Source organism: Pyxicephalus adspersus, chromosome 1, assembly GCF_032062135.1.
Source record: "Pyxicephalus adspersus chromosome 1, UCB_Pads_2.0, whole genome shotgun sequence".
Classification (NCBI taxonomy): domain Eukaryota; kingdom Metazoa; phylum Chordata; class Amphibia; order Anura; family Pyxicephalidae; genus Pyxicephalus; species Pyxicephalus adspersus.
The window spans coordinates 111,374,332-111,446,420 of record NC_092858.1 but is presented as its reverse complement, the minus strand read 5'-3'; the positions used below and the strand labels follow the sequence as shown (position 1 = coordinate 111,446,420).

The 72,089-nt window shown below is 39.5% G+C and overlaps 1 protein-coding gene across 8 annotated transcripts; it reads right to left on the bottom strand.

Annotated features, from left to right (window-relative positions):
• Positions 1 to 41,598: 41,598 nt before the first annotated feature.
• Positions 41,599 to 60,181, bottom strand: NFYA (nuclear transcription factor Y subunit alpha). Of its 8 annotated transcripts, none has more exons than XM_072423805.1 (11): positions 60,038 to 60,164; positions 59,376 to 59,471; positions 57,924 to 58,013; positions 46,040 to 46,183; positions 45,792 to 45,923; positions 45,580 to 45,685; positions 45,233 to 45,399; positions 44,762 to 44,935; positions 43,819 to 43,932; positions 42,649 to 42,687; positions 41,599 to 42,568 (listed from the first exon to the last, which is right to left on the bottom strand). In XM_072423805.1, the coding sequence occupies exons 3-10, from the start codon at positions 57,996 to 57,998 to the stop codon at positions 42,670 to 42,672; spliced, it is 930 nt and encodes a 309-aa protein (XP_072279906.1). In that variant the 5' UTR covers positions 57,999 to 58,013; positions 59,376 to 59,471; positions 60,038 to 60,164; the 3' UTR covers positions 41,599 to 42,568; positions 42,649 to 42,669. The 8 variants fall into 8 exon arrangements, with proteins under 8 accessions (XP_072279906.1, XP_072279882.1, XP_072279865.1 ...); XM_072423781.1 differs by having other exon boundaries at positions 57,924 to 58,017; positions 60,038 to 60,163; XM_072423764.1 differs by lacking the exon at positions 60,038 to 60,164 and adding an exon at positions 59,569 to 59,995 and having other exon boundaries at positions 57,924 to 58,017.
• Positions 60,182 to 72,089: the final 11,908 nt, after the last annotated feature.

Here is a 72,089-nt window from a genome sequence, read left to right as displayed (position 1 = left end):
CTGGAGCAGGGGAACGCAGTGAGGGGGCATCGGATGTACGGGGTCGGCCTTCCATTCGGTGGGATCATAAAGACATTGGGCTTTGGATGAAGCTGATAACACTGGTTAGGGGTGGGAGTGGGAAGCCCTTTCTTGGAGGGGCGGGGGTCCGTCACCTTTCGGTGCTGGCAATTTAATGAAGGGAGGTGTAAATTTCAAACATGATTTTGCTAAGTGTGAAGGAGTGCATGGAGCAGTCCGCTGTTTTAGATACGGCGAAGGAAAAGGACCAAATCTAGCTGGAAAAAGGGTTGACGCCGGTGAGATATGGGCCCATGCAGCCATTTCTAAGTAGGTATCCAAAAAAGGTGGCAGCTAGGCTTTTGGAGGAGGGTTTTCCGGTGGGATTTCGGATTCCTTGTTCATTAAAAGATCCGCCACCTTTGGCAAGGAATTTGAAGTCAGCTAGGATGCACCCTGAAGTGCTAAAAGAGAAATTGAGCAGGGAAGTGGAGCTGGGTAGAATGGGGGCACCCATGAAGGAGCTGAATAAATTTCTGCTCATTCATCACTTGTCATTCCCGGATGGCGTTGTTGGACAGTGCTTTAAAATGGGTTCGGAGGTATGGCTGGGGTGCCCTATTGGCAAAGGCGGACATCGAGGCGGCCTTTAGAGCGCTGCCAGTACATCCGGATAGCCAGAGATTTTTAGGCTGTACTTGGGAAGGCGCCTTTTATGTGTACTGCTGTTTGCCCATGGGGTGCTCCTTGTCCTGTGCTTTATTTGAAACGTTCCATTCGTTTCTGGAATGGGTAGTGTCTAGGGTGGCTTCGGTCATTCATTATTTGGATGACTTCCTATTCATGGGGTGAACGCTTTCTCTGCCTCTTCTCTGCAGGTTATTCGGTTATTGAGGCAACTGGTCTTATGTTCTTTGTGTTGGAACATTTCTGTTTCTGCTTTCTGCTGTGCATATCCCAGGAACTGTTAAAGCAATTGCTGATTCTTTGTCTCGGTTTTAGTGGGATTGGTTCTGGTAGTTGGTTCCAGGAGTGGAGCACCGGGGTGTGCCGTGCCCTCAGGAGCTCTGGAGAATTCCCTTGGAGTCATAGCGGGTATGATTCAGTCTTCAGTGAGTCAGGCAACATGGTTGGTGTATTCAGTGGTGTGGAAGGAATAGTAGCAGTTCTGTGAGGAATGTGGGGGGCTAGGACGGAGGATGAGTTTCTAGGTATTTTGGTCCATTTCTTGTGTAGGTGCTTTGAGTCAGTTTTGAATAAAAAATTGGCGGGTCTGGCGTTTTTATTCAAATTTTTGGGATTTAGGGACCTCAGTAAGGAATTTTTAGTTAGACAGGCGGTAAGTAGTTTTAGAAAGGGAAAAAGAGTAGTGGATGGAAGGCGGCTGGTGTCTTTGCAACTGTTGGTAGCTGTGGGAAGAAGGTTGGAGGGGGTTTGCAGGTCCAAGTTTGAGGTGTTATTGTGTTGGGTGGCGTTCGTGTTGGCCTTTTTTGGAGCTTTTAGGATTGGGGAGTTGGTGAGTCCAGCTGCCCAGAGGCTGGGGGGTATTCAGGTTTAGGAAGTGGTCTGTTCTTGGGGTTGGGTGAGGGTTCGGTTAGCAAAGTAAGATGGGTAATTGGGTGGTAGTCATTTTGGAAGGAGTGGGGGGTGGTTTGGTTTGTCTGGAAAGTGGCTGTGGAGGATTTCTTGGCAGTTAGGCTAGAGGAGGGGCCTTTCTTGATCCATGAGGATGGTTCAGCTCTGTCAAGGTATCAGTTTTTGGCCATTTTTTGGAATTGTTTGAGGGCAGAAGGGGTGGAGGCGAGTAAATTTTAGTCCCATTTCTTTAGAATCGGGGCGGCTACTGAGGTGACGCGTTGGGGTTTGGAGGATGAAATCATCAAGTACATTGGGCGGTGGGAGTCCCAAAAGTTTTGTTTGTATGTACGCCCACATTTGTTGATTTTAAGGGGTAAAGAGTGGGGGGGTTCTTGGTTGGTGCATTTGGATAGTGGTTTGGTCTTAAGTTTTTTGGGTTGCTTTATTTTAGGTGGTGGTCAAGTGTGGATCATAGGGCACTCATATGTGAGTCAAGGGGCCCAACGAGCAACATTGAGGCCTGAGGGTTGGCAACTGGGCATTTCACGTTCTGACGCCTGGTATTAAATAGAACAGGATGCCTGCGGAAATACAGCATTATGTAAGGTGGGATAGACGCCTAGATGTGGTAGTGTTGCATGCTGGGGAGAATGATTTGGGGAAGAGACCAGTGCGAGAATTATTCATGGATAATAAATGGGATTTTTTGTGTTTGTGCGCTATGTTGCCAGGTGTGCAATGAAGGGAGGCTAGGTCGGTACAGCGTTTGAATAAAGCATGGATAAAATTGAATAAAACAGTGGGAAGTTTTGTGGCACGTAACAAAGGTGTGGTAATTCGACATAAAGAGTTGGAAGTGGATTGTGGTTTGTATTTGGAAAAAGATGGGTTGCATTTGTCAGCAGTTGGAATGGATTTGTGGTGTTTGGGATTGCAAGAGGGGATTCAGAGGGCTGCACAAGGGGTTGCACTTGTGGCGCCATGGCAGTGAGGTCCTCAAGGGAATTTGGTTGGTGTTATGTTTCAGTGGGGGTGGGAGACCCATCTATGGTGTGGGAGTCACTGGAATTAAGTTGTTTATGGAAGGATTGAAAGTTGGTTTAAAGGGCTGCTAATGCTGCTGGTATGGCTCCTGAGCTGGTTGGTTGTGGCTGTGAGCATTTATATTACGGTGGTGCAGACCCAAATAAAAGAGGGTAAATTGGTGGTCCTTCGAGGACCAGTAACCAGAGGAGTTCAGATTGGTTATGTTACATGATTGTTAAGAAAAGTTATTTAAAAGGGGTTTTTGGGTGAGCATGCTACCACGCGCGCCTCTTGTACCCACCGAGGGCGAGGCGGTCGGCTGCTCTGCCGCAGGGTGGGATATGTTTAGTTTGAATTCCGCTGCAGGGGATTCAGTATAGCTGTCCACCCAATCAGATTGTGTCAGGGGGCGAAAGGTGATTGGCCATTTTGTTTTTTTAAGCAGATCCTGTCCATTGCCCATTATAAGTGTCACAGATCAGCAGCACTGCTGATCTGGTACTTGTCCTCCTGATAGTGTCTGATTTGCAGCAGCTGTTCCCACCTTGCTATATCTGCTCTGCACTTAGGGGCGTTGCTGAGCCATTTCTACCAGTTGATTCTCACCTGTCCTCCTTGTCCCCGCCCAGCTAGCCTGTCAGTCTCCCTATATATGCTGGGCTCAGTCAGACACCTATTGCCTCAGCAATAGGTATTACTACCTGAGGTTCCTGCGTATGTTCAGTTTCCAGTCCTGGTTTCCGGTTCCTGACCTTGGCTTGTCCTGACCGTGCTTGTTCTCTGCCTGCCCTGACCCGGTCCTGTTTTCGGTTTTTGAATTTGCCTGTCGACTTTGTACTGCGCCTTGGTTATCTCCAACTGTCAGCTGCTACCTGCACGGATGAGCCCGAGGGCCACACCTGTTGTGTCATCACCAATAGCGACCCATTCTGATATCTGATTCTGCCTGAGCTCTGCCTGCCCTGACTTCAGATTGTCTCCGACTACCCTTGCCTGCTGCCTGCCCTGACTTTGGTTTGTTCTTGACTACGCCTCTGCCTCACCCATTTGTACTTCGCATTATTCGGACTGACCTTTGTGCATGGCATTAGATTTGTTTCTGGATTCAACAATAAAACTAGTTAAAAGGTTTAAATTCCTGGTGTTGGAAGTGGTTTGTGCACTTGGGCGCATTACAAAAAGCTATTTAGGTCTAATAAAGGGCATAATGGCCATTTAACCAATATTATTGTGGTGTTATTTGGTAAGGGGAAGGGGTGGTACTTAATGTGGTTCTCTGCCTTGTCACAGTCAAGGCAACACACTAAGGAACATTTGTGGAGTATTAGTTGTTTGTAGAATTGTACTGAGAAGTAGATGTGTGTGACCTACAAAAAGAAAATCAGTGTGCTTTTAAGAGGCATTGTTTCATAGTGACAGACCTGAAGGGCAAAAAAAATAGTGCAGTAAGCAGTGTGGCATTGTAGCAATAACCGGTGGTTATAACATATGATAATAAACAGGCAATCATTACAAAATGTATGTTGCAGACAAGAAATGGTCAATTGTAACAATATTTGAAAAAAAATGGGTAGTCTTTACAATTCATGATGACTGACAACTGTCAACATATGAATGCACTGCAGGAATTGGAGGGCCTCTCCTGTGACTGGGTGTTTGGGCTGTAACCCAACATCAAAAATAAAAAAAGTGATGTAGTGGCTATGATTCTTTACAAGTCCTTTTTGTTTCCTACCTTGCTTATTTGGTAATCTGACTCTGCTTACACCCCACTACCTCAACCTCTCATCCTTCATCCTCTCTCCCATCAGCACACAGAAGTATCCTTTTATCTAAATTAGCCCAGCGAATTCTACACTGATTGGAGCGTGAATTGTAGTATGAAACTAAGCAATGCAGTTCAAGTAGTCTTCTCAATGTTTTCTAGTTCTGTTCACTTATAACACTGATTTTTATTAATTTTTGTTGGGTAGCTATTCAGTTATTGCACTGATACTGGCAAATTGCCCTGATCTGAAGTATTCTCTTCAATGTGGTCCATATATTTTGTATCACGATTTCAAGATTTTATTTAAAATTTTTAGAAGTAAATTACAGCAGTTGTGTTGTTATTCAGCACATTTACAAATTACCGTATTTTTTGCCGTATAAGACGCACTTTTTCTTCCCCAAAACTGGGGGGGAAAAGTTAGTGCGTCCTATACGACAAATGTGTTATAAAATAATTAAAATAATATACTCACCCGATACCCGAACCTGCGTGTGTCTCTGGCTGCGTGCAGCGTCTGTCTCTTCTCTCCTCTGCCAGCATCGTGTCTTCTCCTGTCTGTAAAGCAGAGCGAAAGAAGCCGGCACAGCGCCACCTGCTGTTCCCTGTCCTAACTGCCGTACAGTGGAAAAAAAGCACAGAGTTATCAGAAGGGGAATTTGAATGACAGAGTGATCAGAAGGGAATTTTGAATGACACAGAGTGATCAGAAAGGGAATTTGAAAGGCACAGAGTGATCAGAAAGGGAATTTGAATGGCACATGAGCGATCAGAAGGGGAATACCGGTATGAATGGCACATGAGTGATCACAAGGGGAATAATCTTTGAGAATCTTTTTTTTCTAGATTTTCCTCCTTTAAAATTGTGTGCGTTTTATATTCCGGAGTGTCTTATACGGCAAAAAATACGGTAACACTTCTTACATACGGTAACAACAAATACAGAGAAAATTTTCTCTTCAGCTGAATATGAATTAAAATAACAAAGCCTCAATAAAACTGGAATAGCATTTAAACAGCTTTATATGAGGGCTGAAGAGATCAGCAATAAACCACAATACCAAATTTGGCATAAAAAAAGACATAACAAGAAAAGAATGGTGTTACAACTATTTAAGCAAAAAGGAGGCATTACGTATAGCATGCGCAGAAAATTTCCTCAGTACAAAGTCAAAATATAGCCAAACTAAAAATACTATGTAGAAAATAAAAGTGAATACCTCTCACATGAGTACCACTTAAGGGAGGGGGTGGGGGAGGCTGACAAGAACACGGAAGGGTGGTGGACACGAAAGTTACATAGTAGGTTAGGTTGAAAAAAGACATAAGTCCATCAAGTTCAACCACTAGGGAAATAAACATATCCCAGATATAAAACCCTATAAGACATAGCTGGTCCAGAGGAAGGCGAAAAAAACCCTAGTAAAACTTGCTTCAACAGGGGAAAAAAAATTCCTTCCTGATTCCATGAGGCAATCGGATGTTCCCTGGATCAACAGTCAGTTATTTTTACTTTAAAGCCTTAATAACCAGTTATGATCTGTGTTTCTAGGAAAAACATCCAGCTTTTTCTTAAAGCAATCTATAGTAGTTGCTGAAACTACTTCTTGAGGGAGCCGATTCCACATTTTCACAGACCTTACAGTGAAGAATCCCTTCCTTATCCGGAGCTTAAACTTCTTTTCCTCCAGACGCAAAGAGTGCCCTCTTGTCCTTCGTAATGATGTCAAAGTGAATAATGGGGAAGAGAGTTCTCTATATGGACCGTTTATATATTTATACAGGGTGATCATATCCCCCCTTAAATGTCTCTTCTCAAGGGAGAATAGATTCAGTTCAGTTAATCTCTCCTCATAGCTGTTCTCCTCCATTCCTTTTATTAATTTAGTTGCCCTTCTCTGCACTCTCTCCAATGTCCTTTTTGTGAACTGATGACCAAAACTGGACTGCATATTCCAGATGTGGTCTAACCAATGCTTTGTACAGGGGCAGGATTATGTCTCCATCTCTTCAGTCTATTCCTCTTTTAATATAAGAAAGTACTTTTCTAGTTTTTGATATTGCAGCTTGGCATTGCATGCTGTTATTAAGTCTTTGATCTACCAGAACCCCCAAATCCTTTTCCATTTCTGACTACCCCAAATGTATTCCCCCTAGACAGTATCAAGCATGCATGTTGTTAGCGCCCAACATTAAATGTCATTTGCCACTTGGCTGCCCAATCAAACAGTACATCCAGGTCTGCTTGTAGATTATAGACATCCTGTATGGAGTAGTAGTAGTAGTAAAAGGTTCTCACTGAAAAATTAATATTGAGTGTAGGCTATCCACGGGTCCCAAGTTTTATAGAATTTAATCATGTTGTTTTACAAGGTACAGGTTAATTTATCATTTGTCATGATCCAGTTTAGTTTGTGTTTAGTAAAATCAAGTGAAATGGCCGAGGCCTTCCAATAGCAAGCAATCGTGATGTGAGCTGATAAGAGAATATATTTAATTATTCTGCAGTGAGGTTTAGGTACTGAGTCTGGTACAGCCCCTGTAACACAGTGGAGAAATGGTAGGTTTCAATTTGTTAATCCGGGTGGGCACCATATACCACCTCGGCAAGACCTTGTAATTAGCTTTTATAGGCGACGTGTTTAAAGAAATTGAAGACATAGAGGAAGCCAAAGCTTTCAAATCTTGAACCTCCCACTCCTCTGTCAGATCTGCGTCCCATTGAGACATATAAAGCAATCTTATGTCTTAGGAAAAAGGGCTGCATAAACCGCTGAAACTCTCCCCTTAGCATCAGTTATGGAATGGCATGACTTCTCAAATGCTGTACTTTGGTAAGGGGGAGATAGACCTTTAAGTTTAGAGTGGATATATGATCTGATTTGGAAACAGTGAAACATTTCCGTGGGTGGGAGGGAAAATGTATCCTGCAAGTGCGAGCTACTAATGATATTTTTACCATCAAAAAAATCGCCTATACCCCTAAAATCCCTTATTGTGCCACCATACCTCATGCCCTGCTCACATCCAGGGGGAAAATCTGGGTTTTGCCATAAGGGAGTCAAAGGAGCGTGCTGGTAATAAAGAGCTTGATTAGTTTTTTGACCATCCCACACAGAAAGGGCATAGAAAAGGGAGGGTCAAATAATTGTGGGGCATTTTTTATTCAAAACCCCCAATTGGAATACTTGGGCAGAACAGAGCCTCTAAGTCGGTCCATTGGAGTCTAGACTTCAAAAGGGTACATTGGCCCAGGGCTGCTCTTTGGTATAGTGCACAATTGGAGACCCCTAGACCACCTAGCTTTTTGGGAGTATAAAGTGTAGTCACATTATTTCTATGTTGTTTACCATTCCATATAAATTTGAGTAACTTATTTTGTATATTGTGGAGAATCACATTGGGAATTGTAATTGGCAGGGTGCCAATAATGCAAAATAAATATAGCAATCTGGGTAAAATATTCCTTTTTAATTGTTGCAATTCTACCAAACCATGACAGAGAAGAGGACTGCAATCTCTCTAGATCATTAACTAAGGTTGAAACATTGGGGCATAGTTAGCTTTAAAGAATGTCTGAAATGAAGGGGTAATCTGAATATTAATATTCCATTTAAATTCAAAATTTTGTTTAAGCAGAGATACCAGGTTTTCAGGAAGTGGGAGGTTGGGAGCTTTTGATTTACTTCTATTGATTTTAAGTCCTGAAGCCTCTGAAAAAATTGTAAGTTCTTTGAATAGATTGGGCAAAGAAGTTAAAGGGGAGATGATGTATAAAAGGGTATCGTCAGCAAACAAGCCGCATTTATGTTCTGTGGACCCACACTGAATACCTTTAATGTCCTGGTTAAATCACATAGCTATAGCAAGGTAAAGGGCAACCCTTTCTAGTTCCACGTCGGATATCCAACCAGGGTGAGAAAAAACCTCTAAGGGAAAATCTAGCTGTGGGTGTGGAGGGACGCCAACAGCTGCATGAAGGCTGAAAAAAACCCATTCGCTGTATTAAAGACATTATGTAATTCCATGACAGACTGACAAAGGCCCTATGAAGATCCAATGAGAGTAACATAGCTTCACGTTTGGCACCACCATCCCAGTTCCCATGCACTGCCGAAAACAGATCAATGGTTCTCCTAGTTTGTTCCTAGTCGTGAAGAAACCGACTTGATCAGGATGTATATATCGGTTTTGTCATTATTTTAGGATCGCAACTAATAGGTGCGATGGGTCTATAATTGGCTTTTTCTGTGTGATTTTTACCTGGCTTAGGGATTACGCTTATGTGAGCTCTGTTGTCATCAAGCGGGATCGAATTGCCTTTACCAAGGTAGTTGAAAAAAGAGTCAAATGGGGAGCTAAGACCTCACTATAAGTTTTATGACATAGGTTGGGAAACCCGTTTGGGCCTGAAGCACTGTAAGTTTTGAGAGATTTGATAGCTTTCAAAGTCTCTGCTATTGAGCAGTCTCTTTCGACCTTTTATTTGCGGTAAAGTGTGCGAGTTGACCTGCTTGGAAGGCTGCCGCCTGGTTCACCCAGACCACTATACCACCACGATCCAATACATTTAAAGAACCCAGTAATTGAAAACTCACACACTTTACTGCAAATACAATCCAACTAGCCATTTTTGTTCATCGCAAACAGAGGTTATTTACTATTTTATCTGTGACCAAGCATCAACAAAAGTTTCCCAACCCCCTGAGGAAGCCCAGTAGGGCGAAACGCATTGGGATTTAATGAGACTAATTACAGTAACATATTGCAGGGATTCACCAGCACAGATAGATGCTATTGTCTAGTTTTGAAGAAAAAAAGACCCCCCCCCCCCTGCATTAATGTAATACGGATCAAGGAAGGGTCCTTCAAGTGTGACATTATAAGATTGTATCATTTCAATCTACTATATTGTATTATATAATTCTTGTGGACTTTTAATATACAGAGCCCCAAAAAAACCCTCGTTCTCTCTCTGTTGTATTCTTTATACAGAAACCAATTTATAATTTGGCCAAAATGTGTGCAGAATGCAGGGAGTATTAATAAAAATATGATCTATCCTGGTGTATTGTTTATGGGTCGAAGATTAATAAATGCAATCCCTAGATGAAGGATTGGACTCCCGCCTTGTATCCACCAGATCAAAGCTGCCCAAAAAATTGGCAAAACGTAAACTCTGTTTAGGTGGGTGCCTGTAGGTAGGAGTAGATGTCTTATCTTATATCTGGTCTAAAGTAATGGGTTCAATTCACCCAGTAAAAAAGGGAGCTAATTTGTTTATCATAGCCTTTAAAAATTTATTCGGCCTGGGGGGTGGCATAAAAGGTCAAGATAGAAAGTAACACTCCCCCAAGTTTGCCTACCACCATAAAGTAGCGACCATCTTGATCATCTTGATCTATGTTAAGAATGTAAGGTGAAAAAGACCCATTTAGAAAAACATGGGGCTACTCCCTTCTTCTTTTCCTTAGCATTAGACAGAAATACCAGGGGATAATTACTATGTAAATATTTGGGATGGGATGTAACTGTAAAATGTGTTTCTTGTAAAGCCAAGACATCAACTAGCATTGCATGGTAATACTGAGAGGCTTTGACTCTTTTAACCGGAAAATTAAGGCCCTGGACATTCGTGTCAAGAAAGTCAAATTTTGTTTATCTGTATTCATAACTTGGTGACCGGATTGGACCAACAAGTGCATCAATAGCTTGAACCAAACTTGGATAGCCCAAAATCCAAACAACATATCAAGTAGAGAACCACACAAATAAATGCATGTGGGGTAGGGGAAGGGTGGGGAAGGAGGAGATGGCTTAACCCCCCTAGCATTCTAATTCTGTCTGTTTTTTGATGCAAAAAGTGATCCTGGGCCTGTAATTCATAGGATTAACTCCCGGGTATGATAATTATATTCATTTATTATATTATAATCATAAATGATATTATATTAAATAATTATAAAAAAAAATAATGAAATAATAGACCACAACAATGTAATTTATCAAAAAAAAATAATTTATCAAAAAATTTCAAAAGGTCAGATCAAGGTCAGGGATAATAGTGGGCAAAATGTAAATCAGGGCACTGGGCAATGATGTTTTGTGCACTAAAATATGTACTTTTATTTTTATTATATATTGTGTAGTGTTTTTTACTGTAAAAACCATTTGAAGCAGATTACATTGTAATCTGCTTTTAAATTTCCATCCCGGCCACACCCCCCGAATACATCACAACTTGCATCACCAGGTGATGCGAGTTGAAAATGGGGACCCTAAACCTGCTGGGGTGTGCAGCAGGTTTAGGGGAGCACATGGTGGGGGGTCTGCTAGCAGGGGAGATGAAGTACTCTTACCTCCATCCATGTGTTCTCCACTATCCAGGTGCTTCATAGCTGCAAGGGGAGCGGATGGCTTTGATATCTGCATGGATCCTTTCATTGCAGAGTGCGCTGTGGAGGAATGTGCTGCAGAGGAGGAAGAAGCTGCATGTGAAGCCGCCATCTTGGAAGACCCAGGAGCCGGCTTTTCTGCTTGTTCCAGGGGTTTCTTAGACTGTTTACCCCTCATCAGATGCGTGCTGAGGGAGTCTGTCCAGTAAGAGAGGAGATCGTGGAGCCATGGAGCGGATACAGCTGCTCTGTGTGGCGGGGAGGATCGGAGGAGCATGGAGCCGACTACAGGGACATCCGACATGGCCCCCCGTGCATGCGCACTCCACCGACAATATATTATGATTGAAGAAAACTACAGGCAATGCAGATCTGCACCACTGCTCTAACTCCACGGCTTCCAACATTCCTGGCTCAATCTCCCTTCACAATTCTAGTCCCTGGATTTTAAACTCCTCTCTATCTGACAAAATGTAAGACACTAAGGAAAGACAATTTTTATTATTAATATTTTTATTAATTAAACAGGATTTATACAGCACCAACATATTATGTAGTGCTGTACATTAAATAGGGGTTGCAAATGACACACAGATACAGACAGTGATACAAGAGGAGAGGAGCACCCTGCCCTGAAGACCTTACAATGTAGGAGACTTTGATACTTATCGATCCCCAAAGGCAGGCTTTGATCTGCCAATACCTATCCCAGTTCAGTACCTATGCCGCACCAGCTTCCTCACCTGATGGCATACATTCAGACATAAGAAAACAACTGGAATCTATCCACACAAAGTAGCCTCAGTAGTTCACACTGACAGCATTTATGATAATACGAGGGGGTGCTGAGAAGTTCCTGGCTTTGCCCCCTTCCAGATGAAATCGAAAAATGAGTGTGGGGGCATATGACAGCCCAATATCTTAGTGTGTAACTGTGCAAATATCAGGTCTTTAGTGACAAGCTGTGATGGCAGAGGGACAAGCAAGTTTCACGTTGTTGGAGTTACAGGCCATCATGAAGTTTTTTTCTCTAGGGAAAGTCGGCAAAGGACATTCACACTGAGATGTCACAACAACTGGGGGAGAAGTGTCCTTCCTACAGCACTATCAAAACCTGGATATCTAATTTCAAGACTGGGCATTTCACCGTTGAAGATGGGCCCCGCAGTGGGCGCTCCCCAGCCTCAACTGACCCGGCAACCTGCAATGCTGTCCATGAGCTGATTATTGAGGACCAACGAATATCTGCAAAAAAGATAGCCCAGATACTTGACATCTCACGGGAGAGTGTTGAGTTTGTTATCACCAATATACTTGACATGCGCAAGCTTTTAGCGAAGTGGGTGCCCAAATGTTTGAACAGTGATCAGAAGAAGGAACGAGTTGCAGCATCCAAAGCCGTTTTGGCCCATTTTGAAGCTGCACAGCTGCACACTTTTTGGCTAGGTTAGTGACTGAGGATGAAACCTGGCTCCACATCTATTATCCTGAAACCAAGGAACATTCAAAGGAATGGCGCCACAACCGTTATCCGTGGCTGAAGAAGTTCTGAACCCAGAAATCGGCAAAAAAAGTCATGGCGTCCGTTTTCTGGGACAAAGACGGTATTCTGTTGGTGGACTACTTACCTCAGGGCTCTAGTATCACCGGACAGTATTAGGCTAACCTCCTGGACCAGCTGAAGGAGGCAATTAAGTCGAAACACCATGGAAAGTTGACAAAAGAAATCATTTTTTTGCAGGACAATGCACCTGCGCACACGTCCAACGTTGTGGCTGACAAATTCAACACTCTGGCTCCTTCCGGCTATTATCTGTTACGGAATTTGAAGAAACACCTGAAAGAGCAATGTTTTGAGGACATTTCTGAGAGCTGGTTTGCAGCCCAACCAAAGGACTTTTATTTGAACAGTCCAGAAAAACTGCAACTACGCTGTACCAAGTGCAACAGTCTCAGGGGGGAATATGTTGAAAAAAATAACTCTGGCTCTCTTCTTTCTGGGCCAAGCCAGGATCTTTCAGCATCCCCTTGTACTACCCATTGTCCCTATCAAGTGTAAAGACTATTCTACACATGTGCAAGGAAAAAAAGTTCTGATTGCTAATAACTTTTCTTTTAGTCTTTAAGATATGGAAGAAATATTTACATTTTTAATGTTAGATAGTCACCTATTGTACTTTTTCCTAAATACAACTGTTTTTCAAATACCTTTTATTCACAAGGCATATTGTTAGCAAACTAAGATAATAGTGTTTTCTGTCTCTGATCATCTTAAAGTTTTAGGCCCAGCTGTTACATGTTTCTGTGTTGTTCTTCACTTTGGTCTTCCAGTAATTCAAACTTTATTGCACTGAAATTGTGAGTTTGATAATGCAAAAGAAAAACGCTTTATCCCAGCGAGCAGCCAGGTCTATGATTGCTATTGTGCAATAAAATAAACTTACCTGCCTAAACACAATTAAAAACTTATGTGTCCTTGCCCCATCATTGGCATGTCATGTTCACCAAGTCTTCTTCTGGGTTTAGGATTTTTTGAATCTTCATTGGCCAGGCAGGAATTAAATAACTCATTTAAAAGAGCACTCAAAACCCATTTTTTCAAACTTGCCTACCCATCTTCTTCTGTCTTTTGAAACCATCACTACTTCCCACCACTACATATCCCCCTCCTATTGTGTGTAAATTCCCCCACCTACTGGATTGTAAGCTCTTTGGGGCAGGGTCCTCTCCTCTTGTATCACCGTTTGTATTAGTCTGTCATTTGCAACCCCCATTAAATCTACAGCGCTGTATAATATGTTGGCGCTATATAAAACCTGTTTATTAATATTATTAATAATAATAATAATAATAATAACTCCCAACACCCAGGGGTATGTCAGAATATCTGTCTTCGTACACTTAGCTGCATATATGACTAGCCTGAATTAAGTATGAAACTGACAGCAGCTGCTTGATTAAATGATCCTTTACAATAAAACCAGCAAGGACAATTAGCAGAGTTCATTGGTAAATGCAAGACAATAACTACTAGAGCAAATTGGCACCTATTCGAGAAATCTAACACATTATCCCTTTATGGGTTTCTAGCATGATATCCCTTTATGGGTATATGGACTGAAATAAAACCTACGGTAATAAGGAGAACTCTGTATAGAACCTAGTCTCATAAAAGCTCCATAAAGATTACCCTGGGGCCAAGACTTAAACCTATTATATTTGTACCAACCGTGTTAATAATATATTTCACTTTTTATGTGTAAAGATGCTGCACTCAAATATATATATTTATTTAATAATTTGCCTAAAAAAACCCTTCTGCTGTTTATTTTCCTCTTGGCATCTATTCGAGTTGCATACTGTCTAAATCCCTTGTAGACAGCTGTACACCCACACCTAGCAGCTTTGCAAAATTTGTTAGTCTGAAACTAGGGTGGTATGTGGCAGGGAAAATAGCAGCATGTGTAGCATGTACACAATAGTCCAAATCCACGTGCAATGGTCAAAAATGCAGGTAATGGTGCTGTAATTTGCTGAAGGGTCTGCGTGACAAAAAATTGTATAGAAATATGCTAATATATAAACAGTGCTGTCATAAAAATATGGATGCCCAAAAACATTATTATTGATACCCCCCCCCCCCTACAAATTATAATACAAGAAGAGCAAAAAAGCAAGTGTGACAATGTGAAAGGAGCAAAAACTACTGACAAGTGTCATGTAATAGATTTGTTAATTGGTAAAGCCTATAAGGGTGTGGCACATGTTCTGACTACTTTCACGGTGATGGATAAAAAATTACCCTATTGTATCAGTACTTTGTGAACCCACTTTTTTCTTTATTTACTGACTTATATATAGATATTCTTATCTAAGAGCGCTTACCTAATGTCCTATGTTACCTAGAATGTGTGACTATTGTATGCATCTGGAGGATTTAAGTAATATAAAAACATATAAATATAAATACCATATACCTCACCTTTGAATTTCTATATTTACATGTACATTTTTTTCATAATATATATATATATATATATATATATATATATATATATATATATATATATATATCCTGTTTCCCCGATTATAAGGCACTGTCTTATATTTTTTGAAATGCCAAAATATGCCCTAGGTCTTATTTTCAGGGGATGTCTTATTTTTCCATGAAGAAGACTACAGTACACATTTATTGTTGAAAGTCACTCATGATCACTCATGTTCCATTGATTGTCCCCTTCTGATCACTCATGTGCCATTCATATTCCCCTTCTGATCACTCTATGCCATTGATTGTCTCCTTCTGATCACTCAATGCAATGATTGTCCCCTTCTGATCACTCTATGCCATTGATTGTCCCCTTCTGATCACTCTATGCAATGATTGTCCCCTTCTGATCACTCTATGCCATTGATTGTCCCCTTCTGTTCACTTACCGGTAATTAAGTGTAGGGATCTCCGTTGGGGCAGGGATCAGCAGCTTGCTTCCTGGTGCAGAATGCGGGCTTGTTACTTTCAGTTTCACTCTGCACTGCAGCCAGGAGCAGACACGTGCTGCAGCCAGCATCAAGGAGACACACACAGGATCAAATATCGGGGGATGTCTTATTCACGGGTGAGTGTCTTATTTTAATTATTTTTTCAAAAATCGGGGGTGGCTTATTTAATGGGGATGTCTTAAAATCGGGGAAACACAGTATATATATATATATATATATATATATATATATATATATATATATAAATATATAATTTTTTTGTTATGTTGCTTGCAGCCTAACAAGGTAATCAGCACTAAGCACCCCAAGTAAAAAGGGAAATGTAGACAACTGAGTAAATGCATTAAAAAGAAAATACTAAAATATCACATCTATGTAAGTACTGATTAAAGTCACCTGTGGTAAATTAAATTTATTGGGCTTGATGTGGAAAAGTACACACCCCTCTATAGAAGGCCTCAGAGCAAAAACCAAGCCATGATGTCAAAAGGAAATTACTGCAGAGCTCAGAGCCTCCATAATTCTCAAATAGAAGACATTTGGCACAACCAGGACTCTTCCTAGAGCTGGTTGACCAGCCAAACTGAGTAATTGAAGAAGAAGGGCCTTAGTGAGAGAGATGACCAAGAACCTGATGGTCACTCAGCTTCAGAGTTTCTGTGTGGGGAAGGGCCTACGTTACAAAAGGACAACCATAACTGCAGCTCTCCAATGCTGTGGGCTTTATGGCTAGATGGAAGGCTCTTCCCAGTGCAAAATTCCTAAAAGCCTACCTGGAGTTTGAAAAAAGGAACCCAGACACTCAGACTTGGGCTGATTTGTCAAGTGAATGGAAGTGGAAGCTCGTCAGGTGTATATTCAATCTGCTGGACACGGCATATTACCACGATCTGATGGCAAGCGCTCGTGCACTCGCCTGCCGGATTACAGCATTGATAAATGAGAAGTGGTCAAGAATTCGCCAATTAAGGTAACTCATTTTCAGCTGCACGATTGAGGTGGGTCTGTTAAGTTCAGTCAATGGTGATGTCATAGCAATCAATTAGAGCACACCTGGTCCTTGTTCTGTGTGCATTACAGCCCATTACAGGTCAGTTTGATTCTTCAGTGCTTGTTGTTTTTTTTGGTAAGTTTTATGTTATATTATACTAATTCAGAAAAAAATGTTCATTTACAGTTTGATTTGCTGAAATTATTGTTTTAATACTTTTTTGGACTGGTTGCAACTCTGCAAACCAATTCATATAAAGCTGTATATATATTAATTAGCACTTTATAATATGTCATCTCATCACACAATAGTATAAATGTTAAAAAAAAATAGTGTAAAAGCATTTTGGATCTGCTTTAATTTTCATTATAGTTTGGCTTTAGAGAAATCAAATATTTGAAAAAATTATTGTTGCCGAAGATATTATAGGACGTGTACAAGGAACATATAGTGATTTCAGTTGTGTGTGTATGTAAAAAATAGATTTAAATGTATTGATGTATGTAAATACATATGTCATTCATTTCAATTTTACTATATTAACTGAACTGGTGTGTGGGGCAGATTAATAAAGTTGTAATAATGCTCTGCTTGTGATCAGAGGTGACGCACAGGTGTCATAAGTCATGGAAGCTGCCCATATCTTTTGTCACCTGTTAAAAGACCCCAAAAAAGTTGTGGTTATTCTTCTCTGGGTTAAGTGTAACCCTAGAGGTTCTTACAAAGGCTGCTAAGGGTTGTGATCTTAGTGCTTTTTGGTTGTTAGGAGCAATTGTTACTACTGACTACCACACTAACGTACTGTGAGCTGTGGACATAGTAATTATAGTAGGGCTTCCGGGAACACCTTAAAGTTAGGGTTTCCCCATGGTTACAATATTGTACAGTAAGGTAATAGCTTTGCAGGTAGCAGCCACTGATTTCTTCTTAATGTTATTCATTGCGACATGTTGTAGAGGACCTAAACAAAGAGACTGAGGTGTATGACTGCAACTACTTAGCAACATAATAGGTGTTTTCGGAGTTAACTACTGCTACTGTTAGCTGTATTACAGTAATTACATTATACATTACCTACTAACAAGCCCTTAGGCATTTCTCTAGAGTTGAACTTCTGGTAGAGGGCTGTCTGACGCAGGATATAGGCATCATGGCATGACCCTGGGAAACCTGTGCATACACTCATAATTCTCCTGTTGACATCATAGACCACTTGCACGTTTAACAAATGATACTGCTTCCGGTTTCAAAGTTAGATTTCCTATTGTTTAGGGGCCCGAATTGTCACATGGGTGCAATCGATGACCCCCAAAATATTTGTTTCTCCACTCCTGAACTGTGTGAGGAAAATGAATTTATAGCATTTATGACCTGCATAAACAGTATGAATACTATAGGCTGTCTCAGGCCACAAACCAATCCAGAGGTCGCCTGGAACGATCCCCTGCCTAGTATGTATAGAGTGGCTAGGAGTTTGGTAACTCCTGGCACAGCTTTTGGTCTTGGGTGCAGTTTTGTCCTCCAAGAGTGTAGAGGTTCTGGGGTTGTCCCATAACTGTTTTTCTTTTTTCCTCCTAGAACCATGGATCCTCCCCCATGCAAAAAAAAAACACCCCTGGCACCACTGCTGCTGCCACCACCACTGGCACTACCATCCCAGGGCATTCTCCAACCCATGAACCAGCAGGCATCTCCCTCAGGCAAGCTAGATTGCCTAGCAAAGCATTCCAAAAACCATCCAGGCCCCTGGGCAGCTCAGCCAGTTTGAGCCAGCCCAGGAATTCTGCTTTTAAGGCAACCAGCTTCACTCCTGAGCAAAATGTAGCCCGTATGGAGTCCTACATTGAATTTTTTCAGGAAATCCATAGGCGCTTGCACTCCTAGACTTCCCATGCCGAAAGGCAGGGACTCTGGGAGGAAATTGCCAGGAGGGTTATTGCAGTGGGCAGTACACAACAGACCATTACCTAGTGTCAAAAGAGTGTGAGTGACATTTTCAGACGCATCAAAAGGGTTTTGGGAACAGACGCCATAAGGAGTAGGACATATCCCCAACACCCCAACACCTTGTTCAGCGTCTCAGGGAGTATGAAAGATCAGCGTAGCCATTTATTGGGCCAGAAATGGTGGTAGGGGTGGACTACCAGGATGACTCCGATGCTTGGCAACCATGTAAATTCCATCCTTTTAGAAAAATTACCTAACTACAAATGTCATTTTTTTTTAGTTTGAACTTATGACAAAATTTTATTGTGTTTTTCCTTAGTTTTGTTTGAGGGGGAATTCTAAGATATTTTTTCTAAGATTAGCTGAATATTGTTTTTTAGTTTTGGCTTCTTTTTACTTGCATCAACAATTTATGTTTTTGTAATTTTTGCCAATAGTATGCCCTGAGACCCAGCAGTCCCCTCCTTCCCTCTCTGCTCAAAGTGATGAGGATGACAAGGATGGGGCTTCACACGCACATGAACCTTATTGGTATATCTTGTTTGACAATGTGCAGCTGTCTATAAATCATGTTTACAACAACAGTCATATGCGTAATATTTTTCTAAAACACCTCCCTAGTGTGGTAAATTTTAAAACAGAGTCCAACGTCACACCTATAGACAAAACCACATAAATATATTTTGTATTATTTTGTATTGGATTGGATACAGGACTTTGTATTGAATCCAATACAAAATATTTGAATTTCCCACTACGACCCCCATCGACGGGCGCACGCACGGACATCATCAGGAATCGCCTCGAGCCTCGAGTATTCTGATTCTTTCCAAACTTCCATGCAAAAAGTGTTAAATTTTTTGCATGGAAATTTATTTTAGATTGTAGGCTATAACTCACCGAATTACTCAATAATTACTTATAATTCACCGAATTACAACGAATTACCGCATAACTCAACGAAATATGTCCAAAATTTTATAAATTTAATGATAAAAAAATTTTTTTATAAAACAAAGAAAAAAATCTTTAAAAAAAAAATCTTTAAAAAAAAATCTTTAAAAAAAATAGTGTATAATGTAATGTATGTGTACAGTAGCTTATATAATATATATATATATATAATACAATTATATATATATTATATAAAGATTTTTTTGTATTGGACTAATAACAGCTTTTTTGTATTTAGTTCAATACAAAAAGTTATTTGAATTTCCCGCCCCGCCTCCCGCACCGACGCATGCAGCGACGTCACCGGGAAACCCCGGAGATCATCATTGCACTCGCCGGGAGAAGAAGCAAGAGAGAGGACGTGTCCGGAGGAGCTGCGGGGACCGGGTGAGCATATTCTTACAATTGTAATCCGATTGTCATACGATTGTCATACGATGTATGACAATCAGATTACAATACAACGTTTGTTAACCACCTAAAAAAAGTACGGGTTTAACGCTTTTTGCAAGTGTTATTACCCCGTACCAAGGTCCGGTTTACTGGCCAGGTGGTTAATTACAAGCATTTGTTTGTCTTGGAGTGTATGTTTTTTTTTTTTTTTTTAACTGATCAATACAAAAGGATCCATATTAACAGGAGTAGGTGGTTGAGCCACTGCAGAAAGGCCTGGAGGAGATTCAGGGTAATTTGGTTTGTGTGTGTGTTCAGCCTTCGAAAAGCTAAATAATAGCCTTCTATGTCTATGTAATTTTCTTGTTTTTTACATTTTATTTGAAGGTGTTTATGGTGCTGCCTTCCTTTGGGAATGCCTGCCTGGGTATTGAGTTAAAGATTTAAAATAGACTCCAATTTCTACGTGATTCAAAAATTTCTGTTTGCCTTTGCTACATATTGTGGACTTTAGATATGTGGACATTTGTCTACACATTATTTATTTTGATGTCATATATCATGTGCCCTTTGTACAACATCAGTGTCCTCTGGTCTGTGGTTCTTGGGAATTTTCACGGGCTGCATCCACTGTGGGGGCAAGCAAGAACTGGTCAATTTGTATTTTGTTTCTTATGGGTTGGGGGGTGAACATTCCAAATCTGTTGCATTTGTATTTTTTTTGTTAGGGTCCCCCAGGTGCCCTTTTATAAGCAGAAGAGGAAACGCCTGAAGTTTCTGTAAGCAATCCATGATGAATGTATGCCTTCTTCTTTGAGCTGGGTTTCTATGTTTTGGCTTTGTTGATCCATAGACCAAAAAAAAACCTAGCTTACAAAACTCCTTTGGAGTTTGCATGCTTCCTGGACTGATTTTTAATTTAAATGCTTTCTATGGTTCATGTTGAATTTTTGGATTATTAAGAAATGTGTATAGATTCACTAGATTTGTCTGTGTCCCAATGTCAGGATGCTGTCTGCATAATGTCCTGGTGACCCAAAACTTATGGTATCTTTTTGTGTAATTTTCTTTTTTATTCTCTTTTAGCACCCAGGTGGATGCAGGTGGATTGGGTGAACCCAGTGTGGCCAAGCAGCTTCTAAACCTTACTCAGAGGCTGGTTGGCCATTGTGATAGAATGATGGAGTCAAGGATGGATGCCCCAAGGTCAAATGATTCGGGACAGGTCCTTACACTCCTACATGGTACCTTAAGACAGAATAGCCAGAACCGAGAAATTAACCAACAACATATGGCGGGCATGTATAGTCTTTTCCATGAAGAACAACATCAAAGACATAATGACATTCAGCGTCTGATTGAATCAATCCAACAACAAAATCAACAAATTTTGGGTTCAAACATGTAACATGCTGATCATTTCTGTAAAATGTTCAGTGAATCCCTGGGCCAACAATATTCATTAGGGCAAGCATTTCTTCACAGGCTGAGTTTGAAAATCCTACGCAATAGACCACCTGCAGGCCCACCTCCACCTCCTACAGGGCAGGGACCCACCACCAGGTCCAGGTAAAGCCAGCCTAGTGCGGCAGCCCGCGGCCATGCCCGGCCTGGTGAGGTGGCCTGTGGACATGCCTGGGCTAATCAACCACAGTAGGTGGATGGTGGACGCCGGGTGCCAGGTGAGACATGTTTTGCTGTTGTAACTTCACTAGATGTTTTCATTACAGTGTTTGAGTTCCCCTGCGTCAGTCATTTGTTAGCCTAGTGTCTAGATTCTGTTTGACCAATGTCCACAAGTTAGTGTACCTCAAAATTATTCTACACATCACCTGTATATGTTTAGTTTAATGTGGGCCAAGAACGCCTAACTTTCAGTTTGGTTATGTCATCAAAAAAGAATGTTAAAGTTTTGAAATTTGTCTAAAATTTTTTCTAATCAATTATGAAGTCTAAATTCAATACTATACTAGTATTGTTGTAATGACCTGAAAAAAAAAACACAAAAATAATCTTTGTTCACTAAATTAGCTCAAATATAGTTATTGGTAGGGACCAAATAAGGCACACCTCACTTCTCAGACACTTGCCTTCAAAAGATAATATGTGCTTGCTAATTGTCCAACTATATTTCTGTTGTTTAAGCTGAGATACTAAGGGGTTCAGCTGTGTACTCCATGCAAAATTTAATATTGAATTATGTTACAATCACATTTTTTTTTGAAGAGGGCATCTCTAACATAACTATGTTATGTATCAAGGATGTGTTGGAATGCCTCTTTGGGTGCTTCCCTGTAGACTGCCTAGACATGAAGCTAGTGATACATTCAAAATGATACTTATTAGAGCTAGGCCTAACAAACTATATCCTAGTTTAACATAATGTTTGTCTTGAAGGAATGTTCACAAATTAGAAAGAATATAAATACTTACATTCAGATAAGGGAACTTTGGAGGAGGTGATGGCAAGGCCGCTCCAACAGCTGTAGTTAAAAAATAAACACTATAGGTAAAAGTGGTTGGGCCGGACTAAAGTACATTTGTAAGTTAGTTAAGCATAACAGTGTAAGGCTGAACTTCTAATGGATACTTTTTGTTTATAAAAAATTTGTTTAAAAAAATTTAGCTAAAACATTTGCCAGTAAGGTACAACCAAACAACTAAACAATGTCTATTTTTCTTCATGCTAGCCAACAACCTAGAAAGAACCTTCATTTGACACAAAAGCTTAATGAATGAGTGGAAGCTACAAAAAATCATGCTAGGTCTTTGAAGTTTTACCTAAAAATGGTGAAAGTGGTGTGAGAATGTTTGATTCAAACATTTTTAACAAAAGGTGATTATAAGGTTAGCTTACAGGCAATGTCCTCGGCCTCAGCCGCCTCCTCCCCCTCGTCTGAGCTGGGCGGCTGACTCCTCCTCCGGGGCGGGCTTGTCCTCCACTTCTTAGGGCACGGCCAACCACCTGGATGGCCACTCCACAATCAGCAGGAGTTGTGATGGAAATTTACATAGTTTGTTTGCATTTGTGAAATGTTATTAATGTGTGTACAGATACATTAGTATTTAGATTTAGTACTCTTCAAATGATCTAGCTATGATTCAGCTTAGTGGGGTGGAATAATGAAGATTTTTAGTAATAGTATACACACATCTAAATATGTGCATGTCCATAGTTCTCCCAAGCCCCCTTTTAGTGGGTGAAGCCCCCAGCTGCCATGCCTCCTCTACCTAGCTCTCATCCACAGCTCCAATCCACTAAAAGGACAATAGAGAGGCTGCTCTATTGTCATCCATGCAGAGGATTTCAGCTGCTGATAAGAGCTGGGCAATGAGAACAGCACAGATAGAATGAGATCAGGACACAGGCTTTCCCTCCCCCATTCTATAGCTGTGCTGTGGCTTTTATTAAAAATAAAAACTTGTAAAAATGTCATATTCTGTAGCCAATAGTAAAAATATATATACAAAATCTCAGCCCACCAAAGCATTTTAAGATATGGGGGTCACAATTTTAAACACTTGTGAAAATACAACATTAGGAGTGCAGTTCATAAAGTGTGCCTAGGAGTCCTTAATTGAAAATGCAAATTTGAACTAGGATATAACAAATGTGCAAATAAAAGAGAATCTGGGTAGCAGTGATCATAATATGATTTCATTTAATGTAAGCTGTAAACAGGAAACAAAAACAGGAAAAGATAAAAAAAAACATTTAATTTTAAGAGAGCAAATTTTCCATTATTAAGGGACTCCCTGTGACTTGAACTGGCAGACAATATTGTCCTTAAAGAACACAGAACAGAAATGGGAATGTTTAAAGTCTGTTCTACAAAAGCACACTGAAAAATATATATTCCAATGGGTAATAAGTTTAAGAGGCTAAAATTAAAACCTATGTGGCTCACAGCTGATGTTAAAAAAGCCATAGGGAACAAGAAATAGGCATTCCAAAAATATGAAAAGACAGAAAATTCCAATTCCAAAATGAAAGACAGATTGCAAAGGAAAGTAAGGGAAACCCCCCAAAACATTTTAAATATATTAATAGCAAAAAGATCAGATCTGAGCATGTAGGCCCCTTTAAAGGATGTCGCTAGGTTAGTAACTGGGGATAAAGACAAAGCAGATTTACCAAACACTTTTTTTTAGCTCTGTGTACACAAAGGAAAATGGCAGAGCTCAAGTCCAAATTCGTAACAACAATGTCAATGCAAAGCCATTACCAGGTAACTACAGACCCCTTAGTTTAACGTCCATAGTTGGAAAGGTCCTAGAGAGTTTGATAAAGAACCACATAGAGGAGTTTCTGCTAGCAAATAATATAAGTGATAGTCAGCATGGCTTCAAAAAGACAGAAGTTGTTAAACAAATTTACTCTCTTTTTATGAGGAGGTAAGTAAACAGGTAGACAGTGGAATAGCAGTTGATATAGTGTTTGCTAAAGCATTTGACACTGTACCCCACAGACGGTTAATATGCAAGTTAGGGTTGATAGGTTTACAAAAGTCAATCTGTAAATGGATAGAGAACTGGCTTAAAGATCATCCAGAGAGATGTAATTAATGATTCATACTTGGAATGGTCTAAGGTTATTGGTAGTGTACCTCAGGGTTCAGTGTTGGGACCTTTACTGTTTAACATCTTTAAAAATGATATACAGTTTGGGATTAAAGGTACCATTACTGTGTTTGCAGATGACACCAAATTATGTAATGGAATTAAGTCCATACAGGATGTCTATAATCTACAACCAGACCTGGATGTACTGTTTGATGGGCAGCCAAGTGGCAAATAACATTTAATATAAATAAATGTAAAATTATGCACTTGGGCGCTAACAACATGCATGCTTCATACTGTCTAGGGCTAATACATTTGGGGGGGTCAGAAATGGAAAAGGATCTGGGGTTCTGGTAGATCATTGACTTAATAACAGCATGCAATGCCAAGCTGCAATATCTAAAGCTAGCAAAGTACTTTCTTGTATTAAAAGAGGAATAGACTGCAGAGATGGAGACATAATCCTGCCCCTGTACAAAGCATTGGTCAGACCACATCTGGAATATGCAGACCAGTTTTTGGCCCCAGTTCACAAAAAGGGCATTGTTAAATTGGAGAGAGTGCAGAGAAGGGCAACTAAATTAATAAAAGGAATGGATGAGCTTAGCTATGAGGAGCGATTAGCTGAACTGAATCTATTCTCCCTTGAGAAAAGACGTTTAAGGGGGGATATGTATACCCTGTATAAATATATAAATGGTACATATAGAGAACTCTCTTCCCCATTATTTACTTACAAAGAACAAGAGGGCACTCTTTGCGTCTGATTAAGTAGTAAACAGAACCTAAAGTAGTTAAAGAACTTAAAGTAGTTTAAGTTCCGGATAAGGAAGGGATTCTTCACTGTAAGGTCTGTGAAAATGTGGAATCGGCTCCCTCAGGAAGTAGTTTCAGCAACTACTATAGATTGCTTTAAGTAAAAACTGGATGCTTTTCTAGAAGCACAGAATATAGGCTTTAAAATAAAAATAACAGTGACTGTTGATTCAGGGAATATCTGATTGCCTCATGGAATCAGGAAGGAATTTTTTTCCCCTGTTGAAGCAAATTGTACCAGGGTTTTTTTTTTTTTGCCTTTCTCTGGACCAACTATGTCCATAGGGTGCCGGTTTTCGTTACACTACCCTCTCTTGAAGAACATAATTATAGTGAAGAACTAGGTGACAACAATGATGAAGAGTTTGAAATTGAAGAGGACTCCCTTCGTAAGGGATTTGATCAACATGAGTTGAGTGATTTGGCACGTGATTTAGGACTATCGAAGAAGGCTTCAGAACTCCTAGCATCAAGACTGCGTGAGAAAAACTTACTTGTAAAAGGAACGAATGTATCATACTTTCAAACCAATCGAGAAATCGCATTTCTGCAGTTCTTTAGAACTGACTGTGGCTTTGTGTATTGCCATACCATACCTGGTTTAACCCCCCTAGCGGTAATCCCGAATGTGTGACTCGGGGTGGCTTTTACATGCAAAAAGCGGTAATCCTGAGTCACACTCAGGGTTACTTTAGAAGCCCCCTCTACCTTTAACCCACGCTCCAGCGACGATCAAATGGTCCTGATGTGATGCTGGGGGGCTGGTCCGTCGGGGGTGTGGCGGGCGGGAAATTTAAAAGCGGATTACTGAGTAATCTGCTTTTAAATACCATCCGGGTCTCGGCCACGCCCCTTCTTGCATCAGCAGTGAGATGCGAAGCACAATGCAGGACTTCTCCATTGTGCTTCACATCTCACTGCAGATGCGAGCAGCAATAGTAAATTCTGGGGGTGAATTTGCTATTGCTGTTTGCATCTGCAGTGGGGTGTGATGCACAATGCAGAAGTCCTGCATTGTGCTTTGCATCTCTCTGGAGATGCAGAGCAGCAGCTCCAGCATCGGGGTGAGGAGGGCGGGACTTCTCCACTCGCATCACCCGGGAGGATGTGACATCTTCCGGGTGATGCGAGTGGTGATGTATTGGGGGGTGTGGCCCGGCGGGAAATTTACAAGCAGATTACATTATAATCTGCTTTTAAATGTTTTTTTTACAGTACAAAAACACCACACAACATGAAATAAAAATAAAAGTACATTTTTAATTTTTTATTTTATTTTAAGATTACATTGTTGTCTATTATTTCATTATTTTTTAAAATTATTATTTATAATTATGTATTATATTATAATTTATGATTATAATAAATAAATATAATTATCATACCCGGGAGTTAATCCTAAGAATTACAGGCCCACAATATAAACAAAAATTTCTATGCAAAAAAATTAGGATCACTTTTTGCATCAAAAAACTGACAGAATTAGAACGCTAGGGGGGGTTAATGGAGGAATTGGGAATTCCCATTCATAACTGAATGGCGACTATTCATCGATAGCTCAAAGCAGAGCTTAAAGTGTGTCCCTCTTCACAATGGCAATATATTTGGGTCAGTCCCAATTGGCCATTCAGTTTCTCTTTGTGAAGAATATGCAGACGTAAAGAGAGTCATTGAGTTGTCGCAATATCACCAACACAATTGGGTCATCTGTGTTGACCTTAAAATGGTATGCTTCCTTCTTGGTCAGCAATGCGGATACACCAAGTATCCCTGTTATCTGTGCATGTGTGACAGCAGAGCTTGTGAAAGAAATTGGGTGGAAAGGAATTGGCCTCTAAGATCTCCTAAAACCAGGTGATCCAAACATTCTACATGCGCCACTTGTTGATAGAAAGAATAATATGTTCCTGCCTCTGCACATGAAACTGGGTCTGATAAAGCACTTTGTTAAAGCTTTGGCAACTGAAGGGGACTGTTTCAAGTATCTCAATTTGGCATTTCCTAGCCTGTCATTTGAAAAAATAAAGGCCGGTGTGGTTGATGATTCACAGATTCAGTAGCTCATCAAAGATTAACATTTCATCAAGACAATGTCAGAATTCGAAAATAATGCTTGGTTATTATTCAAAGCCATTGTCAAGGACTTTCTTGGAAACAGACGAGCAAATAATTACACAGAAACTGTCCAGAAATTCGTGGAGAGCTACAAAATGCTTGGTTGCAATATGAGCATCAAGGTGCATTTTCTGCATAGCCATCTTTCTAACTTCCCGGAAAACCTCGGTGCAGACAGTGATGAGCAAGGTAAACGATTACACCAAGATTCGAAGGTCATGGAAGGACCGTATCAGGGTAGATGAGATGTACATATGACTGCCTGACTATTGTTGGGGAATCCAGCGGGATTGTCCTAATACTAAACACTCCAGGAAAAGCTATAAGTGTAAATTTTTACCTTAACAGCTTACTCAATTAATTTTCAAATGTTTTACTGTAAAAAAAATGTAATAGAGTAACAATAAATCCTTTGTATGAACAAAAGAAATTTAAATAAACAGTACATTCAAGGTATTTCATTATTTTTCATTGTATGTAAAATTTGTATGTTTTTTGACAAAACTGGAGGGTACCCTGTATCGTAAAAACTGGATGTGATAGCAAAAAATTAGGGTCATTTCTGGATTCACCAGCCAAAAATTAGTAAAAAACAAGTGTAAGATCTAACTCAACAAAAAATGCATTCCCCAGTGTATTGCCATACTCCAAGGCCACCTACCTACAAGAGATACGCTAGCAGCACATATCACTGTCCTACTTAAACCAGAAAAGGACCCGCAATCCTGCTCAAGTTACAGGCTCATTTCACTATTAAACTGTGATCTCAAACTCTTTGCAAGCATATTAGCTCAGAGACTAATTCCAATTTTATCTGATTAAATTCACCCGACCAGTGTGGCTTCCTAACTTTCAGAGAAGCAAGGGACAATACCACCCATACTTTGAACACTATCGATTATGTGCATTCCCATAATATTCAGTTTATGCTCCTCTCCACGGACACACAGAAGCGTTTGATCGAGTCAATTGGTCTTACCTGCATACACTACTGAGGTATATTGGTCTCCCAACTAGGTTCTTGACTTGGGTTCAGGCTCTATACTCGAGTCGACACCAACAGCACAGATGAAAGTAAATGATGAACTGTCCAGATCAGTTTCTGTTAAAAATAGAATGAGACAGGGTTGCCCATTATCGCTCTTCGTTTTCATAATTTTATTGGAACCCCTGCTTAGGTAAGGGATGTGTCAGGGCTAATGTGAATATCAAGGAAGTCTCCATAGGTAACTTAGAACATAAAACCGCAGCCTACGCTGATGATTTGTTGTTTTATATTTCATCTCCAGTTACTACGCTCCCAAATACATTGTCAGGACTCCACCATTTTGCAGAGCTGTCTAATTATAAGATAAATCTGCAGAAATTTGAGGCTCTCAACCTCACCTTGCTAAAGGCTATTTAATGTGCTTTAACACCCAACTTTCCATTTAAATGGGCAACCCTAATCTCTCAAATATTTGGCGACAAATGACATGGTTCGTGGTTCACGTGGAAATTACGTGGTTCAGGAGATGTAATATCTTAAAAATGATTATCATGCCAAGACTGCTGTATTCACTGCAAATATCGATTTTTGGTACCCTGGAACTCCACGGATAAGTGTAAAAACACTCCGACTACCCAAGAAGGATGGGGGAATGGCTTTCCCTGATCCAGTTCCCATTGGGCAGTTCATCTAGCCCGCATCATAGATTGGTGCTCAATCAGAACAATGAAACTTTGGGTGCAATGGGAGACGAAGTCCCTCCAATCGCTATAGACACTCTGTCGTGGGCACCACCATCCTGTAAAAACACGATGCTAAAACCCCCTTTGATTTACATAGCAGATTGTATTCAAATACTTTACATCACAGAACTCTTCTAACTATCCCTCCCCATTGTCACCAGTCCTAGAACATAAAGACTTTCCTTCTGGGCAAACAGACCCAGTTATTAAATAATGGTGGTCCAAAGGATTGTACAGAGCTATACATTATTTGGCAGATAGATGGTTCATGGGTTTGGGTACGAGATTACATTTTAATTAGATGTAAATCAGCTTCGGTGACACTTTTACACATCTTCTGGGACTGCCCTAAGCTTTCGAACTTTTGGGCAAATGTGGCAGATATTGATTGCAAACTCACGGGCACAAATATTGCTGGTAAAGCTGAACTAGGGCTACTTTATGTTTCCAGCACGTCTAAGAAAGGTTTTATACACTCTCTGCTGCGCCGCTTGCTTAATGCAGCGAAAGTGTGCATACCGGCATGCTGGAAACAGGATAGCCCCCCTAACCATTGGACAATGGTTGCGAAAAGATATTTACTGTATGGAGGAACTGATGACCATAAAACTGCGAAAGCTGAAAAATTTACCCAAATTTGGTTCTCCTGGATTCAATACTGCACTACAACATATTTTAACACATTGCTACCCCAATTTCAAACTGCAGAATAGTGTTCTTCACTAATGGAGGTTGTTGGTTGGATACTTGGCAGATGTTGTTAAAGCAGATGGTTTGTGCTACTGCTAAACTGCCTTTACCCCCCCCCCCCCCCTCTTCTTTTTGCTTTTCTCTCATTTTTCCTACTTTTCTTTCCTTGATCTGTTTTTTTGTTTGGTTTTCTAAGACTTAAACTAGAAAAGGAGATGCTCAGGTTTTTGAACATAAAATGGTCTTCATTTGCACAATATGTACACTGAGGGAAAGAAGTATTTGATCCCTTGCTGATTTTGTACGTTTGCCCTCTGAAAAAGAAATGGCTAGTCTATAATTGTAATGGTAGGTTTATTGTAGGTGTGAGAGACAGAATAACAATAAAAGAACCCTCAAAAACCCAGTGCTCAAAAGTCAGAGCTTGATGTGCATTGAAATGAGTGAAATAAGTATTGGATCCCCTGGCTAGGCTACTCCAGGACCATGTGCTTCTTCTTGAGCCACTCCTTTGTTGCCTTGGCTGTGTGTTTTGGGTCATTGTCATGCTGGAATACCCATCTACTACCCATTTTCAATGCCCTGGCTGAGGGAAGGAGGTGTTCATCCAAAATTTGAGGGTACATTGTCCTGTCCATTGTCCCTTTGATGAGGTGAAGGTGTCTTGTCCCCTTAGCAGAAAAACACCCCAAAGGCATAATGTGTCCACCTCCTTGTTTGACAGTGGGGATGGTGTTCTTGTGGTCATAGGCAGCATTCCTCCTCCTCCAGACACGGCAAGTTGAGTTGATACCAGAGCCCAATTTTGGTTTCATCTGACCACAACACTTTCACCCAGTTCTCCTCTGGATCAATCAGACGTTCATTGGCAAACTGCAGATTGTTGAGGATGAATGTATTTCCCTCTTCAAAGAACAGAGACTCCTTGCTATAGATGAAGATTTTACAGACACGTGTGAGAACAATCAAAGGTGGGTATTGTTCTGATTTATTCAGAAAAGGTGGTGGTATTTATACAAAGTGAAGAATTACAGAAAGGTAATTTAAAGTAAACAGTAAACAGTGATTTTCCAGGAATCCAGAGTCAATGGGACCCTGAACAATAAATGGCTCTGATATACAGGCTATCTCTTCTCATTCCTCAGTTTATTAGCCATTGTTTCTTATTTATAAGTTGGTCATTGTTGTTGTTGTTATTGTTACATATATATATATATATATATATATATATCAAAATATATTTATCAAAAAGTCCACATCATTTCCCTCCTCAAATTCATTCCCTGAACTTTTAGTACCTTCAAGGTTTTTGTATCCATACAAGAGACTTGAGGAGACTGCCACCCACACCACTGACTCGTTGGCAACACTGGCTTAGATTCAAATTGGTGTCGCATAGGCAAAAAAAATATAAAGGTCACTGGTAACAAAGATGACTTTTCAAACTTGTAGGTCTTAGGTGCCTGGGAAGACTGTAGGCCTGGAGCTTATACTGAGCATCACGACTTCATGATTATCACAGGACTCACAGGAGTATTCTTTCAACCTTCTGCTTTGGAAGAGTGGAGTAGCATCCCCATAGGTGAGATGATGGTCTATGGCTTGACCAGGCTTGTCTCAGAACCTCCTGGAAACTTTTTTCTCTAAAAAGGGTAATGGGTTTCTTGTAGTAACTTATTCCAGACTTTGGTTTGAGTAACAAATAATCTTCAGGTGTGGGTATAACAGGGTCAAATACTCCTTAGCCATCTTGGATGAATGCAAAATCAACAAAACATTTATAGATATTCTCCAAGATACATGGGGTCAGCATTGAATAAAGGTGATTTAGCATGAGTTGAAATATATGATGAAAAAACAAAACAACATAAAATATTTAAGGGTAAGAATGTATGAAAAATGTTTGCTGTAAACAAGTTTATAAGCAATTCAGTGATTATACATCAAAAATATTTTAAACATAGCAAACCTTTTTAAGTTGGGCAGTCAGAGCCACTCCCTGTACATACACTTTACCAGAAGGCTTCTGATATAGTGGGATTTAGGCCCTTGTAAGCTCCTCGTCCATCCCAAGGGGGTTGACTGCCCACATCTACAATACCTGTTATTATTGTAATGAGATTCAATACATCTTTCTCAGAGGTGATCAAATGCAATTCATACCCAAATCAAAGGAGGTGTCCCCTTAGACATCAGGAGTTGGGAAGCCCCTACATTATTCATCTATCTTACTGTTTAAAAGGAGTTATCTAGTAAAGGTACATACCGCTTAGTTTCTTATTCCTTAGTGTTGAATGTTTGTATTGCAATACCACCTGCCTGCAAAGCTCTAGCCAAGATACCTCTTTTGACCTTATTGTGAGTATACCCAACAATAGCCATCCCTTGAGCATATAGATCTGATTCCTTACATATACAGCACATCTCTTGTCCCAATTGTCAACTCTAAAATCTTTCATTGTTATCCTCCAAGTGCATATTATAAACTGAGTTCCTGTTATTACAATCCATTGTGTGGATAACTTGTGGGACTACCAAGTCTACAGCTTTTAATTATGGGTGTACTACATTTACCAGGATTACATTTTGCAGGCTCCAAAACAGTTTTCATACTTGTTATTTGAAACAAAGTTACACACACTTTACTCCATCCTTCCCATGTGAATGATTGTCTTGGATCCCTTACCAAATCACTTAAACCTGGGTAATTATTTTATTTTTTTTTCAACGTAACTTTATTGGCCTTAACAAAACGTCCAGTGACCTTTACAAAATGGTCATACAAAAGGCCCAAATCGTACCCACAGGGTCCTACAATCAGTGGTCACAATCACACATCTCATATCCTCATTCATTGGCCATCCAATCATTCACTCATTTTTTCAGGGTACATCTATACAATTACATAAAACATCCCACTTCCAAGGATTTGGACCAAGAAAATATACAAATTGATTTGCATACAAATATACCATGTTAAAGAATTAATATCCCTCAATGGTGCAAGTGTCTCTTATAACATGTATAATGAAACTAAGTATAGACACTTCCCCTCTTCTGAGTGCATGTTTTCATTATACCAGTGTCTTTGCATACTTTGTCATTCACCTTGAATGTCATTTTTGTTTTCCCCACATTACAAGTAACATGAATATTATACCAAGATGCATAATTTTCTCCATTGGAATCCTCAGGATACAATTTACCTTGTTTACATCTTACCAAAAATGGATCCGTAGCATTCACAGATTCTACACTAATGGGTGAATAGGTCACATTTTTTCATCACTATTAACCATTTCAGGAAAGATTTCTAGAATAGGACAGACCTCACACTCAGGAATTGTTTAATTTGGTAGATATGTCACAAACAAGACAATTTCAGGACTTCCCTTAAACAAGTTCTTGTAGGATTTAGATTTCCTCCCATATACCATAACTCATGAAATTCATATAAGATTATAGGGTCATTTTCCTGGTTGTAGGTGGTATGCACTAGTGAGTTAGAGATCTGGAATAGAAGAGAAAACTTGGACATGCAACTTAGTAAGTTGTTTATGCAACACCTGTACATACAATAGGCAATGTATTAACTTCATCTCTTATGGAAGAAAAATCCTATACTACCAAACAATATTTAAAAATGACCCCCAGGGGTATGTCTAATAGACTATAACATAAGGGGAAGGATCTTCACCCATAGAGACAGGCAAGTACATAAATCTCAGCAAGGCGCTTTTATTATGCTATTATAACTTTCTTAATATGGCTTGTGAAACTTCTGTTCAATCTGGAGGCCTTCCATAACTTCTGACATAACTTCCAGGGTCTGATTTCACTGATTCCACCAGGTCATATCTGCACACAATTTATTGTAACAGTTCTTGGCTGTCTTTGAAGCAGTAGCATAGACAACTGGCCAAGCCTCTATCCATCCAGAGTACAGATCTACACACACCAGAACATACTCAGATTCGTGACAGTTTGGTAATTAAACAATCAATCTGTAACCTCTGAAAGGGGTACAAAGCTTTAAGTAAATTGTTTCATGGGGTTTTTTTTCCAGGATAATACAGTTGACACGTCTCACATCCATGACAAAATTAATTTGTAACTGTAGTAAATCCTAGGACAATCCAATGTGTGGTTACTGATGAAATCATAGATTTTTCGGACAGATGAGATGGACCATGCATTGCCTCAGCTAGATATGTATACAGCATAGGAGGCGCGCAGAATCTACCATCCTCATGGGTCCAAAAAGCCATCTTTCTCAGTACATCCTTGAACTTTTGATCTTAATTTTTTTTTCATTAGTTTGCAATTGCAGTTTCTTTAGATTGTTTAGTCTATCTGATCAGGTTCCTCAGGAGAGGAAGTGGCCACAAAGATCTCTATAGGTTCGGTACCATTTAATGTTGCTAATTCATGCCATGGCATTAGCTATTTAATTTCTAATTAAAATGTCATCAGTGCCTTTAGAATGGGCTTCACATTTTATTATGGTTACATTGTTTGTAAACCAAAGTGCCTCAAGGACTTTCTTAATGAGCTCAACATGTTTTATAGGCTTTCCACTAGTTGTCATAAAGCCCCTTAACTTCCACAACTGGCTAAAATCATGACATATGCCAAAGATAAACTGTGTCAGTGTACACCATGACTTTCTACCCTTTAGCTATTATGCAGGCCTGTATCAGAGCCATTAGCTCTGCCACCTGGACTGATTGATTTCCAGGTAGTTTCCCCTAAATTATTACTTGATCTTTGAGTAACAACAGAATAGCCAGAAAATGCATATCCCTCCTCATTATAACAATAAGACCTATCTATGAAAACAGTAAGATCAGAATCTTTGCTTGGGGAATCCTTCACCCGTTATGCTTCCTCATGATTACATTACCTCATAACAATCATAACCTCCTATTTCCCAGCTTTCAATTGGGTAGGTAAATCTTTACCTAGCAAATTGCAGGGAACAGAATCACTTAGAATTAAAGAGGTTTCACTTTGAAAGGGTGCAATTTGAGTTTTTAGTGGGAGTGGTCTCTAATAGGGGGTAAAGAACACCACCTAATCCAATACCTTTGTTCTTTGTTATCATGTAACGCTTGCTCTCTTACAGGACAGATTAATTTCTCCTGCAGGAGAGCAGTCCACGCCTAATAGGGCCTGGGGGTCTTGTTTCAGACATCCTCTGTTTGGATATGGCATTTCTTTAAAAATGCAGAGTACCCTAAAGCATGACATTAATGGCCACTTGGTATGTTGGAACATAAGATGTGGCATTGACATTACATTTGGAACATAACAGATTGGTACTTTTTATTTCTCCCTATGCAGAGGAAACAAGAGCTTATGCCCCTGACATAAATCCCTATCCAGTAATTTTTAACTGCTTGTGATCTCATTTATATATTACTGCTGGACAATCTGTCTCATTAGTGGGTCAAGATGTTTTTTTTTTTCAGCAATTGTTAGGCTGCTTATAGGGTCTAATTTCCATTCCACGAATTTCTAAAGTGAAGATTTTAACATCTTCTGATCAACAAAGGATTCCATTTACTGGCTCTATGTTTTCCTTTCATTTGGATGGGCCATTTTATCTTGGCACTCCTCCCAATGTTTCTTTAAAGCTTTTTACTTCCTTTCATTCCACCAAATCCCAGTCACCTAAAAATTCTAATTGCTCACTCTCCATACCTATCATCTCCTTTAGATGATGTATCGTTTCTCCATACCTATCATCTCCTTTAGATGATGTATCCTTTCCCCATACTGGCAAACACTGAGTGGATTCAGTGGATCCCAAGTGATCCCCGCTAGGGTAGGTCAATTTCCCTAGCCCAGTGACTGGGTGAACAGGTCCCTCCCCTGTTCCTCTTTGCCACAAACAGCCGAGAGCGTCTCTGACTTGGTCTGGATCGCTCCTTCAGGTGGCTTTCTCATCTTGCCTTGATAAATTCCCTTTCCTGTAAGTGAATCTTTCCAGATTCTCCATAGCCAATATATCCCTCCTATCACTGTCACAATGATTACAATACCATGAAAACCTCATACTACACAAGCTGATATTTATAAACAACTGACTACGATTATATTAATGCAATAATTACAACAAAAAAAAAAATACTAGTATTTTACTAGTTAGTACTTACAATGAAGGTAAAGCATTCCATTCACAGAATAGGGGCGTCTTGACATGTGCCAGAAGCGAGGGTCAACTGTCAACTGTCTTTTACAGTCAGATCCCTGTCAGTCAAAACCTACATTCTGCAGTCCTTCTGTGTGAAGCCACCTAAACCTCACACAGGTGAATAATGCTACTGATGGAATACAGTCTCTTTATCAATCAGACCACCTCCTAGACATCGACCTAGTGATGTTCCCACATACAATATCTATTCCTAGATAGGCCGATTGATCCAAAAACTGCAGAAAACAAAACCCACATTAAGGCGCCGCATCTGGACTGCAAGAATGTATTATCACTTTCACTCCCAGTGAGGCTTTATAACCACAATGTACATCAGTCACATACAACATTCACAGAAAGTATTAGTATATAGCAAGAAGTGCAGTTCAGGTAAAAATTTACTATCTCAGGTGAGCGAGCTGGTGGAAGAGAGCAAGGTGAAAACAGACACAAAAGGTAATAAAATGCGCGATGTGTGTCTGCTTTGACCGCACTCTCCTCATCCGTAGTTGTCGCTCATCCAGGAGTTCGGTCTTTCCTCATAACAGGGCACCAAAACTGTTGAGGATGAACATATTTCCCTCTTGAAAGAACAGATACTCCTTGCTATTGATGTAGCTTTTACAGACACATGTGTGAGAACAATCAAAGGTGGTTATATTTCTGATTTATTCAGAAAAGGTGGTGGTATTTATACAAAGTGAAGAATTACAGAAAGGTAATTAAATGTAAACAGTGATCTTTCAGGAATCCAGAGTCATTGATGGCCCTTGAACAATGCATGGCTCTGATATACAGGCTATCTCTTCTCATGCCCCAGTTTATTAGCCATTGTTTCTTATTTATAGGTTGGTCATTGTCATTGTTGTTATTGTTTCTTATTTATACTTTGGTTATAGTTACACAGAAGAAACTTAACGATATTTACAGAACAATCACTCTTCACAATGCAGTCAGCTTTCCAGATATTTAAAAAATGGTGAACAATGGTCAGTTGGTCACAAGCCTGATCCCAGGAAAACAAAAGGTGTAGATAAAGTAATTTGCTGGTATGAGGCAAAAGCCTTGTATATAGTATACTTTATGATTCCTTCTTATAGATCAAAAAAATATATATATATATTTATCTCTATATATCAAAAAGTCCACATCAAGTTGGGCCCGTACATGTGCTGTCTTAAGCAGGGGGACCTTGCGGGCTCTGCAAGATTTCAGGCCTTCAAGGTGCAGTGTGTTACCAATTGTTTTCCTGGTGACTATGGTCCCAGCTGTCCTTGCAGAGGGTGCTCCTAATCTCAGCTTGTTACCTGCATACAGTGAAGACACCTGGGAGCCTGAAATCTTGCTGGTTGATAGGGGATCAAAAACTTATTTCACTCATTACAATGCAAATCAAGCTCTGAATTTTGAGCACTGGGTTTTTGAGAGTTCTTTTGTTGTTATTCTATGTCTCACACCTACAATAACCTACCATTACAATTATAGACCTATTCTTTTATTTGTCAGAGGGCAAACGTACAAAATCTGCAGGGGATCAAATACTTGTTTCCCTCACTGTATATACTAAAAACTTGTTTTGTTTGTTCAATATGGTTATTGCAATTGTTGTTTCTGAATAAAAAAATATATACAAAAAGACTGACCGGATGGTTTAGATATTCTAAACAAAGGAAACAATACAAAAAATTAACCAGGATTTGGTTGTGGTTGTAAGTACAGTTAATAGTAATGTGTATCTCTTACTTGTGAACTAGCTGTTAGTCCATTGTAGACACATCTAGGTTATGGATGCCTGTAAGCGTTTCAAGAGTATGCAAATATAACACTCATAATGGGAAATTCCTGATTATATATATATTGTAAATATCATATATACAATTCAGGTGTGTTAAGTTTGTTGCATCATACCCAAAAAGACTTGAGGTGGTAATTGATGGCAAAAGTGTTTTCACTGCATATTAAGTAAAGGGTCTCATATATGTAAATGTAATATTTCAGGCTTTTTTTTTCATTTTAATAATTTACTAAAATTATTAAAAAACAAAACTGAAATAAAAACAAAGGGAAGGGAACCTAAATACTTTCTAAAGATATATACATATAACTCTCTTCTTGAACCACTCCAGTCTGGCTTTCGAGCCAGTGACCATTGACCTGTTGCACCTCAAGATTGTTTATGAATATGTAAATATATATATATATATGGGTATGTGTGCGGGGATATATGTATATAGTACACTGTAGGATAAATCCTAATAGTTAGACTGTATCTAAATAGCATGAAACAATACAGGAATACAGTGCATGTTGTGGGTAAACATGAAACCTGTTTTATCTTTGTACTGGCCTCTGGCCCTCCTAGGGAGTCTCCAAGTGTAGGACTTCACAAAAGTAACAAACAGACGACAAAACAGATCACCAGTAGGACCTTCAAGGGGCAATAAATCCATCAAGCCTGAGTCAGCAGAAGATGGAGGCATAATTGAACAGATGGGTTGGGTTGATGGCCCATCCAGACCTTTTGGTGACAACTACAATTAGATAACCCCACCTGGCTTTGTCTGCAGCTTCCCATATCAACTTAGCTAGGAGGCCTAGTAAATTCCTGAAGTCACAGTAACCAATAGTCATCTTACAGATCACATTCAGTAACCAATCCAAGAGCCTCAATGATACCCAATGGGAATTAACTATGTAAAAAGGGGAACTGAGAGAATTTAGCTTCTTGCTCTTCTTGTCGCCTGAGGGTCTCCTTAGGTAAGGTAAGTTATAGAGTCCTCTTCTGAAGGAAGTAGGCTCCTGAAGTACCCATTAACCTCTTAGCAGGTAGCTATAAGATATTCCTGATTGTATTCTTATGGTGTCTGGAGTATTACTGCATTACTTTGCTATTTTGTAATTTCTGTATTGTGTACTAAGTAGTTACTAGATTATTACAGGGGTTACTACTAATACCTTTATGTCCATGTGATATATATTTATCATTGATTGAAATTCCTATGTGTAGATATCATAATCATAATATTGCTGTGTACCTTGTTTCACCTTGTTTTCTTAATTAAACTGTTTGAGTGACTAGCTATCATTTCTGCATGAACCTTCTTTTATTAAATATCTGTATGCATCGATAAGGGATATAATTTCCATATTTATGGAGATAAATATTCCTAAAATAACAGACCTTTACAGAGCTAAGTCACAAGGAAACTTTTCCCTCCTCCTAGATCTTTCCTCTGCTTTTGACATTGTTGACCCCCTTTTAATCCAAATCATGTGCTCCATTGGTATGTGACACTGCTCTCTCTTGGTTTGCTTCCTACCCCTCATATTCGGAACATTTCCAGGTCCTGTCACTTTCACCTGCGCAATGTCTCATCTGGACTACTGTAACATCCTCCTCTCTGGTAATCCACTAACCTGACTCTCTCCTCTACAATCTCTTATAAACACTGCAGCCAGACTCACTCATCCTTCCCACCACTCCTCTTCTGCTGCATCTCTTTGTATTTCGCTTCATTGGCTTTCATTTTACCTTCAAATCAAATTCAAGCTCCTGTGCTTTACCTTTAAATCTCTCCACAGTTCTTGTCCAACCTACCTTTCTGACCTGGTAAAAAAAAAAAAATATTCCCTTAATCTCTTCACTCCTCCAATGACCTGCTACTGACTTCCTAACTCATAACCTCATCGCATGCACAGCTCCAAGACTTTTCTAGAGCTGCCCTCGACTCTCCGGAATGACCTTCCTCCTCATATTAAGCTTGCTCCTACTAAACATAAGGAGATCTTGCAGATATGGGATGTTGACAACTTGTTCCCTCAAGGTCACCATTACTCCCACCCAGTTTTGTGTACCATACATATTAACTGAGGCTAGGTAAAAAGGATAGTCTGAACAGAAAGGGTCAAACTGTCTTTCAGTTTGAGACTGCAAACTAAAGGAATTGATCATGATCCTGATCAGTACTTGAAGGTAGGCATCCTTTATGTATAGGTTCCCTGCCTTTTCTACAAGCATGCATTTAGGTAGAATCCTTGACCCCTTTACCCCAGGAATGATGGATCCCTGAAAAAAGATCCTCAGCAGATAGTTGGCTGAGGAAATGGTTGTAATTAGCAAAGTTAGGGATGTGGTGAAGTAACTCCATTTGTATCCCTCCTGGAGAATGTCCAGAAATAATTAGTTGGGTGTTATGAGTACCAGGCAGTGGACAATCCCCCTAAGTCTTTCATCAATATGGACCTTGCAGTCACTGTTGGTAACTGGCGTCTGGGGGTTTGAAAATAAGGCCATCTTTCCTTGATGCTCTTTTGCTGACCTATTCAAAATTAAGCTACACTTTTCTTGACTAAAAAATATTGCCCACATTCCATAGTGATTAACCACCTTACAATCTAAGACCTTTTAGTTGTCCCATATTCTTAAATGACAAGACCTTTTAGACACCTTGGCAATTGCAGGGGTTCAGCTTGGGACATTTCACTTCTTCGAACTGGCACCCCCTCTTCAGTAAGCCACTACACAAGTTTTTTGTCTTGGGAGGTATAGCTGGTCCTAATTAAATCTTCACTCCCCTGGGAACATATATTGAAAAATGTGTACATCTTTATATTTTTTTGCAGTGCTTTCTGGTGAAGAAAGGCCTGAACAATATACCCCATTATTGGCATCTGTGAAACCTCATTGCTTTTTAAGAGGACTTGAAACTAAAGGAGCCTAAGGGGTCACATCTTAAGAAGAGGGAATAAACATTGTACAAAGGCATCATAGGCTACTTTTTAGCACACTTGAATAATTTAAAGGTGAAAAACATTTCCTGTGGAATATGTTTAATATGGAAGCTGTTTCAAGGCCAAGCACCATGTCAAGACAATGTTGACATAACATTATCTTTCATGAGCTGGAAAGCTTCTTGACACAACTGGGGCACTTCTTTCCCAACTCAGGCAATGGTTTTCCTGTGCAAGCCAGTGTCCCAGACAAATAAGCAAGGCACACAGACAAGGTGCCAAAGCACTAACACAAAGTAGCCACTAAGCACTAAACGCAAGTACACAGCAAAGATTACCAAACACAAAGACTGAGCAGAAAAGCAGCACAGGGCTGGGTAAGACTAGGACATTGGGAGGGGGTTGCAGATGATAAAACAGGAGTGTGGACTACCATGCTGGGACTGCTCTTTTTCCTGGGGCCTTCAGGGTATCATCCAAAAGGTCTAAAGAAGGGAAGGTAAGCACAGCTAAGACCCCCTTCTCTGAAACAGTGTCCAGTCCAAATAAAAAAAAAAAGTTTTTGACTGTTGGACAGAAAGCTTGGCAGGCCTGCCAGGAGCAGGGGAAAATATATCAGAAAATGAGTCCCCAGTGGCAGGAAGCACAAAAACTGATGTGCATTGTGCATGGGAGCAATTTCACCTCTCTGTTCTTGTGCTTCCTGTAAGGGACAGAGCCATATTTTATGTGAGCCAAAAGTAGAAAGATGGACTTCACAGACGAAATCAACTATAAAAAAATTAGTGGTTGACTAAGCGTTAGCTACTCAATGATCTATACCACAGAATTATGTGAAACCCTAAGGTACCTCCAGAGGGGTTCCATGAGCAATTTGCGCCTTGTTGGTTAAATAGCATTGATCTATAGGCTATATGTAACCGTGACATACTTTCCTCTGGCCAGCAATATGAGAGGCGTTCTTTTAGACTGCAAACTAAAGGAATTGAAGGTAGGCATCATTTATTTACTTACATGCTGAGAGTTGTGGATATAGTATTTATAGCAGGGATTCCCTGAGATCTTCAGGGATGATAACCTCATGTTGAAAAAGGTCATTGAAAGACTGATCTATATTATTCTTTCAGTATGAAATACGAGTTAGATTATGCCAATAACCCATGTTATGAGTGAGTAAAATACACCATTAAAAAAAGAAAATAAATAAAATCAACTAATTGTTTTATTAGCTGGGCAAGGTACACAGTACTTACAAATACAGCTAATTGAATGAAATTTGAAATACTGTATCATAAAATAAAAACAAAATATGTACAAATAGTTTCTTAAGTAACAAATTTACAAGTTTATGTCTGTTCTAATACTTTAGACATAAACAAAGTCAGAATGATAACATTCCTGCATGCAAACCGCAATGCCTGTGAGTGTAATAAAAACAAGTTATCGTTCAGTAAAGAGTTGATATTATAACCAGAAAGGTAAGGGCATTATGCCAGTCCCCCCCCCCCACCTTGTATTCCCTTACCAAAATCTTAAACATCAATTAATCCCCCAATTAAGCCTCTAAAGCTAAGGAGACTTGATATATATATATATATATATATATATATATATATATATATATATATATATATATATACATACATACATATATAACAAGACCTATTTTATTTATTAAAAAACAACTTTTGCAAAAGTCACTCCACCATTTTCTTTACAGAAAAGGAACATTTTAAAGAGCAGTAAACCATAAAAATGGATTTCTAGGATGCATATTTCGAGCCTCTAGTAAGGAGTCCAACTTCTTGAGATCTGAGAAAAAAGGCAGAGCCAGCACTTCTCTGAATACTGAAGAAATAGTTTTAACAGAAAGCAGAAAGGATTTTTTTTAGCTCACATCTTTCCATAGAAATACTTTCCAAATGATCCAGAATGAATGGAAAACTTTTTTTTTTTTTTACTGCCCCACCTGTAGTTAAATCAGGGGGATTCAACAGGGATTTTCTTGGTGGCAGATAAAAACTTTGAGAAACAGTCTATTTTGTTACTACTGGGTCGAGAAATAGTAAAAAATCTTCAGAAGCCTTGAAGGTTTAAAGGTGAAATAATTTCTGCTGTGTTTAGGACAGAATGGTTGCATTATCTCTTTTACCATCTCTTCCCTGAGATGAATCCTGTGGAAATAAGACAATGTATGTCAGCAATCAAGCATACAAACTTAAACACCTAAACTGTATTGAGTAACACTTCTTACCTTTAACAGCTCTGTCTTATGTTAATGAAATTCAACTTCCTAAAAAAAAAAAAAAGACACGCATAAGCTTTTTTTCTTTATTTATTATGAACTGTACACATGTAGATAACTGTTGCCAACATTCAACCATCTCAGTAAACATTTTGTGTGTGTACAGAATACTCCCCTGACATCATTTAGTGGTCTACCATTCCAGTAGGCTTATAGATTGGCCTGGGATGAACACTGTACTTACCTATGGTACCCTGTTGAATCCTTTTCCCCTCCACAGAAACTGACAAGCATGGTGTGTACAGTAATCATTCATTTTAATGTCACTGGAAACAATCACAACAGATTGCTTTCAGCAACAGAAACTTGACATATCAATAGGCATTTGGGGAGGAAGAAAACTTACCTCCCCCTTGTTCCTTCAGACATCCTAATTGACCAGGCCAGAATGATGTAAGCTCCTGTGCATGAAAATGGGAGTTCATTCGTTCCTAGCACCAAAGTATGCCGCGATACAGTTTACAGAAGATCAGGCAGAGAAATTTATTTGCAGAAGTGACATAGCATGTCTTTCTGAAATAAGGAGCTCACCTGCTTGCAATTTTGATGTTAAGGTTTAGTTCAACTTTACGTTTCATACTTTCCTCCTGTCCTCATTAACAAACCAAGTAAATTAGACCTAGCAGAGTAATACTTTATACATGCTGAGCAAACAGTCTAGAACTTCTATTGTACATCTAAATTTTCTATAAATCTTAGAACATCAATCATTAAAACATCAAAGATAGAAAGAAGGAATGAGTGTATGTAGATGCCAATTGGTGTTGGGGGTTATTGGGGAACACTATACTACTGTCACTTGAATCAAACTGCTGGCATCACATTCAAGATGGTGAGGCCCAGCAGCAGTCTTCTGGAGGTCTGCAAAAGGGAGGCTTTCACAAGGTAAATGTCATGTAAAAAAATGAGTGCACAATTAATCTTGGGAAAATTGTTGTTAAATCTAATGATCAGGAGAGAGAGTCTCTTTCCTTTTGCACAGGCCAAGAAAAACATGCACAGATGTCGCTCTGAGCCATCAACTCTCACATTAGGATCAATAAAACCATTTATTTTACACAGACTGAAGAAACACCATGAACAAGCCAGAGAATAAAGCACAGTGCTCATTCTAAATACCTGTACATTTACTTGTAAGTGATGTCCCTCCTTTTCTTTAGGAGAGAAAAAGCGTCCTCCATCTCCTCTCTTTCTAGCCATTGCATGTCGATGTCGTGACTCATGCAGGTATTTCTGAAACATTACAAAAAATGCAAATGCAAACTTTTTATTCACAACAGATATTTAGCAACAGAATTCCACCTCTTATTTATTCTACCCCACTTTAGTTTTGTTAAAATATTACCGAAAACCTGAAGTGGGCAAAAGATGAGGGCAGCCACCAAGAATACCAAGTATATAGTAGATACAAGTAAATTCCAATCTACTTTCTTCATGCAACTAGCATTTTAAGAAAAGGTCAGCAGCGACAGCCTAAACATTTTATCAGAACAATCATACTACAAACTGAGATGATGCATTCTCGTATTGTGATCTTTAGATTACAAAAAATTACCAGGTATTGGAAGTTTGCTAGACAAATTTATAAATGTATTTTTCTGGGTTTGCTTCAGTTTAGATACCGCAATTGTGCATTACTATACCCAGTTTTACTATCCAAGACATTTTTAGCAATCCAGAATAAATCAAATAGAAAGAAATGAGTATAGGGTATTCTTTACATTCATCAACTTTTCTGCTCTGCTCTAAAATCATCTGTAACAGCATGAAACTTTGCTTAAAATTTAAGTGATTCATTGACAGCCTCCAAAATCCAACATGTATGTCAGTTTTCGAAGGAACAAAGTTAAGCAAGTGTACGGCAGCTTCAGTACTTTGTACCAACTCAGGATTGAAAGGAATTAACCACCCTATCGTCTATTAAACTTTCATAAAACTAAAATAAAGCCAGCTACTAGTTGTAGTTCCACACTTGCTACGTGTCTTTAAACATTTTTACACCTGTGACTGGCTCTTATTTTTGAGCAATATTACTTATTACATCTTAAAGCCAGATACTCACTCTTCTCTCTTTTGGTATTTTGCCCTCTGCCTCCAGTTTGGCTCTTGCCTGCCTTCTCTTTAATATTCGGTGATATTGTTTGGCATTTACATACAAAGGTTCCTCCTCCAGCATTTCAGCTCCAGGAAGTGGTATTCTTTGAAGTGCTGGAACAGAGCCTGCACCAGGTACCATCTAGATAAATGGAAGATACATGTAATATTCATAGCCCATATTTATAAAAAACCTAAACTGTACACCTAGTGCCCAATTTATAAATTATTTTATAATTGGCTCTAGATTTGTTCATAATTTTTGTTCATACAGATAAAATTTCCTTTTGTGACAGCTATGCAATTTTGGCTGGTCACTAGGTGGCTATTGGTTTAATAGGAACCAAAATGAGAAGTGTGGAGATTAGACAGTCAGCAAATTTGGGACAAACTGACAGGGGAATAATTTATAAACAGAACACATAGCTTTTACACTTACCATTACCATCCCTCCAGAGTTCATCACATTTCCTGTAACAGGTAGAGTGACAGTGACTGTCCCTTGACTGCTGTTGGTAGTATTTGTGTTTGCTCCAGCTTGAACAATCTGAGCCCCTGCCAGGCTAGCAGCTGGAATAGTTATCATTCCGGTAACAGGCACTGTAACTTAAGTATTAAAAAGAAAGGAAAAGACACCACAGAAAGGGGAGTTATTTCCAAAAATTATAAAAAGAGTAAAAGTTATTTAAAACAGATTGAAGCAAGGCTAAGGAAAAGTATTAAGCAACTGAGATTGGTTAAGCTAGACTTGATGAAATATTGAGCTGTAAAAATCTGACAAACTACCTTGCTGTAGAATCGTTCCATCAGCATTTACTGGTTGGTAAACAATAGTCTGTCCTTCTGCAGTCTGTGCTACCTGCTGACCCTGAACAGCAATCTGTGGCTGGCTCTTAACATTTAGAGAGAAACAGAAATCGGATCAGATTTTTAAAAAGTCTATAAAAAGCATATTTTCATAAATGTCAAGTTTCACAAATATTTGCCATACTCCATACCTGACTCTGGCCTGCAGTCACAGCTGTCTGTGGTTGTTGAATAATAATCTGTTGGGGTTGCCCCTGCTGTGTTTGAACCTGCACTGCTTGTCCTCCCTGAATTTGGATCTGTCCAGGCTGTACAAGTTGAATCTGTACCATAGGATAATATATATAAGTTCTATAGGGCTGAATATTTGGAAAGCAAAAAAACAAAACAAAACAAAAAACATACAACCACAACAGACACAAAAAGTTGAAACACCAACCTGCTGAAGGCCTTGCGATCCAGACACAGGAACTTGCATAAGAGTTTGACCTTGTCCACTCATTGCCTGTACCATAATCGGCTGCCCTGTGGATGTAATTAGCTGTCCTCCACTGACCTGAACCATCAATGGCTGTCCTTGTACCTGAACAGAACCAAAATTATATAAGGTATGTTATTACTTACACACCACTGCAAAAACAACTAAAAACAAAAGGTTAAAATGGGTTTTCCAGCTGCAGTCAAATCTTGGTTGTGCAGTGAGAAATTACTAAATCCCAGTTACATTCAAACAGTAAGCCATTGTTCATGTAATTTAAAACTTTCTAAATAGCTTTAACTCCAAAGACCATAATTTTAATTGATTCAGTTTCAAAAGAAATTGTTAGTGGTAGGTCCCGTGTAAAATATGAAAGCAATACTGTTGGCCTACTGCTTTGTAAATTGTAGCGTGACAGCAGTAGTGGCTTGTAAACAAATTCTGACTGTTTTAGTGGCTTAAAATAGTTCAGACTGTGGGCTTTTTTGATAAACGTGACTTGGGTTCGATAGGCAGTAGCGCAAATATAGCATAGATCTCCCCAGCCGGGAGCCGAACCTCCCCTACCCACGTCTCATCAGCAGCTCTAATCCAATGAATGGGTCACTGAGGGGCTGTTTGTTCCCAGCTGTTGAGATCTGCTGATGAGTGGCGGGCAAGAGAGCAGTTAATAATGCTTAACATTGATGAGTGCGACATGGCAGCTAGTACAAGCTAAATCTTCAAGTAGGGGAAAACGGAAAAAAAAAAAAAAGCTAACCATAAAATGGCGTGTACAATTATGTCTTTGGCAGGCACAGTGTGGTGTGTATATATATATACACACCAGGATGCATGTCACATTCTACAGCCTACAACTCTGTGTTCAAACCTTCACGTTTCCTATTTGTGATAACAATTTGAGGTTTTCAGGTTAAGCCACCTAACATTAAGAATTTTAGGATATGGGGATCACAAGTTTAAAAACTAGTGAAAATTGAACATTGGGGATGCCGTTTCAAAAGAAAGTGCCTAGGAGTTTTTAAATTGAAAATTCAAACTGAGGACTTCCGGGGCAACCTACAAGGAGCATTGGTATGTAGCCCTTACATTTATACCTACCCGTCACAAATCTATAACTATTATGCTTCCTGGTCTTCTCTTCTTTGAAACCCAGTTTCGCTAGTGAGGTGGGGTGTACGAAACAGAATGCAGGTGCAAGGAGGTGACACATTTTACTAACTCTCCCAACAATTTAATTCCTATAGCATCATCAGAACATATAAAAACTCTACCAATCAAAATGCGCTGCCCTGATACACATTACTGCCAACTTCTAACATCTGAATCACAATTTCTCTGGAATGGGAAGAAGGTGTAAGAAACCAAAAATCTAGGTACATATGGGGAACACCTATGCTAACATCCCCTAAAATTTCATTATTATAGTATCATTAAGGCTTAGTCTACACAGACTGTTTCCCCAGTGTTTACCTAAGAGTTTAAAAGCCCATGTTTGAAACTCCCATGCACTCCAATGGGCTTATCTACACCAGGGCGTTTCCTTGAGGCATGTTTTCGAGCATTATAAAAAATGCAAATGCTCCTTGCAATGTTTTAACATTTTTAATTGCTTGTAAACTCTAGTAAATTCACACAAACGCTTCCATTGAAATTAATAGGAGCTTTAGCATGCGTTTACAAGAGTTTAAAAGCTGCTGGGTCCACATAGACTGTTTTCCCAGCGTTTAACCGGAGGCTTTAAAAGCCCATGTTTAAAATTCAGGCATTTTAAAGCTGCCTTAAAACCGCTGAAAAATGTCTATGCCGTTTTAACACGATTATGTCTTCAAGCATTTAAAAATCGCAGGAAAACACCCCCATTAAAATCAATAGACGCATTTACCCATGTTTTTATTTTTAAAACGTTGCAAGGAGCATTCTCTTAAATGCCTGCTTTAAAAACATAGATCACAGTGTAATAGTTGTGCGTTTTGATGGGTAGAGTTTTTTTTATGTTCTAATGATACCATGAAATTTTAGTTGGGTTGTATACACGTGTTCCCCATTTACATTTTCAGTCTCCTACACCATCCTATTCCAGAGAAACTGTGGTTCAAAGAAGAGAAGTAAACAGAGTAGCTTAGTAAGAGTTAGTTTTGCCAATGTGGGTCTAAATTTAGGGGCCCCACCCTAATGCTTCTTACTATGTAAGTGGCCCTGGGGTTGCCCAATTTGCATTTTTAATTTTTGGCTTCTAGATGCTCTTGCTTTAAAACACCAAACCCAGTATTCAATTTTTACAAGTTTTTAAACTTGTGACACCAATATTTAAAAATATTTAAAAACATTATTTTTCATCCAATTTGTTTCTTACCTCTTGGTTACCTTGTTAGATTTCCTTATCCATTAAAAGATTGGTTTTAATATTTTTGGTGTGACCCCCTTGGCCTCTCTTTGACACCATACCTCTTGTTTTTAATTAAAAAAATGGTAAAATGAACCTCAAAAAAATTATATAAGTAAATAAAAGGTTGTTATGTTACCACTCTATTACTGAGGGGGTATTAAAACACATCTCTTAAATATTTTGTTTTTTATTTCTTTTTATGTTAATATTAATAACTATAGTAACATCTATGGTTGGGCTGGCTGAGGATGCTGGTGCTGATAATCTTTGTGTTGTTCATGATGTGGACAGAGTGCTTGGCGAGCTCTGCAGCTGTCCGACAAAGGCTGCAGCGACTTGGTCTCGGGGAATCCTTTTCCTCTGCTCAATGTGCGCCTTGACAATGGAGTTTTCTAGCTCCTCAAGAAACATTCTCCGCTTGTTATTTTTGGTTGAGTTCCACCCCAGGTGGATGTGGGTCCACAACACAAACGTATTGTACACAGACACATCTAATATGTTATAAAAACACAACCATTGGCCATCTCCTGGTCATTCACGGACAAGTGTTGGTGGCAGTCAGCTTGCCCAGGTTGTCTACTCCTCCTTTGTTTTTATTGTAATCCAGGATAAGTATGGTCTGTTTGTCAGTTCTTGATGACACAGCTACATCTTTGTGCAAAGTGGACATAAGTATCATACTCCACTTTCTTTTTGGACAATATGAAACAGTGGTGGTGTCTGTAAATGCAAATTTCGAAGAAAGTGGAGCCCTGCCCTTCACCTGCAAAATTTCAGATGGCAGCACAGGTTTTATTTTTCTCATTGTGTTTACCATGGCAAGTATCCTCCTGAGAAGTTCTTGTCCAAGGTCAAAGCTGGTAAAAAAAATTGTGATATAGTGACCCCGTAGTCCAGTAGTCATATTGAAGACTACACATTTTCCTTGGTTTTTTCGCTGGGATGCCACTTGCAGGTTTGCCTGTGTAAATATGGATATTCCACGCATAGCTTGTTTTTTCATCACAGGCTGCCCAGTTCTTTTTTCTGTATTTGCCCTGCTTACTGAGCATGTATTGCCAGAAGGGGCATTTTTCACAGAAAGGGACACTGTCAGGGTGAAACATCAGTAGAAGGAGCTGCACCCATCTCTCCCAGGCATCCTTGATGGGAGCAAGCTTGTCAGCTTTTGTTCTAGTATCTCTGTTGTCAAATCTGAGGACTCTTGATGTATATAGTATGGTTAAAGAAGTTTTGGTCAATAGTAGCTCTGAGCATACCCTGCGTACCCTGAAAATTTAAAGTCAAGTCTTCAAGCTTAAACAGAGTTGTTAGGCTGCAAAATATGACAAGCAGCTTTTATACACACACAGCCACTCAGGTCGATACATTTCAGGCGTTTTTTTTCTTAATAGAATATGGGCCGTGATGAGAGGGGGACACTGGCTGTCCTGCCCTCATCTGCTATCTCATGCATAATGCTTTGTAAGCATCACCACGTTTTTAACATTATATAAAATGCCCTTTAGTCTTTACTGCTATTGAAGTTAAAGATTGAAGAAGAAATCCACAGGTCGTGACACAAATATTCCAGGAGCCTGTGTGCAGATCTGCACTTTTTTTCACATTTTCAGGAAGACACTCCACCTGATCTCATGGCTGCACAATGCAAGGTGGCACAGGACTAAATGGTGAGCATTGGAAAGAAGAGGGAAGCCAAGCCAGCGTAGGAAGGACTCTCTGTGCTCAGTTTGTGGCAGTATAAGTTGCATTTGCTGTGTTTTCTTCTTCTAAACAACAGGAACCACTACTGCTTGAAAAACTGCTAGGCCAACTCAATTCTGTCATTGTGAACAAAGCCTTACATTCACAAAAAAACAATGTGATTTAAACTAATTAAACCAAAGTAAAAGGGTAGTCTTTTAAATTCCATAAAGAAATATGTCTACAGAATAGCAATTCTGTGGTGCTATGTAACTGCAAAATGAATGTCAAATGAATCCAGTTAAAGTGTAAAAGTATTGATCTACCGATAGGATTAACAGGGGATAGCTGTTACAGGGTATTCAGAAAAAAACTGCCATGTTCATGAACAGAAACAGACTGCAGTGTCATTTTGTGGGGCTAAATCATATATTTAGGAAAAGATTACAAAACAGTGATGCTGCTCTATATTTGAAATTAAATTTATCAATTTTTATACACAAAAAAATTTGATCCATAGCACAAACTTGTTTTTTTTTAGTCCAGTTTAGTATGGGATGGTGGAGGGTAAGAGCCCCGTCATGTTTTACTGCAGATTACTGATAGAAATTAGAGAGTGCAATGAGAAACAAAAGATAAAGCCAACATGGGCTTTTTTTTTTACACTTCTGTTCATGTAGCTATTGGAAAGTTTCATTTACTTTCACTTTCTAGGAAAAAGTTGCCCCAGGACAGTGAAGTAGGCATTTCTTTACAGAACCCAAAACAGCTTAAAAATACTAGGGTTCTAATCATTACACACACAATCCAAAACTAAAAATACTGGGGAAAAAAAAGCTCTGCAAAGAGTGGTAACCTGAAGTTTCTATGCGATCTGCCAACAAACCAGGGTCAATTGTCTATCTGGCATTGTTGTGCATATTTTGTTTGTTCCTGGAAAAAGGGAGAGAAAGTCCACACTTCTGACCTAGAAGAAGGGGGAAGGTAAATGGTTAAGTTTCACTTTTACAAATGCTTGATCAGGCAAGTCATTATTGCAAAAAGGCATAGGACAGGGGTGCCCCGACTTTTTTGGCTAGCGAGCTACTTTTAAAATGACCAAAGTCTAAATTATCTACCAACAATAAAAACTTGGACCTAATAACTCCTGTGCGTGGTAGAGTTTATCTTGAAAGGCAGAGCTCCGTGATCTACTCGCGTTGCCTTTGCGATCTACCGGTAGATCGCAATCCACCTGTTGGGCACCCCTGGCAGAGGCGATGTACTTTCTGCAATATTCTGTCTTACGCACCTGATCGCTCCAGGTTTCTGGCGATAAACAAGCTGCGCATGTAAACCATCAGCTCAGGGCTTCTCTTGGGGGAATAAATTTAGGGTGCCCCTGCACAGGAATTATGTCATCCCAGTGTGTCCAAGATGGAACATGCCAGATCCTTTATTCTTTTACATTTAAGGTAAATTATTTCTTTAAAACACAATATAACGTCTGATTCCGGCACCATATGGAGGGGTAACGGTATACAGGGGCTCCCACTCATCTGGAGGGAGATTTCAGCACTGCTCCCCACACATAACACTGCCAGCTTGCCACACAAGCACCTTAGCACTCCAGATGAATAAGTTCCCTGATGGAGCCTTGAGAGATGGCTCCAACACCCAGACAACAATGAGACAAAGCCAGAGTACAGAACTTTCAAGATGGTGAACGACTCCTCTCAGCAACAGCCGGCAAGTAAAACTGACATCCCCAGACCTACCTCTGACAATGCTCCAATAGCAGATGCAGTAGTGGTTCTGCCAAATCCCACATTACAAGAGGCAATAGACTAAGCCATAGGGAAAGGCATTCAATCCCTACGGCAAAAACTATGGCATGCAATATACCGTGCACAGTTCGTTAGATTCAGAACTTTCCTCAACCCTTCAGACTAATGCTTTTGACAGGATGTTGAGGGTGTCTCCCCTATCAATATAGAATATATTCTCAAGTCTGCAAGGCATTTCCAATAAACCATTGTCCCAGTCAAACCTCAAGGAATGGCAGAAGGAGTTTGACATTCCTGATTTGACAGACAAAATAATCCAGGGATACTTGGAGAGTACTTGGATAACAGTGGAGAGAGACACAATTTAAGCTCATGCACAGGGCCTATGAGGTTTACAAACCAAATTGTGACGACACCACACGAGTCCAGCCCAAAATGTCCGAAATGAAATTCCTAAAGAGCAACCCTGCAACAATACTACCAGACCTGTGAAGGTTTAGGCCAATTCTGGTTCAAGGTTACCAAGGTTTATTCTTCAAGTGGTTGGGTTTGACCTACATCTCAATTCGGTACTTTGCCTATTTGGCTAGGGCCATTATAAAAGAGTGGATTTATTCTCAACCACCTACAATAGAAATGGTTACCTATATTTTATAGAAATAAAAAAAAAATTGCAAGGTTTTATCTCTTAATTGTTTAAAGACAGAGAATGAAGGGATAATCCTTAGTTTCCAATATTCCTCCTGGTACATCCTTATTGTTACCTTTCAGGGCACACCTGCACCCCCAGACCAGTAACACCAATAAGAAGTTCATAAGCACTATACTTTAAGGATTTCCCCAATCCTGATAAAATGACCAGTTACTATAGTTGTAGACGTCAAACTTGTTGTCCCTACCCTTATTTTTCTGTAATGATGGTATTAACCCCATTTTGTTTTTACCAGACTGTACGATCAATCCAGCAATGTTAGGTGCCTTACCTAGACTCCTGCAGTTGACCACCTAATACTTTGTTATCCCCCCCTTTGTTTTTGTATTTTTGTGCTGATATAATTGCATTCTGAAAAATGACAAAACCTCAATAAAAACAACACACAACAAACCTATTTATCACTCCATCCTTCTAAACTTCATTTGCAATCTTATATTAAGTTGCATGTAAGAAAAATATATATACAGTGGTACCTCAGTATAAGTCCGCTTTGGAATAAGTCCAACTTGGTATAAGTCCGAAAAAGTTTGCTTGGTATACAAACTTTTTGCTAGAACTTGTATGGGTCAAAATGAGTGATAACACCGCGTGTTACCCTGATTTACCTCTCTCGAGACAAAGCCACGAATGCCCACGAGCGTCAGTACCCCAGTTGCTACCATTCAGTGAACAACCCGGGCTATAACTCTCTGTGAATTACATAACATCCTCCTCCTCCTCCCTTCTCAGCACCATCCTAGTAGGTACTTGACTCTTCTCAGCAAGGCAAAAGGAGAAAAAATTTTCATTTATTTTATCTAATTGCTTTTGTATTTATGTATTTTAGCAATAAACAGTGTTTAAATTATTTCATACAGCCATACATTTCAAAATATGCCAATAACAAAAGGATTTGTTTGGTATAAGTCCAAGGATCTGGAACGGATTAAGGACTTTTGCCAAGGTACCACTGTGTGTGTGTGTGTGTGTATATATATAAATAAAATACACACACACACGATAAGCATTCCTTTTGTCTTCCAAACTGTCTCTTGACTTCCCTCTAAATGTAATGAAAATGTTGGAAGAAGGATGCTTTTAAATACATTTTGCATGTTCACCCAGCACAAAGAAATAAATATTTTTATTCATCTAAGTGGAGTTATCTCCTCTTGTGAGACCACACACCCAAAAAAATACCACAGGAAGTCAGGTGTAGTTTTCGATTTCTTCACAATGTATTTTTTTTTGCCAATTATTGCATATCAGCAAACAGCAACAATGCATTTGCTGCTGGCAAAATATATGTTGACTTCTTGGCAACAATTAGCAATCTTACAAGGGTGCCTCAGTAAAAACTACCAATGAATAATTCTTTTAATTCATGTCCTGAAAAAGCAGCAATACAGATTAGACTGTTCTGTCCTATCTGTGGACTACAAAAAAAAAATGATCATTAGTATAGTAGAAACAATCTTCAGCAGTAGAGTTTTGGGAGCGCTTACATGCCTACATGTTAGGAAGTGTACTGCTGTAAGGTGAGAAAACATGTTTGTGAATTGTTCCTTATGCCTGGAAAACCCTCTTAACATTTGTTATTAATTTTTTTTTTTTTTTTTTTTTAAAGAGGCACTCCAGCCACAGAAGCAATTACATTACTAAATGTCATGCTGCGTTTTGTGTATTAAAACAGGCATACCAGTGAAAGATTATGCAAACTGCCACTGCTGAACTAATTCTAAAGAATGACAACTGCCTGGATGTAAAGAGGAGTTTCATTTGCACACCTAAAAGCAGCATACAGATAACTGTAGCAAGATGTAAGGCAAAAATGTAGCAAGATATGGCATACACCTGAGCCACATACTCCTTCTGGTCAGCGATTGAGAAATTAGTAAACACAGAGGAGTACAAGACCGACCAGGCAAGCAACATTTTTTTGGAAGAAGGTCGCGATATGTAGCTTTCATATTCTCTCAGTTAAAAGGCTCAACAACAAGCTCCATTCTACCTGACCTTATTTGGGTTCCTAATGCTGGCAACACCTTCATTGGCATTGCCATAGCCAAAAATTATCTGGCAACACAGGAGTAGGTCCTTGTGTGAATCCGGTAATTTTATATGGGCTGTATCAGAGAATAGAGCTTGCTTTGTGTCTGAAGTTACTCTTTAAAACCCATTTTACATGAAACATGCAAATTATATGAAACTGCAGTCATTTAGTTGTAAGCCATATCAGCCATGTTTTTTCCCCATTATTAAGAAGAAAAACAAAGCTGATGTGATAAAATGATACAGTGTAAACAATAAGCAAAGTCACATAGGTTTGGCTGGGTTTAAACGGACCATTAAAAACAACCGTTTAAAACGCATATAAATTCTCCTACTGTGTTTGTATGCGTTTTAAAGCTTGCCCTAAAACACTAAAAAACTTATTAAGTCTTATAAATACCTATGACGCGTTCAGCCACTATTTAATCCAAGCATTTATAGGAGTTTTAATTTTACTCTGGGGAACGAGCAATGTTTTTTTCTTTTACAGGTTATCCCAATATCAAAAGTGATTCCCATGGCTGCACTCACAACAAGAAAACATAGCCGTAGGACTCCACACAGTGTGGGATTCCCAGGCATCAGACGATCAAGTGTCCCTGTTGGCTGAGGGTGAAACCCTGATTACGTTTGAGCAGCCATCAGGGTTTTCCTTTTCTCAGCCAATCAAGGGAGAGGTTGGAGGAGGAAACTGCTCCCGAGTCCGCAAAAGAGTATTGGCACATGTTCTGCACCCACATGGGTGCACAACATTTGCCAAAGCCCTGCTGGGGCTGCTGGGAGCAGTATCCCCATACCATCTCCCCCTTGGTTGGAGAGGGCCTTTGGGGGCAGCCTGTATGTGCACACGACTCCTGGAATCTCTAGTGGAGCTTTGGCCTCATACAACCTCTTCCTGAAAAAGGTAAGCGTCATCAGTAATAACCTTTTCAGATAATCAAGAGAGAGATCATGTGGGGACACTGCTGCTGCCACAGCTCTGTCAAGGCCACGGGAGTGTCCGTTAACCTCTCTTCTGATTCCTCCTGCAGCCCTAGCAAAGCCTAAGCTCTGCTTTAATAAGAAGTGTTTACATGGCTATAAACACCTCCAGTGATATGAACGGAGGCTTTTATTAGCATTTTTAGGTGTTAATTTCAATAAAGGCCTTTTTAAATTTCAAAACTCAGCAAGCAGCGTTTTCTTAAATGCGTCCCTCAAAGAAACGCCCTGGTGTAGACTAGCCCATTGGAATGCATGGGAATATTAAACGTGGGCTTTTAAATGGTCAGGGAAAACAGTCCGTGTAGACTAAACCTTAAAAATACAGCAAACAGCTCTGGAAAAAATAAAAATAGGAGACCACTGCAAAAATGATCAGTTTTATCTTTTATAGGTGCAAGTATTGAACTGAGCAGCTTTGCCTTGGATTTTAACAACTTCTGATATTTTTACAAAATTCAAAATAAAGCATAATTTTAAAGGAATTGAGACTGCATCATTTCTCCTATTGTGATGTATTGTTTGCATAACTTAAATACATTTAAAGAAAACAAATCCCCAGTTCATGCCTAAACAAAATGGCAATAATATTTTGACTAAAGAACATCCAGAAATCAGCATTTGGTGGAATAAACCCGGTCGGCAATCACAGCTTTCATGAATTGTGGCATGCTTTTTCGCATTGCTGTTGGGTAACTTCATACCACTCTTTCTGAAGAAAAAAATCAAAAAATCAAACAGCTCAGCTTTACTTGACTGTTTGTGACCATCCATCTTCCTCTTGATGTTATTCCAGAGATTTTCAATAGGGTTCAAATCTAGAGATTGGGCTGGCAAAGACAGAATTTTGATCTGATGATCCTCCATCCAGACCTCAATTTCCCTGGCAGTGTGGCATGGAGCATTGTCCTACTGGAGATACCAATCCTCTGAGTTGGGGAACATTGTGTCAGATGGAAACAAATGTTTTTCTAGGATAACCTAGTATAACCTAGTATGTGGCTTGATTCATGCATCCTTCACAAAAACACATCTGCCCAATTCCAGTCTTTCTCTGTCTGTGGGAGCCTGTTTCAAACTGTTCTTGCCATACTTCAACCCAGTCTCAGTTTGCCACTGTGTTTGAAGGTTACTTGATGTCAGCCTACAGTTTTAGAGTGACATTCATTTAAGTTTGTGGTCACCCCTCTCAATGCCGATTCTTTTTCGCCCTCTGCCAGGTTGTAGCTTTGTTGTACCTAGTGACTGTTGCTTGATTTTGTTAATGTGTACTCCCATCTTTGAAATTTTAAAAATAGAAGCAACCTGACCCTCACTGTATCCTTGTGACAAACCTTTCTTTTCACCTGTTTTGGCATGGTCAATAGTTATTTTTAAATTCCCAATTTCCTTTGACGTACTTTTAGCAGTGTTTTGCCATCCAATTGGTAACATTGTAAGAGGAGAGTGTTGATTAAAGGAGTGGTTTTTATACTTTCCCTCATTAAAAAGGTTTGAGTCAGATGATAACCTATTTAGTACCTAACAAAGCAGAATGAGATGTACTTGTGTAGGAATTTAACAGACACTCACATAGAATGGTTGCCATACTCAGAGATGCTGATTTAAATATAAATTGCTGTAGTATATTTTTTCCAGAGCTGTATATCAACATACAATGTCATGCAAAATACAAAAACTGTAAGTAATACTAAGACAAGTAATGTAAACGAGTAAGCAAAGACATGTTCCTTGGGGTGTTGTTAACATTTATCTGCCAAAGACAACTACCTGGAGGGTCTGAACTTGCTGCCCAGAGGCTGCTCCCACTTGAGCCTCTGTCTGTAACTGGACAGCAGTAACAGCACCAGACTAGGAAAAAAGGAATAAAGAAAGACAACCTGACCATAAAAAAGTGCCAGGAGTCATACACGCAATGATAACATTGTTTACAAATTTCCCTGTATCGAAAGGCACTTGTATACTTCAAAATAGTTTTACAACTGAAAACTTGCTTTAAACAATTTATATGCAGGCCAGAACGTCCACAACAAATCAAATGAACCTGTCAATGAATTCTGAATAGAAGTGCCTAAAACAAATGCGGTCAAAACAAGCCAAAAGCATTTCACACAAGCCCTTTAAAATATTATTTATTAAAAGTAAGGTGGGATAAGATCGTTAAAGTGAGTTAAAAAAATGAAATAATTGCTAGTATCGATGCATTAAACATGGTAAAAATGGCTATGCCAACTAAGAATAATTTCACACTTCATGTATGATTTGCAACAAGACACTTACCTGCTGCTGTTGGATTTGCCCAGCTTGCACCACAATTTGCTCAGGTGAGCCATTGCTACTTGTGTACTGCTCCATCTACAAGTATGCAATCTGCCTATGCATGAAAATATATAGGAAAAACACAAATTAAATAACTTGCTTCAATCAGTTTTTATTACATTTTCAAATTTAAAAGTCATATACACAAACTAAAACTGCAAGATGGAAAGCATGTTTCACCAAATATAATAATTTGAATGAGCTTCCAACACAGAGGAACAGACCAATACCTTACAAAGGATCACAGTGTTACCAAGCTCTGTGGTAAGCTTTACCACACGAGTGGAAGGTACCTGCTATAGATTGCTATGGTGCCAACTGAAACATGCATTAATTATTTGATGAGAATTACTGCAATGCAGCCAATTGCCCTGCTTTGGACCTGTATTTATAACTTGCCATACAAGTGATCCATCCACATAAATTTCCATCGGGCCATATGTGGTGGAAGAGTTTGGCTAGGCAAGAAGTATGTATATTTTATGAAAAAATAAATCCAGGCCTTGATCAATTTATAGGCACGTCTCCTATACTGAAGTACCTAAATTGTGTACTCTATTTCACATAGTTAGTGGCCTTCAATGTGTCACACATTATCTAGCCATTTTCGCTCCTCAGTCTTAACGTTCATTGCCCAACTCTTTCATTCACTGCATTTCAGTTCTTCCGATAATGGAGGCCAAGAGTGACATATGGGTGTTACGTACATGCAAATACAATCTGCCTAGGAACAAATACTTCTCTAAACCAACATCCACCCATCAAGATCATTTTGATCTTTGCATAGGTTCTACCAAGAGCCTCAGGACATCAGGTTGCTGAAAAGAGGCAGGATGCTATTTTTAGGAGGGTAGACCCTACCAGCCATGTGCTGCCTTTATTGCATACAAAAAACAGAGACTCAAATATGACATCACTCAGTTTTAAGCAGGGTATGTTAATTTTAAACCATTATGTCGATACAAAGTCTGCTACCCAGCTTAGTTCATCCTACTCAACCCAAATCATCCTGAACCCCTACAGCTTTTTGCTGGACCATGGAAGGAAAAGCAGCACAGCATCTTGCTGCCTTTCTACAGTCTCTTCCTAGGATGCTCCTTTTGTTTGGGTTGGCTGACTGGCTCTTTATATTGCTTCTTCCTTACACAATCTAGGCCTGCTATACAGAGCATGTAGGAGGCTGATATAAGAACAAACACAGATAATTGCATTGCTGCCATTTCAAAAAAAAAAAAAAAAAAGTATTATGCTGAAACTCAAAAGATGTGTACACTACATTATGCTAACCTAAACACCCGTACAGATGTAAAGCAAAGAATGCTTTAGTAAAACTATTTAATTTTACTCTATTGCTTGTTCAGATATCAACTGTACACAGTAAAAAGCTTACACAATACATACATACGTACGTACACACAGGAAGAGCTCCTGATGAAAGTACTTTGCACTGTTTTCCTGCTTTTCACAATGTATTATAGAGCTTTAAAATGAAAAAAACGTTTTTGTTTTCTAAAATAAAAAATACAAGCAAGAATTAATTTAGTCCAGGATACGCTACCTACACACATTAAATAACCTACACCATAAATTCAGTATGCCCACTTACTGCACAAAACAACCCTGACTATAGCTTTTACGTGGCCATTTTCATCTTAGTTATGTCCTGGAAAATGTAGCAAAATGTAATAGGTTTAACCTAGTAGCATAAGAGATATACAGGTAAAACAAACACATTTTAAGGTAAATACAGCAATTGCACTATACCCATAACCATCCATAGAATGTGTCTGAGGTAACAATCTCTCAAACCAACACCATACACGTCCTCAGAGATCTATTGCATACAAACACATGACCCTTATCTTATATTTATTTTTTTCTTTTTCGCCGCAATCATGTATCATCATGGCTACATCTCTCTGCTTTGCCATATTTTGGCCGAATGTTCTCCCCTAGCCATCCCGGATTGGTTATTTATGTCATGGCCATATACATGGGTGTTATTGGCTGTGCGGCTCAGGTCATGTATCTCCCTCCCCGTTGTGTTATTGGCTCTTTCCGCCGGTCCTACTCACCACTTCTCCCGGTCTCGGTTTTTCTCTCCGATCTGATTGGTTCCAGAACCGGAGCACGGAACCCAATCAGCGCTTTAGACACAAAATGGCGGAAGGACAAAGGCGCTAAGAGCTTACCCCGACCACGCATGCGCCAGTAAACACGCCCCAAATCAACGCAAGCGCAATTACAGCCCGGACAACCCGCCCTATCTTTGAATTTGTAATTAGCGCATGCGCTCTACTACATACATAATGGATTCCGGAAGGTGCGATTTTATGTTTTGAGAGTGCTATAAAAAAATGCCTAAAAATACGTTTGGGTTGGGGTAGTTGTAGTGGTGTCGGGTGCCAGTGTACAGACAGTAGATGGTTGCCATCTGAAAGAACATTCGTGATCTTGTAAAAGCGGGTCTATCACCAATTTTTTTTTACATTATAAAAAAAGGTAAACCCCTTCTCTTCGGTCTTCACCAATGTGTCCGTCTGCACCCCTGCTTTGTTTTAAAGAATATGTGCTTGCCTATCTAATAGAGGGTGACAGTTAGCAGTACTGAACTGCTCACTACTGCCCTCAATATTTTTTCTTTTTGCTGCGACAGGTGAGATGTCACATGTAGATGTAGCATTAAAGCTGAGGAAATGGTAACCACAACCTCAACATAGCCTAACAGTGTGATTCTCCAACACTGCAATTTTTTCTAAGATGCACTAAACTCAAATTTTTACTAGCAATCTGCTGCTGATCCTCCAAATAGAGCTCTCTAGAAAACATGGACTGGGTGGCCAAACATCCCTCCCAAAGATCCCTAATATGTGTGACAGGGTGTCCCATGGCTTGCCATGGAAAGTCTTAGATGGGTTGTATGTAGTGCCCAGGATAATACATTTTGTCTAGGTAAATGCTCCAGGTAAATGTTTGTTAGTCTACCAGTTAGCTTTTAGAAAAATGGTTTTAAGGATCCTGGAGCCAGCTAAGATTTGGGAGGGATGTTTGGCCACCCACTCCATGTTCTTGTCTTCACCTGAATCTAGAGAGCACAGGTGCTCCATTTAGAGGATCAGCAGCAGACTGCTGGGAATTAAGTGGCTTCCCAAAACTTGAAGGGAAGGTAGTTTCAGAGACAAATGCTTTAGAGTAAGCTGTCAATTTTTTTTTTTTTAAGGAAAAAGGACCCTTGTTGTATTTTACTAATAGAGAGGGATCTACCAAAGAGGTAGTTAGTAGTCCAGACCCGGCTAATATTTGTTTTGTTGTTTATACATTGTGTTAATTGGCATCCTTCTGCTACAATAAAGTACCAAGGCAGGAACCTGAACTTTGTTTTGTTGAAAACTGTGTTTTCATTGAACTCATTGAATCTAATTGAACTGCTGCAAGCATGTTGCTACAAGCAATCCATGACCGCAAGCTCATATTTGCTTAACATTTGACCAGGGAAGCCACCGGAGCAACCCCATAAACAAAAAATGTATTGAGTGTAGAATGATCTGTTGTCTGTAATGAAACAGCTAAGGCAAATTCCTAACTATTCACAATACCGAGAGCTGCTTTTCCAAATCCAGCTGTAGAAAAAAGAGAGGATCTGTCATATGAAAAACATTCTTTGGTAAAAGACTGTTGTCACAGCACCTTAAGTGTGCCTTCCAAGTCTGATGGTATACATTGAAGGAATTGAACTTGAGCACCCTTAGCACTGTAGAGATAACAGATTTTGGAATGGCCACCTCTTAAAACTGTGGCTTTACAACTATAACATTAAAGCAGAACTAAGTTAACAGAACAGAGTTAACATATAAAGAAATTGTAAGCGGATAGGTCCTTTATTGCAGGAGGGACAAGCTATCATTGAAATCACAGGCAGGATGGAAGACTCTCTGTCACTAGCCTGCTTGCAGGGATGTGTACCGGGAGCAGAGTCTAAAGCTGCGTACACACGGCAAATTTTTCTCGCCCGATAATCGGTATCGGCCAATTATCGGGCGAAAATCTGCCGTGTGTACAGTCGGTCGTCGTCCATCATCCAACGACTGTCCTGGCGGATCCATGGACGATGGACGACGACCGATCCTAATGGAAGGGGAGAGCGCGCAGCAGGGTGCCGCTCCGTCGCCCTCCCCCTCCCCTCTCCATAGAGCATGAACGGTGCTGTATATACAGCATCGTTCATGCATCGTGCAGTCTTTTCTCGTTGGAAAGGATCGTGAAAGATCCTTTCCAACGAGAAAAATTGCAGGTGTGTACGCAGCTTAAGACACCAGCTTCACCAGCACCCTTGCAAGGGGTGATGGGCTTTAGGAAGCGGTGCCTAGGTTGCAGCCCCCCAAACAAGCAGGGGCTTGTATATGCTGACTGGATAGGACCAATGTGTAGCACAGGCGCAAAAAAAAAAAAAAAAAATGTAGTCAGCCAAGCCAAGGTCAAAGCAGGCAACAATCAATCAGACAGAGCCAGAGTCAGTATTCCAAAGAGATTCAGAAAATGCAGACAGGAACCTTGCAGCAGAGCCTAGAAGAACTCCTTGTTCAGACAACATCCTGTCATAGGGGAGGTGATTAGATGAATGGAGAAGAGGCAGTTTAGGTGGTGGTCACATTTCCACCAGAAGGTGAAGTACATATGTGGAAAATTTTAGTCCTCTGAGGTAAAGGAGCAGCCAACAGGGACTCTTGATTTAGACCAGGAAGTGACTATAGAATGGGTTGCTGCTGGCTGCAGGGAAGTTCAAGGTGAGTGATGTAGAAGAGGGCACAAACCCCCTGACCCCTATGCAAAATATTAATGATCATATGATCTGCGTGATCACAATTTTTAAAACTCAAACTGATGTTGCTCCATTGCGGGCACCACCATATTTACCCTGTCTTTTTCCATGTTCAGGATCTATCATCCTGATTAACTGGGCGGATGCATTTGTGGGTTAATAAACTTTAGGCAGCCAGGGGTATATTTTATTTCAGGTTGGAACATATCATTTGCCCAGGACAATATAAGCATGACTTCAAGCTCTTGCCAAGTGAAGCTTTTCTGACCACTGACATTTGCCATTGGTGTTTCATTCTCTGAGCACATCTAAACTGGATTAATTAGTAAATAAATATTTTAAAACAAGCTTTGCAAATTATGTCATTGTTAAAAATGACATGACATTTAAAAATGACAAAAAGGAAATATCAAAATAAGGACTTTTATACAATTAAAATAAAATGCCTTTATTCTTGGTGAAATTAAAAAAAAGTGTGTGTAAAGAAGTGGGAAACATCTTGACAAGTATTGTACATAAGTGGTATCCTACTACTGAGTTGAAAGGAACCAATGCCCTAACCAGATATCTTTTACTTAAAGGGTAGACCTGAAAGGACTGCAAGTCTTTGGAGAAAGTGTGAACTGAGGAGTAGAGTTCTGTACTCATCAGAACACCCAGCAAGGAATTATGGCTTTTGCTATGGAGGGCTCTCTTGTTGTGACTATTAGACATAATTGTGCAAATTGTATGTCTGTATATGGGTTCTAAAATATACTCTTCCTTTATGAAAAATAGGTACTGCTTTTTTGATTGTTTGCAAAGAGTACTAATAAGGGACCCTTGCTAATATAACCAGCTTGAACAAGAATTCAAGATGGTGGACAGTCATTTTTGTGCTTTAGACACTTGCTTTATACTCCCCATGAACTATTATGCTTTTACGGACTTCTGAGATAACGGTATTGGACAATCTCCTTAATGGCAAATAGATAACCCTCCTATACCTGAGTGATTCTGTATGTCTAAAAAGTTTAATGTATTTCCTTGTTTTAGTTAGTCTTTGTACTTTAACCCCCTCTTGCGTTCTAATTCTGTGCAAATTTACATGCAAAAAGTGTTCCATTTTTTTTTTGCATGGAACTTTATTTTACATTGTAGGCTGTAATGCTTAGGCATAGCTCACTGATATTTAATAAATTCAATATTAAACTTTAAATAAAAAAAAAACACATCTGTAAAAAAAAAAATATATATATTAAAAAATGTAATATAAGTGTACAGTAGCATATATATATATATCATATATATTATATTATATAAAAAATATATATTATGAGAATTTCTTTGTATTGGACTCAGTACAGCTATTTTGTATTGAATCCAATTCAAAATTATTTGAATTTCCCGCCGCTAAGTCCCAGCCGCACCGGCGCATGTACCGATGTCACTCAAAACCCCGTAGATTGAATCGACACTTCGCAGCTGGAGATCGGAGGAGCAGGACGTGTCTTTAGGACCTGTGGGGACCAGCAGGAGGCTGGGGGACAGTGACAGAACAAGGTAAGTGAGTTTTTTTTTAGTTTATTAAGACCCCGAGCAGGATTACTGCTTTTTGCACATAAAATCCACCCCGAGTCACACTTGGGATTACCGCTAGGGTTTAGGGTATGTTTGTGGTGGTGATATACAATATATACAATATGTATAATAAAGTTTATCAAATAAAAAGGGGCCACTGAACTGACTAGTGGTCAGAAGAAATGATCGGAGCCTTATAACTGCTCAATACAGTACATAGTAATCAATGGTTGGATTGAACCACAATATTTTTTTGGTTCACCATAGGCCAAAAATAGGCACTAGAAATATAACAACTCGTCAGCTTATAAATCGTTAACCATACAGAGTATTTAACCATCAAAACATGTTATTTAGTATACCCATGTCTTTAAAAAAGAAAAAAAAAGCTGCCGGTGAAATGTATCCACTGCTAGAGCTGTGTGTGATGTCTGCATGTCATTCTGCATCCTCACAGCTCTCTGTGTACAAACCTCAATATCTCGTAAACTGTATGGTAATGATGCCATGGTGATGAAAGGTGATAGCCACAAGTGTCTCCCACTTCCACCTATATTTTTTGTTTCCCTGCACCTCTTAATTCTGGAGAAATTGGGGTTTGAGGTAAGATGCAGACAGACATGGGTAACAGAGCAGGCATTTTGCTAGGTAGAGATTTATGTTCTCATAATGCCATACTAATTACATTTTAAAAAGGTTTAGCCACAAGTGTCCCCCACTTGCACCTACAGTTTCAGTTTCCTATGCCTTCATGTGTACCTTAAACATTTCAAGTTAATACAACCAACGGTTTAGGAGATATGAAGGTTTGAAAACAGCGAGTTATTAGGCTGCAGAATATGACAAGCAGCTTTCACACTCACATAGCGATCACACTGCGCTGCCGATAATGCATGTGCAGTGCAAGGCAGCACTGGATGTACAAGTGAGCATCAGATAAAAGGTGGAAGCTGAGCCAGCATGGGCCTGCTGCGCTAATTTTGTAGAAGAATCAAGTGAAAAAAAAATGTTTTCAGAAAAGTTCACTTTAACTAAATAGACACAGGAGCACATCTGAAGTTAGGCTGAATTCACCCCGGCAGTAAGGTTACATTTGTCCATTCTTCATGCCAGGAACCACTGCTGCTTAAAAACACTTCTAGCTCTGAAAAAGCCCAGCACTTACCGCCTGTTACCAATCCTAGGTGCCTAGCAGTTGCCAGAAGTCACTCAGGAGGGGCAATTTTTTTTTTACTGCTAATATGAGCTAAGCCTAACTTGTTACACCACATTCATTATATTATTACACTACTACAAAGGAATACACTCCTAAAACCTAGAACACTAGTAAGTTGGGTCACAATACACAGCATAGGACAGTTGTGGCAAAATACATAGAATAGAAAAATTGGATATACTAATGGGGCAGGCATTACAAAGTTGTAACAAATCATTGGGAGAAGGTAGAACACTGGATAGCCCTAGGGCTATTGGATGGAAGGAGGTTGGAGGGCGGCACCCAGCGCGTCATCCCTCCAGCGTGTGAATCTAGCAGTGCAGAGGTGGGAGGGCGATCCCCTCCCCTCCTCCGTCTCAGTGTTGCAGTCGGTGAGAGACTGGCTCTCTCACAGCATCCCCGTCTAAAGAGACGGGAATATGCAGGAAGAGAGGTGGTGCCTGCTTCAAAAATAGAAGCAGGACCGCGTCAGGGTGCACCCAGGGATACTTTGGGTGCCCCCGTCCCTGCAAGTCGGATAGGGGAGGGGGAAAGATGTGATGCTGATCCCTTCATGAGGGGACAGAGTCCCCGGGTAATCCTGTGCACTAGGGTGTAATGGAAACCAGTCCTAGAGGTCGATTTATTATGTTAAATGTATGCAGTAAATCATATAATATCAGAATGACAGAAATAATTTTTTATACATATTCATAAAATATGTTGAAAAGTGTCAAATGTCAAAAACATTTAAATATAGTACAATACAAATACAGTACACTACAGTATAGTATGAAACAGTGTACTGGAAATACAAACTTAAATTGATCATTTTGGTAGCGAAACGTGAACACATTGAATAATTAAATTAGGAAACAAAGTGAGCGGGATGCTATTCCCCAAATATATCACTTAAGTAGAGATGCTTATTACAATATAAATTGAAAATAAGAATAAAAATTCTTGGATATTATTATAGAAAGGGTTTGAAGCTGAAGGCATCATTCAGCCCCTGAAAATAATTCGCCTTAAGAACAAATATCCATTTAGCTTCCACCTGTAACAATTTTTTATCATGATCGCCCCCTCTGGGACTTAAAGGTATCTGTTCAAGTGCTGCGAAATTAATACAATGAATATTAAATTGGTGTTCTGTTCCCACATGATAACTTAGCGGGGTTGTCGTTTTACCATTTTTAACTAAACACACGTGTTCGTATATACGTTTCCGGAATGATCTTTTAGTTTTTCCCACACAGAATCTTCCGCATGTACAGTAATTAGGTATATGATGTCTTCTGATTGGCAATTAACCTGGTAGTGGATTTTGTGTGTGGTGCCATTGGGTAAATTTTAATGCCTGATTTTCTAAAATCCACTCACATTAGTTGCAAGAACCACACTTAAAGGTTCCATGAGTTTTATTCAACCTAAGATCCGTAGATTGGGGATTAAAATGGCTTGTGACTAGTGAGTCTCGTAATGAATTTGATCTTCGGAATGTAATGCAAGGTTTTTCACCCAAAATACTACTAATAGAAGGTAAGAATGTTCCAATGATCTTTAATTAATTAGTGGATATATTAGTGGTGTTCATTGAATTTAGTAATAATGGGTAGTTTAGGTTGAATGCGTGTGGATGGAGGATTTGATAAAAGTCCTCCCGTATCAAACTTAGAGACCTTTTGGTAGGTTCATTTAAGAAGTTTCCTACTATAGCCTCTAGCTTTAAGTCTTTCTGTCAGAGCTTTGGCTTCTGTCTTAAAGTCTGTATGTAATGTGCAGTTTCTCTTGAGTCTGAGTATTTGACTGTAGGGAAGACTGTTGATTAAAGCTTTCGGGTGTGCACTTTCAGCATGGAGAAGGGTGTTTCCAGCTGTTTCTTTTCTATATAATGTGGGGGTAATACCAAGGTCAGGGGAGATATTGATTGAAACATCTAGAAAGGGTATTTGATGGGGATCAATGTTCCAAGTAAATTTGAGATTATAGTTGTTCTGTAGAAACGATTGTAACATATTGTTTAGCATATCTCTTGAGCCTGCCCAAATAATAAAAATATCGTCGATGTATCGATGCCATAAGAAAATGTTTACAATAGGGGTGGAAGTCAGGTTTGGGGAAAAGATTTTTCTCCCAGTGTCCGAGGTAAAACATTTGCGTAGGATGGGGCACATTTTGTCCCCATCGTGACCCCTTGTGATTGTAAATACATTTGATCATTAAATGTAAATATGTTGCGGGTTAGGATATATCTTAGAAGTTTTAAAATGAATGCATTGTAAGGTCCCAGAGATAGGTCTCCAGTATCAAGGAACGAGGCTATTAACCGTAGACCCAATGTGTGTGTGGTATACTACTGTATAAAGCTTCCACATACACTGTGGTTAAGAGTGTGTTGGGAGGGACTGTCATGTCTTTTAAGGTTTAAAGTAATTGGATGGTATCTCTAAGATATGAAGATAGTTGGGTAACATTATCAAATCACTGGCTCTGGAGGAAATTAATTCAATATCCGCCACTATAGGGCGCCCAGGTGGTTTTATTAGATTTTTATGAACTTTGGGGAGGCTATAAAATGTGGGTATCACTGGGTGTTTGTTCCATAAAAATTATTTCGTTTTTGTGTCGATTGTACCTGACACATGTGCCTCTGTAAAAATAGAGTAGTACACTTTGTAATATAATGCTATGTCTGTTTTGTTGATGGTATTATACCAGTCTCTATTGTCTAAGATGTCTAAACACATCCAAATATATTGCTGATTATCCATGATAACAATGTTACCGCCTTTATCGGTTGGTTTGATGGTGATTTGTTTATTGGTATGGAGATTTCTCTGGGCTTCTTGTTGTTGTTTAGTGATGTTGGATACAGAGGGTGTTTCTAATTTTTTAATAGATGTAGGAATTGAGGGAGGAGGTTCAATTTCTGGATTACTTTCCTGGTACAGTTCATGTAAAATTTTCATAGTTCTGAAATCATCTATTTTGAGATATTTAATTTGTGTTATATCAAGAGGAGCATTTGGTTGCAGAGATTTACTGTACATAAGTTTTAAAGTGAGATTCTAGCGAATAAATGTATATCCTTAATACGTTCGAACTTGTCCAGTCTGCTGGAAGGGCAGAATGACAAGCCTAACCATAATACTTCTTTTTCCATGGGGTTTAATTGATAAGAAGACAAGTTAATAATTTCTAGATCTGACTCTGTAATGGGAGTTTTGAAAAATACTCTGGGATTTAGCCTTTTAGTTGTTTGGGGGAAGGGATCCGTTTGGTCAGCGGTCCTAAAAAAGATACTTGTGATTAAATTTTGGGAATAGTGCCTGGATGGGGTGCAGGTTGGGATATATGAAAGGATGGGTGAGGAAGAGGTGTGAATTATCGGCTGATGGTGTGGCACCTGGTGGTGTGTTCGTGGGAGGAACTATGGTTAGGAGTTCCTGCACTTCTGGGGTGATGTTAGGAAACGGGTGAGAGGTGGTTATTGTATGGGGTGTAGTCTCTAGACTAGGACCTCTAGGACTAGTTTCCATTATACCCTAGTGCACAGGATTACCCAGGGACTCTGTCCACTTATGGAGGGATCAGCATCACATCTTTCCCCCTCCCCTATCCGACTTGCGGGGATGGGGGCACCCAGAGTATCCCTGGTTGCACCCTGACGCAGTCCTGCTTCTATTTTTGAAGCAGGCACCGCCTCTCTCCCCTCATATCCCCGTCTCTTTAGACGGGGATGCTGTGTCTCTTTAGACGGGGATCCCTCCTCTGCACTGCTAGACTCACACGCTGGAGGGATGACGCGCTGGGTGCCGCCCTCCAACCTCCTTCCATCCAATAGCCCTAGGGCTATCCCCAGACGTCACGTCTGGGCACGTGAAGCAGGGGGAGGTCCCAGGGACTCCGTCCTATTAAGGGAGCGGCGTCCCTGCCATCTCCCTGCACACAATTTTTCCATCTGCTGCTCTGCATACCACTCCCATCTGCTGGCTGCTCTGCTCTTTCCTCTATGTGCTGTACTGGGAACATTTACAACTAAGACCTATCAAAGAAGGTAAAAACACTGTAGTGTTGCACATCCTGATACATTTACAAATCACTCTAGTATTGCTTCTTTCAATACAAAGTTATATTTGATTTTTATGTATTTGATTTTTTTAACACCCTTTGGGGACATGACATCCCTCTGATTCTACATACAACTACAAAACCTAGGACACCATCCTACAGAATTATGTAAGTGTTACAAAAATTTTTTTTTATAAATTGTCATTCGACAACTTATATATATTGGCCTAAAATACTCCAACTATTAACCAATAATACAAATAAATAAATATATATATATATATATATATATATATATGAAAACTTAGTTGAATACTTTTTTGCTCTCTAATGAATTAAGGCTATCTTGTTATATATACCATATTTATTTAGAATATCTACATCTACAACATAATATCTGTACTGGTTATCCTAAGACTCAAGTTAAATATTGTTTATTGATTTAGATACAACTCACGCAAGCAACAAACGCATGTTGTCAAAAACACCCCTGAAAAAGCCACACTTGGCGAAACGCGTCAGGTATACTAAATAACATGTTTTGATGGTTAAATACTCTGTATGGTTAACAATTTATAAGCTGACGAGTTGTTATATGTCTAGTGCCTATCTTTGGTCTATGGTGAACACCAAGAAAATATTGTGGTTCAATTCAACCATTGATTACTATGTACTGTATTGAGCAGTTATAAGGCTCCAATCATTTCTTCTGACCACTAGTCTGTTCAGTGGCCCCTTTTTATTTGATAAAATTTATTATACATAATGTATATATGTTTATGAATACATTGTTTGTGCCAAGAACCCTGCTCAAATCTCTGTCTTTACATCTATGATCTATTACCGCTAGGGGGTCAACTGCTAAGCATGTGATCTTCTCTATTGCAACAATAAATCTTCTTAATTAAGATCTACTGTCTCATCTCATTAGGATCTACTGTCTGTTTGGAGATGCCCTAAAAGAACTAGACACAGTTGAAAATAGAACCAAAACATGTTACACAAACGACAGTCAATATTGGGACCAGTGCAAGCATAGTTAGGAACAGGCTGGAGTCAGCAACTGGAAATACAGTAATGGAGAGAGGAAGGATCACACAGGATACACAGGTACATAGGGGTCAAAGGAGTACATGGGTCTCAGAAGAACAAAGGGCACTGGCACTCTGAGGTAACACATTAATTCCTAGAACTAACAAGAATACTGGAGTTATACGGGGAACTCTGAATCAAACAGGCCTGCAGCCTGTTGCTCAGGCAAGCAGAGTTTAGTGTATGTAAGACTAAATAGTAAAGGTAAATGACAGGCTAGGTGGAAACTGGCCATGTAGGTGCTATATCAACGAGCAGGGGAAGCTGTCTGACAACTTCCAAGTGCTGTAGTAAGTTAAGGAATGCCACACTGCATGTGCTGGGGACTTCTTATTAGCTTAGGGCAGATACAATGGGTGTTAGGAAATGAATGTACCTACATTTGGTACTAGGTTTAGGCCAGAGACTGCACACTTAGAGGTAATATACAGTTAGGTCCATAAATATTTGGACAGAGACAACTTTTTCTTATTTTGGTTCTGTACATTACCACAATTAATTTTAAATGAAACAACTCAAATGAAACAACTCAACTGCAGACTTTCAGCTTTAGTTCAGTGGGTTGAACAAAAAGATTGCATAAAAATGTGGGGAACTTAAGCCTTTTTTTTACACAATCAATTCATTTCAGGGGCTCAAAAGTAATTGGACAATTGACTCAAAGGCTATTTCATGGGCTGGTGTGGGCAATACCTTCATTATACCATTATCAATTAAGCAGATAAAAGGCCTGGAGTTGATTTGAGGGAGGGGTGCTTGTATGTGGGAGATTTTCCTACAACAAGGGGAAGATCCGGCCTAAATATTGTGATTTTAGGGGGGGGGGGGGATTTTTTTGTGAACAGACAACATGCGGTCAAAGGACTTCTCCATGCAGGTGAAACAATCCATCCTTAAGCTGCAAAAACAGAAAAAAAAACATCAGAGAATTTGCTACTATATTAGGAGTGGCAAAATCTAGTTTGGTACATCATGAGAAAGAAACAAAGCACTGGTGAACTCAGCAACGCCAAAAGACCTAGATGTCCACGGAAGACAACATTGGTGGATGATCGCAGAATCATTTCCATGGTGAAGAGAAACCCCTTCACAACAGCCAACCAAGTGAACAACACTCTCCAGGAAGTAGGGGTATCGATTTCCAAGTCTACTATAAAGAGAAGACTGCATGAAAGTAAATACACACACACACACACACACTGTCTGTCCTGTCCCCATCTTGCTATCACATGCACGATGCTCTTAAAGCATCACCACCACATTTTAACAATATATAAGGAGTGACTTTCCCCTTTTATTTAATGGAAAATTGTGTTTTTCTTTTCCATTTTTGGGGGAGGACCCCACCCCCTCCGTCTTTACTGCCATGGTGGGAAAGGCTGAGGGT

Excerpts from the sequence above, each read along its gene's own strand:
- NFYA (XM_072423756.1), bottom strand. The coding sequence starts at position 57,998 with ATGGAGCAGTACACAAGTAGCAATGGCTCACCTGAGCAAATTGTGGTG. Across the intron at positions 45,686-45,791 it reads TGACTGCAGGCCAGAGTCAG|AGCCAGCCACAGATTGCTGT; the intron begins GTATGGAGTATG and ends CTAAATGTTAAG. Across the intron at positions 45,400-45,579 it reads TGGAACGATTCTACAGCAAG|TTACAGTGCCTGTTACCGGA; the intron begins GTAGTTTGTCAG and ends TTAATACTTAAG.